This window comes from Falco punctatus (genome assembly GCF_963210335.1).
Source record: "Falco punctatus genome assembly, chromosome: 3".
NCBI lineage: Eukaryota > Metazoa > Chordata > Aves > Falconiformes > Falconidae > Falco > Falco punctatus.
In genome coordinates this window covers 53,600,478-53,672,566 of record NC_137582.1, presented here as the reverse complement: position 1 = coordinate 53,672,566, position 72,089 = coordinate 53,600,478, and positions in this window count along the sequence as shown.

Here is a 72,089-nt window from a genome sequence, read left to right as displayed (position 1 = left end):
AATAATATATCAGTGTGGGGAAAAGAACCAAGAAAAAAAGGCCAATCAGGAATGGTCTTCTTTCTCCAATACATTTAAAGCAATAGAGACAGAGGCACACCGACCCACTGCCCCAAAAAAGAAAAAAAACAAAACCCAAACAAAAAAAAAACAAACCCCAAAACCAAAACTCAACCAAAAATAAAAAAAACCCAACACCCCAAAATAAATGAAAGAAAGAAAACAACAACAAAAGAAAAGAAAAACCCACACATAAAACAGAAAGCAGCAAGATTTGGTGAAAGAGCAGGAGGTGATAGACGAGATGGGAAATGCGAGACTGAACTTCAGTGGGAAATCTAATGTAAGCAGAAAGAGCACGTCAGGATGATGAGGAAGCAGAGGTACAATTATGTGCACTGGTGTTCTGTTATTCTGCTGACACCTGTATTTCTCCTGTGCTTTATGAAGTATAATTGTTTTACAAGCAGAAGTGTCTGTACTATATGCATTAGTTTCCATGAATCCATGAGAAATAAAACTATGAAAAAAAGTTGAGTTTGCTAAAATTGGTGCTTTTGAGGATACACATTGATGTTAGACATGACTAAGATAGCTGGATAGTTCCTTGTCCCATATTTTTGAAGGCTTTAGAACAGCTGTTTAATCTCCTCCTTTACTATATGTGCATGCTGTCTTCTTTTGTGTTCTGAGACTGTGGGTTCTCACATCTTTTCAGTCTGCCCTTCTAAAAATCAGTTATATCCTGCTTCTTGGACTCTTTTTCCAACACTTTCCTTTCAGCCTCCTGCTGACTTAAAATGGCACTGTTGCAACACCTTCAGCTATATTCACTTAAATTCACTCTTTCCTTTACAGAATTACTTTTCAGTTCACTTCTGTAAAGCAGAGATGTGAAATTATTTTTGAATTTTTGAATCTAACTTTTAAGTTTCATTCTGAGCTTTAATAATAACAACTGGATGTGCATGAGGACGCTCCAGTGCACTAAGCATACCCATCCTAGAGTGATTCTTAGATGCTGCTCAGTTTAAGGTATCTTTGGAAAATCTTGCAGCCACATTGTGCTGCTAAAATTTGGCACCTCTGCAGACTGAGAAACTTTATAAGCTTAGAAGTTGTTTATTCGTTTTAATTTTTGGAGTTTCTGGAAGTTTATTGGGCAGTATTTTCTCCTCATGGGTATGTTTGATTTTCTTTAAATCAGTATTGTCTTCTTACTTTTGGTAAGTCAGAATTATTTGGCCAAAATGTTCCTTTTTCATGTCTTTATGGGATTTATCATTTTATCTGTAAATGACAATGCCCTCTGAATTTATTTGGTGGTGTGTGGGTTTTTTTAATTTTTTTTTTTATTATTTTTTTTTTTTTAGCAAACATGGCAGAAACACTATTCTTCTAATTGTGGTTATGACCCACCGAGGCATCTTCTTATCTTACTTTTTAATCTAATCTTCCTAATTGATGCATAAAATTCTGGAAGAAAAGCTTGCTTGCTATTAGTCCTTTTATTGTGAATTTATTTTCTATACTCTGTAGTTTGGGATCTAAATTTCTGATATCCTTGTAGCTTATCTAGTGTCTGCAGTATGTCCAGCATAACTCAAGCTTGGTGATTCTCAGTGATTTAAAATGATAACTACAGCAACAGCCATAGAATCAATGTAGAAACACCAGAGAGGCATATACTTTTATACACAATTAAACTCTCAAGTAATGGTCAATGATAATTCAACAGCTCTATTCTATCAAGTAAGACAGTCAGGTGACCAAATGCAGCCTAGGGAGTAGCTGATGTGATAGTGCACAGCACCAAAATACGAATCCATAGATATTGGCAGGATTCCGAAAAAATATCTCCCCAACTGCAGAGATACTTAGCATTGTCCAATGAATTCATTGTCCAGTGAATCCTATAATTCTGCCTACTGCCTCACGTGATAAAAACTTACTGCTAAATTAGGCCTTGCTTCTACCTGCTGACCAAAGTCACTCAAGTAGAGAAGATTGTTCTTTTGAACACCTTGCTGAATTGCTACATGTTTTTTTTTACTGAACTTATAAGGCCCAGCACTTTATGTAATGCTTTAGACCACAGCTAAGCAGTAGTTTTTGTAGTTTAGTATTGAGGAATACCTCAACTCTCCCCTCTCTCACCTCCCACTGCCCCACTGCCCCTTTTCTCCTTTTGTGAATAAAAGTAGTTTAAAGTAGTGTATTAGATTTGTGTGGCCAGGTTTTGGTAGCAGGGACCTACAGAGGTGGCTTCTGTGCCAAGCTGCCGGCAGCTTCCCCCATGTCAGACAGAGCCAGCGCCAGCCGGCTCCAAGATGGACCCGCCGCTGGCCAAGGCCGAGCCCATCAGTGACAGTGGTAAAGCCTCTGGGATAACATATTTAAGAAGGGGGAAGAAAAACTGCACAGCAACCTGCAGCCAGAGAGAGGTGAGAATATGTGAGAGCAACAGCCCTGTGGAACAGCCCTGCAGACCCCCAGGCCAGCGCAGAGGGAGGCAGGAGGTGCCCCAGCCCCCAGCGCAGCGGTTCCCCGGCAGCCCGCGGTGCAGCCCCTGGCGAGGCAGGCTGTGCCCCTCAGCCCGCGGAGGGCCGCGGTGGAGCAGATCCCCACCCGCAGCCCACGGGGACCCCAGGCCGGGGCAGGGCGATGCCCCGAGGAGGCTGTGCCCCGCGGGCAGCCGGCGCTGGAGCAGCTCCTGGCAGGGCCTGTGGCCCCGTGCAGAGGAGCCCGGGCGGGAGCGGGTTTGCTGGCCGGGCCTGTGCCCCCGCGGGGACCCGCGCTGGAGCCGCTGTGCCCGAGGGGCTGCGCCCGGGGGGGGACCCGGCTGGGGCGGGCTGGGAAGGGCTGCTGCCCTGGGCAGGGCTCGCGTTGGAGAAGTCCACGGAGGACCGTGTCCGTGGGAGGGACCCCAGGCTGGAGCAGGGCCCGAGTGTGAGGAGCCTCCCCCGAGGGGGCAGGAGCGGCAGAGGCAGCGTGTGACGGACTGACCCAGCCCCGTGCCGTCCCTGTCCCCCTGCGCTGCTGGGGGGCGGAGAGAATTCGGGAGTGAAGTTGTGCCCGGGAAGAAGGGAGTGGCAGGGGGAAGGTGTTTTAAGATTTGCATTTTTTTCTCTTTATTCCACTCTGATTTGATTGGTAATAAGTTAATTTTTCCCCAAGTCGAATCTGTTTTGCCCGTGACAGTAATTGGTGAGTGATCTCTCCCTGCCCTCACCTCAGCACATGAGCTTTTCGTTATATTTTCTCTGCCCCGTCCAGCTGAGGAGGGGAGTGATAGACTAGCTTTCTTGGGCACCTGGCATCCAGCCAGTGTCAGCCAACCACAAGCAGGTTTAAATTATTATTAAAATGGTATTTTAGCAGTTTATGTACATTTATCAATGCATTTTCTCAATATGCTTTCAGAGATATTCCACAATAGAGAAGTGCATAAACAGATGTGGTGACAATGAGTAAGAAAGAAATTGAGAAAATAAATGAATGAAAAATGTTATTACTAAAAAGGTCAATAGAATGGGAAGTGATCACAAGAAGTACAGGTATAGTTTAAGAGACAGATGGCATTTTCAGTTTTGTCTTTTATATCTGAAGGTTCCACTACCTTTCAGGACAGCTACAGCCGTCTTTGTGAAAAACTGATTACTCAATAGCAGAAGGTTTTTCTTATTTACAGGCACGAAACAACATGAACCTAGTAAAAGTCTGTATTAACAGGTATATGAAGGTATTTATATGTATATAGAAACACATATATATGCTTCTTCATCACACACGGAATAAGACATGCTCTAATGGTATAGTGGGTTTGCTTGGCAAGGTTTTGGTAGTGGGGGGGCTATAGGGGTGGCTTCTGTGAGAAGATGCCAGAAGCTTCCCCCATGTCAAACGGAGTCAATGACAGCTGGACAAGGCTGAGCTAATCAGCAACAGTGGTAGCGCTTCTGTGATAGTCTTATTAAGAAGGGGGATGGGGGGAATCTGCGCCACTGAGAGGGAGGAGTGAGAATAGGTGAAAGCAATAATTCTTCAGACAACAAAGTCAGAGAAGGAGGTGAGGAGGTACTCCAGGTGCCGGAGCAGGGATTCCCCTGCAGCCTGTGGTGAAGCCCACGGTGAGGCAGGCTGGGCCCCTGCAGCCCATGGAGGTCTACGGTGGAGCAGATCTCCACCTGCAGCCCATGAGGAACCCATACCAGAGCAGGTGGATGGCTGAAGGAAGCTGTGGCCTGTGGGAAGCCTGCATTGGAGCAGGTTTGCTGGCAGGACTTGTGACCCTGTGGGGGACTCACTGCACCTGTCTACTCCGGAAGGGCTGCACCCTGTGGAAAGGACCCACACTGGAGCAGTGTGTGGAAAACTGCAGCCCATGGGAAGGAGTCATGTTGGAGAAGTTCATGAAGAACTGTCTCCCATAGGAGGGACCCCACACTGGAGCAGGGGAGGGGTGTGAGGAAGAAGGGGTGGCAAAGATGTGATAAACTGAACTCCCATTCCTCATCCTCTTGCACTGCTGAACAGGAGGACATAGAGAAGTCAGGAATTACGTTAAGCCCAGGAAGAAGGGAGGGGTGGGAGGAAGGTGTTTTTCTGATTTGAATGGTAATAAAATAAATTAATTTTCCCCAGGTCAAGTTTGGTTTGTCCATGACAGTAATTGCTGAGTGATCTCCCTGTCCTTTTCTCACCCCATGAGCCTTTCATTACATTTTCTTTCCCCTGTCCAGTTGAGGTGGTGAGTGATAGAGTGATTTTGGTGTGCAGCTGGCATTCAGCCAGGGTCAAACCACCACAAGTGGTAGCTCATATATTCACATATTACAGCTACATCAGAAGACGGAGAAAGGAAATAGGTCAAGTAAGGGAGGGCTGTGGATCTTATAGATTGTAGCAAAACAGCAGGGAACCAGAGATATGATTTGTAATTGGGAACTAAAGAAGTAGACTGACATTTTACCAAGACTGATTCAACTATAAGACTGAAAATGGGGGGAAAAAAATGCTTGATTTTGTTTACCCTGGTCTGTTCCTTGTAGATATGATCCCAATAACAATGTCCGGTCAATGCCAGTTATCTCCCTTGACAAACATTAGTTAGCAACTATATACTGTAGTAGCTGGGCTACAAAAAGTTTCTTAATTTTTTCCTTAGCTTTTTAATATAAGCAAATTCAACTCTGTGTTTTTTGGATTTCTGTGGATAACCATGGGATTTAAGTTATTTGATGAAGATGGTATTTGGGTTTACTGGTAGAAGGATTAGATTCTGCATATTTAATATTTGCAAGTTTTTAATAGTAATTCGCTTAGCAAAGATGTGATCAAGGGAGACAGTTGTTTAGAATATTGATAATTATTAATTAAGCAATGATTTGTTTATGGATTAATTTTAATAGATGTTAATTGTGTTCTTGGGTGGGTAAGAATCGACTTTTATAAACTACATGCTAGATTTCCTGGATATTTCAAGGGTATGTACCAAGCACTGACATCGCATAGGAGGCCTCCAAATTTCTGAGGTTCATAGTCATAAAACTTAGCACATGTTTAATACATCACATTTTCAAAGTCATTGGGTGCTGACATTTTTTTTACCTACTGAATTTTGCTCCTAATCTTTTGCCTAGGAGGAAAATTAGGAGTGCAGTTTGCCTGAGTTCAGAGAATAAAGAACTGAAAATCAAACTTTCTGGCTTTCATGTGTGTTTTATGTGCAGATAACTGAGAATGTAATGGTGCACATCTTGATATGCAACACTTTGATTTTGAGATTTGACCCAATATAGTATAGAAAGATCTCCTTTGTCAGTCTGTTCCCACACACCTACAGACATTTGAGCCCTGTCATCATTGACTTTTATCTCCTCATAAAGAAATTCTTCAGCAAGGCAGACTAAGTCAGACAGGGAGAAGCCTTCTCCTGGTCATGTTATATACATAAGGAGGATCTGAAAGATTCATCAACCTTCCATTCAGTTAATGCCGCCATTTACTAATAATTAATCCAGGAAATCCCTTTCTTTTAAGTCTGAATGACAGTTCATTCAATGTCTCTGTCAGCTGTTTCTGTTATCTGTTAAGTAGGTGGTCTTGAGGGAATGCAGAATTTGTGAAGGCGTATCAAAAATGGTTTCTGTGATATTGATATTCATGCTTCTAGAAAGTGTACTCTGGTGTTCTTTAATAAATAGCTCAAGTGTGGTACACCTTCCAGAGGGAAGGGACCAGCAGAAGGAGGCTTTTGCTGTATCTAGTAAATAGGATAGTGCAAACAAACCCATCAAACAACACAACAAGAGAATTTATTGTATTTCACATATGCAGTCCAGATTGATTACCACAAGCAGCTTTACAATCAGCTTGGTATGTCCCAGAATCAGCAAGACAAAAGGCTAAGACTAAACCTAACATGTGCATGTAAAGACACTTGAAATTATAGAAATTTAAACTGGAAATACAAATTAATCTGTTACATTGGCTAAATTGTGAGAACATCTTCCAAGTTCTAAACCTTCAGTGTGTTAGTTAAAACATTTTCAGCATTATGAATTGGCATCAGTATTGAGGAAGGTGAAGACAAGCAAAGAAATACTTCTACCTCAGTTATGTCAAGAGCTATTGCTCATTAGCTGGCTATGCCTGGAATTAGCTTGCAGAATAAAGAGGTAATTTCTTTGGAGCTAGTGTCACAGTTACCATGTGTTTGTCTGTCTGTGATAATCTTTACTTTATTCTCTGCAAGTCTTTATCTGAATCTGCCTTTCAGCAGGGTCCTTAATTTTAATGACTATCAGGGATTTGATCATTATGTGGTGAATCTTCACCTCTCAGATGTGAATGGCTTTTAAAAAAGTGTTCCCAATTTCAACAAGTAGTCTACTGCCGAATGAAATTTATAAATTGAATACTTTTCAACTCTCCAGCTGTATTACATGAGGGCTAATACATTTTTGCCACTAGAAATGCCTTTAAAAATCAACACTTTTGATCTTTTGGAACAGTGGGTAAGATAGGTGAGGGAAAGGAATAAATTCAGGAGGGATATCTCTGAAAAAAAATATCATTATTTATAAAATATTGGGATCTTGTAATTTTAGGATTCTGGCATTCTTTTCATTAATTTTGTCATCAAAATAATTACTCTTTTTTTTACATTTTGCAAAATGACCATGCATCAGAAATTTGGATCAGAGAAATATGTCAAATTTTGCTGTTAGTCATAGTGATTTTTTTGAAATTATGGTTCCTTCTGAACTAAATCTTCTGAAGAGCTGGTTCAGCCATTTATTATGAATAAAATTCATTGAAGCCAGCACAGATTTGATTACTTACCTATTCTGAATCTCATTTGCTTCAATATTTTCTATTTGTAAACAGTCTATGAATATTTTGGCCAAATAATTTGCTGTCTCCAGGTTGTACAAAGTTTTCTAGTTGTCCTGTATTCTCTATTCTCTAATGAAGTTTAAGACTACTGTGCAAGTCTATTTCTGCTCCCAGGTAAGTTAATGCAAGCTTTTCAAAGTGAAAATTCCACTGTATAATCCTCTGTAATTAGGTGCCTGGCTCACATGACTGCTTCTCCTCACTGATTTGCCGACTGCAATTGTTTAGATGTGTATTGATGAATAACAGTTTTAGACACTTGTAATGAATACATGCACACTTAGAATTTTTTGACTACTGTGACTTTCAAAAGCTTGGTGACTCAGTTATCACTGTTCTGGCAGCATAAATGGGCTTTAAAGTGGGCATAAATTACTTCTGTAAGTATTTCCAAACCTCTCTGCACTAGTATAGTATAAAACTTCCTAACATAAATTAGAATTAGATTCACTGTATTTTGCTCATTTCGGTTTGGCCTTGGCTTTTTGTGGGTATTTTCCCTCCTTATTTAAGCAACTTTTCTCTGTAATCTAAATTTCCTCATAAAGTGGCTGAGGAGAATTCAGTTTAAAAGTTAAAAAATAACATCATCAGACACCATAACATTTAGCTTTTCTTTCTGTGTTTCTAGGCTTTACCCCTAAAAGGGTCAAAAGTTAATAAATCAGAACTGTAAGATTTATTTCTCCTATATATTAGGCAAAACCCTCATTTTTTTCTTTCATGTTGATGGAACTACAACGTAGACTCAACTTGTTCAAACAGCCAGGCTTTGATTGCCTTTACATTCAGGTTCCCCCCAAGGTTATGGAGCTGGCAAATTTTGTTCTGCATCACATCTGTTCCACAGTCCCCGACTATCAGAGAGCTCTTCTTCTGGCAGCCAGATTAGTCCCTTTGGGTTGGCTGCTACAGAACACAAAGCAGAGCTTCAGGTTGTGAACAGGTATAATTTGACTCCACTAGCTGAGAAGCTGTAAGTATGGTTGACAGTTGTGACACTCCACCTCCTCCAGTACCTCTTCGTGTTGGTCTCTGGCAATGGGTCCCTGTTAAACCTGAGTCTTTTCCCTTGAAGAATCATTGATTTTGCAGACCGGTGAAATTGTGGCCTAGAAAAAATTATGCCCCAAATGTATGGGACTCAGAGTGCAATTTGGAAGACTTGATGTGGCAAAGTTGTAACATTAGATATTTCTTGCCTGAAGTTATAGAATTAGTATAGGCTCATAAATTATCCTTTAAGTCAGAAATATAATTGCTTTATGATTTTTTGCTTGTTGTTGGGACTGAAAATTATTTTTAAAATGCATTGCATTTGCCCATGTTATTGCAAACAGACTGATAGTTCTGTGATAGTTGAAAAAATACACCAAAATAACAAGAGAAAACTGGTGTGTTACCCTGAAAGAAATTGCTTTATATGAATAAGAATAAAGACATATTTGAAGAATTTAATGTGATGTAGGGAAAATGTATTTTATATCTCAACCAAAACAAGTTGTATAAGGAAGAAGCATGTCAGATCACTAGGGAGATTTTGTGTGGGAGAAGCAGTACAACAGTTCAGAACAATATTTTACAAAGATTATTATTTTTTTTTTTTGCTGCTTGTTCACAAAGCTTTTTAATGCACCATTTTTTTTCTTTTATCAGTATTTTGAAATCAATAGATATTTTTAATGAATAAGATAAGCAGCTTAAATGGGCTTATATCCACTCTTCCCTTTAAATGTATGACTAACATGTGGAGTACATACAGGGTTAATGTAGTGTTGCTCTCTAATATGCAACATTCATCAACCGCTTCCTTTCCTTCCTAATATTTTTGTTAAAACATTCTTTGCTATAGACCTAGGTTTTCTCTGGTTTTACTTGCAGTAAATCCTTTTATAATTATTCTTGGCTTGACTTGATACCCCTCAAAATTGCTTTTTCCTATGGACAACGCTTCAAGAAGGGAACGTGCGCAAATATTTTAAATCAGAGGATTATGCTAATGCAAAAGAAAAAAAATAAAAGGCATTTTCATGTTTTTTTAAGTATCCATAGCCAAGGCCTGGACTATTGGTGCATAGTATCTGTAGCTCTAATCACACTGCTGAAGTGAATCAGTTGTTTATTTGAAATGCATGGATGAGATATGGAAGCCTTCTCAGAAGAATCTAAATTCCAATTTAAGATTGAAGCATTTAACTTTGGTTCCAATAACTTATAAGGATTTATATATTAATATACAAACACAAATTCTGTAGGATTTGCTAGTTTACTGAAGATGATGACCACTTTCAGACAACAAGTTGTGTTCAAAGACTTCTTATTGGACAAATCATTGAAATGGTTAAAGGAAATTAAATCACATTCTTTGAGCATCTTAACCTCTGCCCCATTTTTTTTCGTATGCCTACAAATAAACAAATTTAAAAAAAAAGGGTATCAACGAAGAACACTGGCTTCTCTCATTATTTTCTTGTCTGTTTTCTGCACCAGATATTGTTGTTTTTTTCTTATGTTGTTAAGACACAAACATTGTTCAGTGTCCCACTTGTTCTTCAGCTGCTAGGTCAGAAAAAGACAAGTTTTCTGTAGATCCTGTACATGTTTTTCAACATTGTGCTGAAATAACACCCCTGAGAAATCTTAGATATGGTAGAGCATCTCAAAATATGTCCATGCAATTGAATCTGTATTTGCCTAGCCACTTATGAAGAGATAAATTACTCTCCAGACTACATTAACTATATTTGATTAACTCTCCTCTGCATTTATTGGAAACCTAGACATCCATGTCATACATTGACACCTACATGGCAGAAATTTAGAGGAAAGTTGAATCCCACCCTATGGTGCTGTAGAAAAGCTGTCTTTTTCTTCGCTTTGTTCACTGCCTGGTACAGAGAGAACTTGAATGCCAAGTGCAATTATGTGTTTAATTCAGAAGTTATCACTGATGTGGTGCACTATATGTACACTCTTAGTCCAGGATCTGTGAAACAGTGGAAGAACTAGACAAGTAAATGAATACACTTAGTACTTAAAGTACACAAACTAGTATTTTCTGGGACTTTGAACACATTACATCAATGATACCAAGAGACTTGCTGTTGACTCGAAGAAAGTGTTGCAGTTTTTAGTAATAGGACTTGGATCTTCATTTTACACAAAGATAATACAATGAGTTTAATTTTTTTCAAAGAAATGCATCTCTTTCCCTTCTGAGCACAGAGGCATTTCTTGGATTAGATGATCAGATTACTAAAGACAGAGTTTTTCTGGAGATGTCTGTTTGAAGTACAAATCTTTAATGCGTATCTCTCTTGAATGCCTAGAGGTGCTCTGTGAAGTCATGACTTGAGCTGGCAGTTCTATGCTAGAGGTCAGGATCCAAGTGGAGTCCTGTTGGTTACAAATTAGATTTCTTGTCTAACAGAAACTTAGTTACTCATGCCAATATTTAAGATCATAATAGATGGAAATACAACCCATTTTTAAAAAGTGGGTCCATAATTAAAAAGTCTGGAAACCATTAGTACTGGCTACTGTAAATAATTACAAATAATCAACTACAAGTAGACAGGAATCTTGCTGTCTCATAGGTAAGTAAACTCTAAAGCACTAAGTAAATTCTAAAACTGAGGCATCAAAGACAAGCAAGAGGGTTTTGGAACTAATGATACTCATGCATGTTTTTTTTCACTTATTTCTTGCTGGCTTTAGTTCAACATTTTTCTTTCCTTGTTCATGCTGTCAAGTTAGACTGCAAACGTTTTCAGCAGGGAATTTTTATTCCTTCATGTCTTCAGCATGGGTGCAAAATACAGCCAGTTCTACAGAGAACAATATCATTAAGGTTAATAGCTCTGTCCACATGTCTTTAGCAATGCTAAATCTAATAATCGCAAAACATAAAACATTAATAGAATCAGCAGGTTATTTATAATTAGAAGTGTTGAGAAGTGTTGGCTTATTTATGGCTAAATAAAATTTGGGCTATAGTCCTCTCCTTGGAATTGCTTTTTTAAGAATTCAGCTTTGCTTAGTCAGATAATCACTAAAGGTCAAACTTGTTACAGGTTTGTGCGAACACAGGAAAGATCAATGCATTGAGTGTCAGTTCTTTTATACTGGATTCTCTTCATTTTTGGAAGCTTATATTACAGATTGCATATTGAACCTCCCACATGCCAGATGAAAAAGCTAAGGTTTCTGAATTTTGGTTTTAGTTCATTTATTCTCTGCATTTGGGAAAGAGATTTAAAACAAAAATAACTAAAAAAATAAAAAATATTATATTGGTCTGTAGTAATCAACAGCGTACTTACACCCTTTGAGTACTCTGATAGAACTCTTTTGCAAGTTTGACTAGCTGCTTTCTTGTTGGCCTTTGACAAAATGCTGGCAACATTGGGAAGAATTCCTAGAATAGAGTACAAAAGCAGCATAATCCTCAAACTCTGAATAATATCACAATATTATTTTCTCTTGTGTAATATCATTTAAATAATTTAAATAAGTCACGTAGAGCTGGATTTGTCAAACAGGAGATATCTGCAATATAGATATCTACATCTGGACTATGCTGTCCTGCTGTCAATTTGTAGTTAGTCAAGAGAAACAGGTACTTTAAGTAAAGTAGATATACACAAGCCTATAAATAGAGAATTGTGCCCTAGATGTGCCTCTTTCTCACAAACAAGGCTCACATGGAAGATGTATTCTTTATTAACAAGTTGTCTGCTGTATCTCACTTTAAGTGTCTTTAAAATATTTGCTGAATATTAGCAAGTTGATACTTTAGGAAATTAGATGAGTTCTTCACCTTGACATTTGAAAAGAGCCAGAACATCACACAACATCACATAGGAAGTGAGATAAGCTTGAGCTCAAATGCATATCAGTATGTCATGCCCAAAGCATTTTTCTCTCTCATCAAGAAAAAGTCCTTGTCACATTGCATTGCAGACCTCATCCTCCCCTCACCTGCAGCAGGAACTGACCTGGCCTGGCATGAGTATGTGTATCTCACTTAACCTAATGGCAGTGATACAAATCTGTAGATTTATTCACAGACAATTTTGTTGACATCTTACAAGAAAATTGATTCATAGGTAACCAAGCTGTCTGGCTTGGTATTCAGTGAAAAGTGGAAGCCAGATCCCCTTCCCTTACCTAGGTGTAAAAGAAGCACAAAGCTGGCTCTGAGAAAGTGCCAAGTATTCAACTGCTTCCTGAAGCAGGACAGTGTAATTATTAAAGAGTATTCAAGATGCAATCAGTAATGAAGGGTCTTTTCTAAGGTATTCCCACAAAATCCAGAGAAAGTTTTGAAGAAAAGTCAGGAACTAGGTCTACAATGTACAGAATTGCAAAGGTTTTCAGCAGATCTGTAGCTCCTGCTGAGAGGCTGAGCTTGATTCCAATAATGAAAAATAGTCCTTGTTGCTTTCTAAAATCCTGCTAAACATGCTGTTTGACAAGAGCAAGGCAAAACAAATTTTTTTCCCATGAGCTGTGAATTCTGTGCAATGTGATAGCAAAGTACAGTACAGAAGCTACAGACCTTTTAGCCTAACCTCAGTACCCAGAAAAATCATGAAGATCATACTGGGTGCTGTTGAAAGGTGTTTAAAGGACAATGTAATCATCAGGCACAACGAACATGAGTTCATGAAGGGAAAGTCCTGTCTAACTAATTTGATGTCCTTCTGTGATAAGGTCACCTTGCTAGTAGATGAACAGAAGGCAGTGGATGTAGTTTTTCTGGATTTTAGTAAGGCTTTTCATACTGTTGCTCACAGTATCCTTCTGGACAAGTTGTCCGACTCTGAGATGAGCAGGTATATAGTGGCTGAACAGCAGAGCCCAAAGGGTTGTAGTGAATGGGACTATATCTGACTGGTGACCAGTCACCAGTGCTGTTTCTCAGGGGTCAATTCTAGGGTGAATTCTGTTCAATATATTTATCAATGATCTGGATGCAGGAGTTGAGTGCACCCTTAGCAAGTTTACTTATGATACCAAAGTAAGAGATGTTTTCTTGAGGGACAAGAAGAGCTTGTAGGGTGCTATGGTTTGGATCTGTGATGAACACAATGTTGACCACCCCCCAATGTTTTAGTTACTGCTGAACAGTTCTTATACAATAATCAATCACATGAACTTTCACAAAAAATGCTGGATATTGTACCTGGGGTGGAATAATGCCAGACACAAGTATAAATGGGAGAGGAGTGGCTGTAGAGCAGTCCTGCAGAAAGAGATCTGAGGGTGTTGATGAGCAGCAAGCTCAGTGTGAGTCAGCAGCGTGCCCTGCAGCCAAGAGGGCAAACCACATCTTGAGGTGCATCAAATACAGCACAACCAGCTGGTCAAGAAAGGTGATTATCCCGCTGTTTTCAGCTTGGTGCAGCCTCACCTTGAGTGTGGTGTGCAGTTCTGGGACCTCCAATTTAAGAAGGATATGAAGGTCATTGAATGTGTCCAGAGAAGAAGGGCAACAACACTGGTGAAAAGGCTGGAAAGCATGTCCTATGAGGAGCGTCTAAGAACTCTGGGTTTCTTTAGATTGGAGACAAGGAGGCCAAGGGGCAACCTCATTGCTCTCTACAGCTTTCTGAGGAGGGGAAGTGGGGATATAGGTGCTTGTTTCTTCTCCCTGGCACTTAGTGATAGGATGTATGGAAATGGATCAAAGCTCTGACAGGGAAGGTTCAGATTTGACACCAGGAAAAAAAATAAAATTCTTTATGAAGAGTGTGGCCAGACAGTGGAACAGGCTTCCTAGAGAGATGGTCAATGGCCCAAGCCTGTCAGTGTTTAACAGGCGTTTGGACAATGCCCTTAATAACATCCTTTAACTTTTGGTCATCCCTGAAGTGGTCAGGCAGTTGCACTGGATGATTGTGGTAGATCTCTTTCAGCTGTAACAGTCCTATTTATTCTATTCTATTCTATTCTATTCTATTCTATTCTATTCTATTCTATTCTATTCTATTCTATTCTATTCTATTCTATTCTAATTGAGATCCCCACCAAAGCTCTTCAGATATTTTCAATTTGTTGGAAAATCTTGCAAATATTGGAAAAATAAGACTGCATCAGTAATTTCAAATATTCATGACTTTTAAGTGATGTGATAAGCACTTTGAAAGGTTTTATTAGGAAAACTTTAATAGGGAAGGGACCTTAACAGTTCAATCAGACTATTTTCTGTACTATTTTTTTCGTTAGTATAGAGTTAATTTTCTTTATTGTATCTTGTATGGTGCTATGGTTTGGATTTGTGATGAAAACAATGTTGATAACACATAGATGTGTTAGTTATTGCTGAACAGTTCTTTCACAGCCTCAAGACCTTTTCTGTTTCTCATGTTGCCCTGTCAGTGAGCAGGCTGGGGGTGCACAAGAAGTTTAGAGGTGACACAGCCAGGACAGCTGACCTGAACTGACCAAAGGGATATTCAATATCATATGACATCATGCTCAGCATAAAAAGTTGGCAGAAGGAGGAAGGAGGGACATTTGGAGTTATGGAGTCTGTTTTCCCAAGTAACCATTATGTGTGATGGAGCCCTGCTTTCCTGGAGGTGGCTGAACACCTGCCTGCTGATGGGAAGCAGTGAATGAATTCTTCATTTTGCTTTCATTTTGTGCATAGTTTTGCTTTACCTATTAAACTCTCTGTATCTCAACCTGCAAGTTTTCTACTTTTTTAACCCTTCTAATCCTCTTCCCCATCCCACTGTGGGGAGTGAGCAAGTAACTGTGTGGGTCCCTATGATGCTTAAAACAGAACACTTTTGTAGCTCCTTCTCTAGAAATATTCAAACCTAAAGGAACAATGTTGATTTTACTGAAGGTAGATTTTAAAGAAGAAAACTTAGGATTTCTAAAGCCATCAAAAGTATTTTTAATATTGCTAAATGTGAAATTAATCTATAAAATGAAACTAGGGAAATATGTTCAATACTATTTTATCATGTAAGATTTTAGGTATACTTTAAAATTTTACACTATTGTATTTGCCCTAATGACATTCATCTCCACTTTTCTATGTAGCCATATAATTATACTACCCTTCATATAAATCCATGTCTAATATGTATCAGGGTCTTCCAAGACTTTTGTTCAACCGCTAAAAATATGCATTTAATAGGATCCTAAATGGCCTGATTTCGGCTGGGATAGAATTACTTTTCTTCTTAGTAACTGGCGCAGTGCTGTGATTTGGATTTGGGTGAGAATAATGTTGATAGCACACTGATGTTTTTAGTTGTTGCCAGGTAATGTTGACACTAAATCAGGAACTTTTCAGTTTCTCAGTCCCTGCCAGTGAGAGGGCTGGAGGGGCACGAGAAATTGGGAGAGGACACAGCTGAGACAGCTGACTCAAACTAAAGAGATATTCCATACCATAGGACGTCATGCTCATAATTTAAACTGAGGGGTTGGCCAGGGCCTAGGGATCACTGCTCGGGGACTGTCTGGGCATTGGTCAGCAAGTGATGAGCAACTGTATTGTGCATCACTTGTTTTCTTTTCTCCCTACCCTTTGGATTTCATTCCTCTCCCTTTCTCCCTCCTTTTCATTGTAACTGCTATTATTACTATTAATGTTGTTGTTGTTATTACCACTATTATTATTATTATTGTTGTTGTTGTTGTTGTTGTTATGTTTCAAATTTTTCTTTTCTTAACCCTCATTTTACATTCCTTTCTGCTTCTCCTCCCATCCGAGTGGGGGAAGTGAGTGAGTGGCTACATGGTACTTAATTACCAGTTGGGGTTACACCATGACACTAAAATTGTACAAATTTAGCTATATTTAAAAGAGGATGAAACATTATTCCATTAAATGTTCTTTTTTTTAAGTTTCTCATTCTTCTTACCCTTCTCGGGCTTCCCTCTCCCAACATGTCTTACATTTTTCAAATTAAAATAACTGACAAAGAAGATAAAGAAAGGGAGAAAAATGGCAAATCCTTTTTTCAACTTTCTCCAGAAAATTATTAAAAGCAATCTTTTAACACTCACAGTAAGCTTCTTAGCTTTGTAAAAAAAGATTATTTATTTACTGGCTTCACTTTTTTTTCCCTGCATTATGGTTGGTCTAAATACTTTTGCAGATTAAAAATATCTTTAAACAAATGTAGACATAACCTTATTATTTGCTTTTTCTTATGGTGTTCTAATGGAGAAAACTATATAAATATTTCCATACTTACTTTCTTCTCTATCTCTTACTTCCCTCCCTTCCCCCACCCCCCCAAAAATAGAATCCAAGAAATGGGTACCATGTTATCCTCCATATCTGTTTGCTATGTGGTAGAGAAGGACTCTCAGTTCATACTTAGTTTTATGCACTACATGAAAGCAGAACAAAAGAACATCCCTTACTCTTTTCTGAAGTCTTTTTTAAATTTTCTTCCTTCTCAGAGATTAAGAAAAATATTAATTTATTAAGCAGGATCTAATCCTGCCAACAGGAAAATGTGCCCATTAAACTGCAGAGTATCTCACATTTGCTAAAAAAAGTCTGAATCTGAATGTGTATTAAGCTGAAACAAGTTGAGTGATTACACAATACACACAAATGTCTGTCAAGCAGGATCACATGTTAAAATTTCCCACTTAGAATCACATTTACTGTATTTCACTTTCTTTTCTTTTTACACCACAAGAGATATAATTTAAGTGTGAGTTATGGTAAACTAAAGAGCTATTTTACTGGAAAAGAAGAACAATTGATAAACCATTTCAGTGGGAGAAAAAAAAAATGCAGAGAATTGTTCTTTTTTTTTTCCACTCAATTCTTTATCAGGGTAATCTAATATTTGTTTCTTATTTTTTGCATCTAATTTTACATCTATTTCTTATCCTCTTGGGGATATTCTCTATTTTAATCAAAATGCAGTAGATGTACTTACGTTAGTGTTGAGCATCCTTTTTGCTTGGTTAATTACTTACAAATCTGCAAAGATACAAACTTACTTTAAGCATGAGATTTTTTTTATATTTTTGATTGTAACAAGGACCAGGGCTCATTTAAACAATGTGTGATTCAAGTATTTTCCTCAGGTATTTTATTTCTGTCGATTCTGTCCTTCTATAAATTCACTTTGTGGATTAAAACAGTAAGCTTTAGGAATAATGTTATTCCAGACAGTCACAGAATCATAGAATCATTTAGGTTGGAAAAGACCTTTGAGATCATCAAGCCCAACCATTAACCCAGGACTGCCAAGTCCATCACTAAACCATGTTGCCAAGCGCCACATGTATGCATTTTTTGAACATCACCAAGGATGGTGATTCCACCACCTCCCTTGGCAGCCTGTTCCAGTGCTTGACCACCCTTTCTGTGAAGAATTCTTTCTTAATATCTAATCTAAACCTCCCCTGGAACTACCTGTGGCCATTTCCTCTTGTTCTGTCACTAGTTATCTGGGAGAAGAGACCAACCCCCACCTGCCTACAACCTCCTTTCAGGTAGTTCTAGAGAGCTATAAGGTCTCCCCTGAGTCTCCTTTTTTTCCAAACTAAACAACCCCAGTTCCCTCAGCTGCTCCTCATAAGATTTGTGCTCTAGACCCTTCACTAGCTTCATTGCCCATCTTTAGACATGCTCCAGGACCGCCACAACCCTCCTGAAGTGAGGTGCCCAAAACCACACACAGTATTTGAGGTGCTGCTTCATCAGTGCCGACTACAGGGGAACAATCACTTCCTTTGTCCTGCTGGCCACACTGTTTCTGATACAAGCCAGGATGCTGTTGGCCTTCTTGGCCACCTGGGCACACTGCTGGCTCATGTTCAGTGAGCTGTCGACCAACATCCCCAGGTCTTTTTCTGCTGGATAGCTTTCCAGCCATTCTTCCCCAAGTCTGTAGCATTGAATGTGGTTGTTGTAACCCAATTGTAGTACCTGTCACTTCTTGTTGAACCTCATACAATTGGTCCTCGCCCATGCCTCCGCAGAGCCTTCCTGCCCTCAAGCAGATCAGCACTCCCCCCACAATTTGGTGTTTGCAAACTTCCTGAGGGTGCACTCGATCCCCTAGTCAAGATCATTGAAAAGATACTAAACAGGACTGGCCCCAGTACTGAGCCCTGGGGAACACCACTTGTGACCAGTCACCAGCTGGATGTGACTCCATTCACCACCAGTAGGGCTCGGCCAGCCAGCCAGCTTTTAACCCAGCGTAGAATGCACCCATCCAAGCTATGAGCAGCCAGTTCCTCCAGGAGAATGCTGAGGGGGACGGTGTCAAAGGCTTTACTAAGATCCAGGGAGACACATTCACAGCCTTTCCCTCACCCACAGTGCATGGAGCTTTGATTTTTTAAAGATTCACCTGTACATGGACTCCTTTTATGGTTCCAGTTGTTCTTGCAAAATGAATTCAATTTGACGATCAATTTACAGAAAAAATAGAGCTGGGCTGAGCATATCTAGGAGTATGAACAGTGCATTTCAAGAGAACAGAGGTTCAGAAAAAGTAATGAAGATAAATCCTAGGATTACAGGAAATTTAACAGAAAGAAATCAAATACATGAAATGTATCCTTGCCCATTATTAGGTCAAACAAAAGATACAGAACATTAATCACTGATACCATCTCTTAATTTCTAAAGTAAGTTTGCAGTGATAATAGTCCATTTTGGTGTCATTCTAAACAGGATGAATATTAGTCTGGCATGTGTTCTCATAGATTAAGCTTGAATTAATGGAACCTGCAACTTCAGTCACTCATATTTGTCTAATAATGGCCTAATTAAATTAAGAAATTCCTCAAATCAGTGATGTCAGAAAGTTACAGCTACTTAAAAGCTCTTCGGTGACTCGTGAAATAAATTGGTCATGTTATTTAACTGCTATTATGTAAATGGGTCAGCATAAAATTCATGACATTTGCACTAACTCTTACCTTTATTGGCTGAATCCTGAAGACATATTCATAGCATGTAACACAGTACAAGGCAAACAGCCCTGTGTAGGGTTCATAGTAATTGCTGGTTTACAAAACATGGTTCAAAGTTGTGGACAAACACTAGGGTAAATCCCAGAAAGTATAAATCCTTATGCCGAGTCGTAGCTGCCAAGTCTTCCCTCCGAAAGGCATTTGACTGAGGTGTGCTGTACTGACTCATGTATCTTCCATTTTCAAATTTAGTTTAACTGCACCTGGATCACGAAATCTCCTTTCTGCAGTGAAGATCCTAAGGCTAAAGTTTAGAGGTTTGGGTTCTTTGTTGAGCAATAATGTATTCCCTGGGAGGTGAATGATGGAGAAATTTAAACCAACCCTGTTTTCCAGTCAGTACATGTAACATTGAGGAGGGCTTTGGTTTCCAAAGTTGTCCATTAGGAATCTGTGATGGTGAAGAAATCAATGCCAAATTAATAAAATAATAAATTAAATACTTAAAAATAGAGTTTATATTTTATTTCCCTTAGATTAAAATGTGTTTCCAAAAGAAAGAAACTGTTATAGATGCAAAGGGAATGCATGCTATGATTACCGCCTCGCAAGATGTATGGTAGTACACATACTTCACTCTGGCACATACTTTGTTTACCCCAAATATTTTTTAGCTTGAGGGGTTTCAGAATTTTAATGTAAAATTTCTTGATGTACTTTTTATTATTTAAAAGGAAGATGCTGTCGAGAACATCACAAGCATTGTAAATAATTGTTTATGTGTCAGGATGCAGATGCCACTTGCAAACCTATTTACAAACATCAGTGTTCCTTTTTAAAATTAGAATAAAATATTTGGATAATCAGAATATATTACTGAACATGTATGCAGTTGCATCAAACATGCACTCCATCAGATACTACAATGAAGCACCTGGGCAGATAGCTAGCTGTACAGAACATAAACTAAATGTGGGCTTAAGATAATGCACTACTTCAAATTTCAGGCCTTTATTAAGCTTAATGAAATGATAGAATATTTGGTTTTATATTTAAAGAAATCTTGTACCTAAAAGAAGGAGGAAAGTACATATGAAATAACTTTAATCCCTGAGTATCATCTAACCTTATGGAAGTGAATAGTGGAAAAGAAAGTATGTTCCTGCGGAGTGATATGGTATCATTGTTTATTTCTGTAACTGAACTTTCTGTATATTCTTTAAATGTATGGTTTTATCATTATAAACAATGAGCAATGTGAAATATATATTTCAGCAAAAGAAAATGAATAAAGTGAGGAAAAAAATGTGATAGAATAATGGCTTCCCCAGCGGTTTCTAATACTGGTTTAAAAGGTAGGTATTCCAAAATTCATCAGAATTACACTTTTACATAAGACCTCCACAAAATCATTAGCAGAAAATTCTCTGATGTCATACAGTAGTTTATCAATATAGCAATGTCAGCCAGAAAGTGTTTCTTTCCTATAGAACTGATATAGCTATCCTGGGAAAACTTTCTATTTCATACAGAGGCATAGACTATGCCTAAATATAATTATCTGTTTGACTGTAGTAATTTCAGCTTTTTAAACTGCTGGAGAAATCAAAGGCTGCATAAATATATGTCAATCACAGAAAGGATAAGGTCAAGTCTTATGCTAATCTCTAATATGCAAGGAAAAATCTCACTAATGACAGAAGTCTTTAGTGGCTATTGGATCTTCCACTAGAAAATGGGTATAAAACAGATATTAAGTATTAGATTGGCCCCGTCCTTGTTTAGGCCTACTGAATAAAACCAAAAGTTAAGTACAGTGAGCATTAAGGCAAACTAAAAAACAAACAAACAAACAAACAAATGTGCAAAATATATTATCTATGTTGTCCATAAAATATATATGAATTCCTGGCGTTGAATTAGTGAGATTTGCCATTAATTCACACACGGTAAGATACTACCACAATTTTTTTAACTTTTGTTTCTTGACATAGTATAAGTAGCTTTTGCATTAGCAATTAATTATTTAAAGGAGAATTACTGCTAATCCGAAACTACATATAGCAATTGGAATTAAATTGGAAGGTAAAAAGTTAAGGTCACTTTTGAGAATTATATTTAACATGCACAGACTCCTTTTCTGCTTTGAAGTATTAACCTAAGTGTTTATCAAAGAAGACACAGCCTTAACCTCTGGCTATTTAAACTGAATAAAGACCAGATGTTATAATTCCAGGTTTGGGTGCAAATGACGTTTCCCTTTAAGAAGCAATGCATTTTGTTATAGCAATTTGTGTAAAGATAAGAAATCATGAAGTAGGCTGCCAGGTTCTCTCGGTTTCATTTGTTATGACTTTTGATTCTGACACAATGTCATGGGTTCAAGTCTCAAAGTGGCACTTCGTAGCGCTCTGCTGATAGAAGAGCTATCTGTACTTTAGGTGACATTTTAAAATAAGCTCTCTGGCAGTTATCCAAATGTATGCTAAAAATCATAAGAGGCATTTTCAGTTATGAGTTGGAGATAATAGCACTCTCATGGGCAGCATGTCTTCTCTCTATGAAACACACTCTGGTACCCAAGATTGCCGGTGAGCTATTGCTGAGCACATCTGTAACGTCTGCTTCATTTTCTGCAATGTCATTTTGTAAAAAATAACTCATTATCCTTCAGAGATGTTCAATATCTGGGATTTGAGGAGCATTTTAAAATCAAATTCTATTCAGAAGCTGCTAATCTATGCCACACATATTCTTGTCACTTACTATAAGTTAACTCCTTGATCCTAGCAACTGTTTCACTCTGTACATAAAGGTAACATACTCAAATTCTCTGAAGAATAACCTGTTTAGTGATGAGGTAGTAGGCAGTAGAAAAGTATAATACTTGGGCATATGCAGGTGGGATAAGTAGGTTGCCATGAGGGTTAAGTGTTCCCCTAGGAGTCTGTCAAGCACCAGGTTTTCTCTACAGGTCTGTTTAGTCCTGGCAAGAAGGAAATTATGTTCTCCCAAAATAACAAGAATGAATAAGACCAGTGGTATGGACCGTTTGATATTTATATTTTTAAAAAATATTCTTTTGCAGTCTTCAGTCATTGTCATTTTCCCTACCAAGTCAGATTTTTTTTTTTTCTTTTCTTGGGTGTGTACAGTTTTCAGCATATTTTACTATGACATATTAGAATATTGCTCTCAGTACTGGTGACATTTTTATGATGAGAGCTGCAGAGTATATACTTTTTCTCTAACAAAAAATCTTTTCTGCTGATAGAGTACGAACAATACAAAATATTCCCATAACCATTATCATATTTTGGACAGTAATAAGGGTTTAGGAACTTCATGAAATCTTTCGGACTTTAATTAGGAAGGCATACTTGACATACCTGAATGTGTATAATAAATGTACATGAGATGCTTGATACTGTGGAAACCATAGGAAGTGCTATCTGTATCCAGCCCTGATAACTGATTTTCCTTTCACATTATGATTACACTGATAAACTCTTCATTAGGCTTTCTACAGATCTGTGCAAGAGACCGAAAGAATAAAATTTCTGTGTTCTGACCCTCAAATATCTTATATGTGAGGATGTCCTTGTTCCCCTTGTGATAAGAAAATAAATTATTTCAACTGATGGGAACTATTGACCTATTCATCTTCAAATTTATATTGTTTCCTTTGTTAACACTTTCTGATTCTACAGATAATTCTCTGATGAAAGATTTTTGAGCAGTTGTGTTTTGATATCTAATGAAATGGTATTTTTCATCCTCTATCAAGGGACTTGTGTACTTCAATTTTCAGTGGCTGGGATAATACTGTGTTAAGTACTGTCCAGTCAGTAAATAGGATTCAAGTCAAGAAATATGATTAAAATCTCCTTTGTGTCTAATTCAGCTGAACATGTTACAGGTTGTGGTGCCACAGATTTAATAGGTATTCCTATGAATTGCCTAATGTACACACAATAAATAGTCTGAAGTCTGAAGAAAAAGGGGTAATTTATCTTTATCAGACTACAGTTACAGCTGTATTTGAAAGAGTCTGTGAGGTTTCAGGGCTCTAAATGCATTTGGTGTTGTATTGACTGAATTCATTAAGAAGAATTCCCCCCAAACACTCTACACACACACACACACAAAAGAAAACAAAAGAGAAACTGGGAAACAGAGAGGGACATGACCAAACAACTCAAATCTCATAACTGAAATCTGAGTTTACATCAAAAAAATATTTCCATATATGTTAAAATTTTACTATTAAATGTCAAATTTGCAAAGAAATAATCCCTTTTGGATTCAGCTTGGCACCATGATTTTTTAAAATATTGCTATTTAGGCACCATCTGAAAGTGAAGTTATCAGTGTTTTAAGTCTCATGTCACATGATCTTGCACTTAGAGCCCAAAGAACTGATAAATATGGGAAATAATGGAAAAAATCTCTACTTCATATGATTTAATTTGTGATATTGAAAGTAAGATGTCTTAGTCAATGTATGTGTTCATACTGTAAAGTAGTTGGTAAAGGATAGTGGGAAGGTGCTCACTGATTCAGCATCTCATGTTTGCTGGTGTTCATCAATGCAAATAAAAAGATGTGATCCCATTTTTTACCTTCACATCCCTTTCTGACACAAACATATAGTTTTAATGGAGTTAGGCTGGGAGTGAGAAGTACGCAATGGAATGAGATGGTGTTGAAGACGGCTTTGAATGAGAATGGGTGGGCAACAGTCAGATGTCAAGGACAACATAGGGCATGACATAGAGGTAGCTGCTTGATAAGCAGTTTTCTGTGATATACAGGAGGTCAGCCTGTAAAACATTTTCTGAATTATTAAGAAACAGTTATCAATAGGAGTAAAAGAAGACATAGCCAAAGTATAAAAAAAGTGTTACTAATAAAAATACACCAACAGAAAATAAATTAGGAAAAAGATGAATGTTGCATGGCATAGCTATATAGAATTTCAAAGGTGAAGACAATAGATTTGAGTTTTTCATTGAAAAGGGGGAAGATACATTGAGACCGATGGATTTGGATGAATACGTTTTGTAAAGACTAAAAAAAAATATATCTGCTTAACAAAGGCTCATTACAGAAGATAGTTGCCCAGCAAACAGTACTGTGACCTCTATTATTTATCTGTACATTTTTGAAACATTTCTTCTGTATCTCATTGATATATCTTTCCTTCATTATCTTTTTAACTTACAGTGCATGTTAAAGAAATTAGGAAACCATTATGGTTCTTGTGTGCATTTCAGTAATACATTCAAGTGACAAATCCTTTTGTTACACATCAGGGTTTTTTTGTCTACTACACATTTATATAATATATACAGAGCAGGTTCAGTGCTACTTTTGCAGTCAAGTGAAGCTCATTGGATATGGACAAGGCAAATATTTAGGCTTCATCACCAATTCCAAGGACTCATATCAGCAGAATGTTATACAAAACCCTTGTATCTGTACTGTGAACATTTCTGCTGCACTTTCTTATGCTTTCTTATATACATGCCCTATGTGAGCTATTATTTTATCATACAGAAGAGCCATCTGTAGACAAGTGAGGTAGTTCCAGAGTAAAAGCAGTGATGCTTTCTGAAGCGCTTTCTTGTTATTTTTTTTTTTTCCTTAGGATGTGATATTCAAAATTGAATGAATAAATGAACAAATATTGAGAGCATAGCATGACGCTAACAAACCTGCTTTGCTGAGTCCACATATAAATCCACTGAGTGAATGGACCTGCACAAGTCTATCATTTATAATTTCATTATAAATTACTTAGAAGTAAAATCTACCAGTAACACCTACATTTTTAGTATACCATTTCAGACAAACAAATACATTCAATACATAATGTTATCCCAACGAGTTTTCCAGACTTGAGTTGCATTAGATGCCCTAATGGCAAGGAAAAGGTGTTGCCTAAACAACAGGATCAACATCTGTATTTGAGGATTGTATTAAATAGGAACACCAAATTAAAAATGTAGGAAAGCAAAAATGTGTCCTCTAATTCTGATGAAAGGAAATAGCTTTAAACTGTTCCTCTGCCACCTGACTGCAGCCATCTGATTGTATCATATGCAATAACATCAGATGATGAATCTACAGACATACAACTTAGGTGACAAAATTTGTAGTCATAGATAATTAACATGATTAAAATGAACTGGTCAATAACACTGGAAATAATCTGTGATTCTAACTTGAATGATATGCATTAATAGGCAACAATACAAATTACATATAAAAAGTTTCTGACAAAACTGAACAATTTACAGTTCTAGGCAACACGTGGTATAATTCAGGTGACCTAGGCCTGTGGTATAATTTAGGACATTTTGACATCTCTTCCTATTCTACTTAGCTCTGTGATGCTTTAAAAGCTTACTAGACATACAAAGTCTAACAAAGCTAAGGACAGATTGATAGTGGTAGCTGAGATAATGTGTGGCAGATAGACTTTGAAGGCTTTTTTTTTTTAAAGAAAAAAAAAAGCCCAACTGTCAGGCTGTGTATGTCTGATTTTCACTTACCATGTAAGCCTGCAGGGGAACAAGGACAGGGCTCCCTCCTAGAGCCCAGTTACTTTCTGTTACTCCTGTGGGACAACTTGGGTTTGCTGCCATTGTGCTCCAGGGGAGTGATGTGCTGCAGACCCCAGAAGCATGCTGCTCAGTCTGGCCACAGCAGTGCTAAGCTTCAGGTGTAAAATGACCCTTTATTTTGAGATTTTTGTTTTCTCAAACTTTTATCTGGATTTTAGGAAGTTAAAAGGATGAATAGGTTGTTGCTTAATTTATTTTGTCAGCCTGACTTGGATTTAGATTTCCAAAGCTGATTAGAGGATTAAGCTGCACAACTGCCATTAATATCAACCTCTTTTTAGTTAGTTTGCGAATTAAAGCATGCGTCTTTGGGTTTTACAATTTAATGATGGTATGAATTTTATATCAATTTATGGGATTCTGTAACAAGGAACATTTGGGACAAAATTTTTCTCAGTTCTACAAGGAACTATTGCTGGACACCTGGTGGAACAAGTCAGGGTGAAGAAATAAATTAGTATGTGTCCTTAAATAATAAATGAATTAATTTTATTTTCTGAATTTTAGCTACATATGTATACAAATGTGAAATAAACTTTATTAGCTCATATCAGTGATAAATAAACAACTGAGAACTCATATGAGAAAAACTTCATTTTTGGAAAGGTTTGTAAAAATGATGACTGGAAAAAAAAGTATTTGTAATAAAATATTTTAAATCTGGATCCAATTTTAAAGAATTGTCCAAATGAAAAAAAAAAAAAAAAAAAAAAGGCTCCGCCATTCGTAATGAATCAATATTTGTTTAATTTCTTTTTTTGTATTTTGTCACACTGATCATGATTAAAAACGTCAGGCTTGAATCTATATTTCCAGCTTCCACCAGAAAGGTGCATCACACAAACACTGCATAATCTGACAGCTCAGTAGTCTTTTGTTCCTGAAGAACAAAAGAATAATTAACTACACTGATGTCTAGGATGTCTGACATTTCATTTGAGATGTTCCTACTGTTTCAATAGCATTTCTTATTACTTGTCTTCTGGACTGCCATTGGATTTGAATGCAAAGACTGAGAACTCTGTTTTGTTTTTCTGGCCATCATTGATATAGATGAATTGTTCTATTAATAAGTTTTTAAAATATATTAATTTACTTTAAGTCTGCTTAGTAAAATACAGAGCTTAATTTTAAAGAAATCTACCTGAATTTCATTTCTTCTTCCCGCTTCTCATAAAAAGTTATCTTGAATGATAACAAAATACTACATGGGACAAGGGTTCAACCTAAGGATTGCCATTTAGCAATGTCAGTTTATCATTGACAGTCTATAGGCTATTATTTTTATGTACTGATATGTATCAAGCATTAAACTGATCTTGCCATGAAATGTTCAGAATAATTTACATAGCTCATATAAGGAAAGAAAATAACAACAATATTTTGGTATTGTGGTTGAATCGTGTGTGTGTGTATATATATATATATATATATATATATATGGGAAAGTCAGTTTTCTGGTGTGGCATCCATGTCAGTCTGTAGGAATGACATACATAACGTACAGATATGCAAAATTAAACAGCTTAAATTTTGAGATCAGGTTTCCAGACTGCAAGCACAGTGTATCTAATCCCTATAGCAGGGTGTTCTTCCTTCTTACAAAGACTTTCTAAATGCTGGAAGTGATGTTATTGGTATTTTTTATGTACTCCACAAATTAGTCTGGAATTTAGTTTCAATGAGAATATGGTCATTATATTAATTTGCTTTAGTTGGGGTTTCAGATCTGTATTCTACAAGCATATTTACTAATTTTATGGTGATGCATTTTGACTCCATTTTTTATTCCTGTGTTGTTGATCTACAGTGAGCTTCCTCAAATTATTGCAGTAGAAATTATCTGATGTTTGAATAGAATAAAAATTCAGAAATTATAATGTGGTCATAAAATGTACTAAAATTTAGACCAATAAAATTATAAATGCAGCTGTTTCAATTGCTACTACAAAAGAGAAGCTTATTTCAGTCTCTGGAAATCTCACATAAATTCTGTGAAGTATGTCTTCACCAACACTTTGATTTTTCCATTTCACAAATAGAAATTACATCTTGGGTTTTAAATTAGAAAATATTAAGTAATTCATTAAAGTGAAGAGAATTAAATTAACAAAGGAACGATTTTATGCCTTACCTTAATCTGACATTGTGTCTCTGATGTTAGAAAACCTTTTTGTACAAAAAAAAATCTTTTTGTAGCCTCTGATGTGCAAAAACTTTTTGTAGTCAGTACCACTAATAAAATAATGGATATTGTATTGTATTATATTATATTACATTGTCATAGATTACACAGTGGCAAGCTAAACTGAGTTGCAGATGTAAGTCTACAGCTGAAAATCTTTGTATGTACTTCTATACCAAAATATTGTTTAATCAGAGAAATGTTGTTCATAAAAGTTAAACCATGTTTTCACAATATTTTGAAGAAAACCCATATAAAATAGAAGTCAAGAATACATACAAGGGGCCAAATATGAAATTTATTTTACAGTAAACATATTTACTCTGGGATGAATATTATCACCATTACATGAACACAAAAACGACCATTTGTAATTTGCTGGGTCTAAACCTGACCCTAGGTCTTGGATTTGCTCTAAATTAGTCAAGATGACAATGGTCCTGAGGAAGACTACAAGCTCCTCACCCCAGGGCCATGGAGCTCCAGAAAACCATTGCCACTCTAAGGGAGGCAGAAATAGCTCTGGAACCAGAAGCAAGACAGTTGGGTCAGGGTGTTATAGCTCCCTAATCTGCTAAAACCTCCAGAACACTGAACACATATCACTAGACTTTCAGAGCTTGTACTTTAACTTTCATGTCAAATCACCTTGATAGTCTGTCTCTCCCAATGCTTTTCATGGCTTTTGACTTCACACATGCCTGTTGGTTTTGTGGAGAACAGTTTCATCGAGGACCTTTTATTCGATCACTGTTTTGGCTGTGTGGGAAAATTAAACAAGCAGCAGAGCACTTTTGTGGTGCTCAAGTATTTTTAAGCTTGTTCAAAACTTTTCGTGGTGAGACTGGCACACATACACAAACTGAGTTTTACCAGGTTGTAGCCATCAAGGGATAAATATTTTTCTTATATTTTTATTTAAATTTTGTGCAGTAAAATCTGCATTTGTATATATGTTTACTATATTCACTATCACAGTCCTTGCAGATATATCTGAAGCAGATCTTTTTAGCACTTTCATTATGAAAAACAACATTCTAATTTGCAATTTAGAAATAGGTATTGTCCAGACAGAGGCTTTGGAGTTTCTTTCCTTTAAATTTTATTTAGAAATTAATTAAATATCAACAGTAAGTTAAAACCAGTCTTCTTCCACAGGATTTTTTTTCTCTTTTGTATTAAAAGCATATTTTAATTCCATGAAAGATTCCATATCACCTTTAGCTGATGACTATATTTCTTATATTTTCAAATCTCTAATTGCACAATAAGAATTGTATCTCAAACTGAGAACAAAAAAATTAAAAATTCCATACAGTTCCTTGCTTTGATACTTGAAGTAATTTAAAGTCCGAATCAAACATAGCTGTACTAAATAAATACTTTCTATGTTTTCTTTCAGCCTGAAAATTTTATCTTGATTGGAAAAAAAAAAAAAAAAAAAAAAAAAAAAAAGAGTAGTGTTTTCTGTAGGATGAAAACCTACAGAATTCATCCCAAACTGGAATTCCAAGGTGTGCAACTTTCCTTCAAAAAAAAATCCTCTGCCTCCTCACCTGCTGCAGTATTATGCTGTAGCTTTCATTCTGTTACTTAAAAAAGGATTAATGGGATGACATTGTCAGTCATATTAGTGGGATAAAAACCACCATCAACACTGATAACATGACACACAATGCTATCTTTCAGGATTTTTTACTTTGTCTGTTTTCTCTTAAGATAATATATTAAAATACATTAAAAAAAAAAGGTTGTGTTTGACAAAATAAAATGGGCACTTCCGAAGCAATACAGATTCTAATGAAAAATAAATGCTAATCAAATCATGGGGCTTGACTTATAGATTCAACATTTTTTTTTTTACACCCTCCCCATCGCTTTGGAAAAGAGTAGTAATACTTGTTTAAATATTCTCCTGCACTACATCATCTGCCATAAAAAGTGATCACTCATATCAGAAAAGTCCCGACAGATGTTTGGTGTTCTTATTACAGTGTATTAAACTGGCATCTAATTCTTTTGAAGTTGTACTGTCGTTTTCAGAGTACATGAATATTATGCTCTGTGAAAATCACAGGAAGAATAAAAATCAGGGTTCTGGTACATACAGTTCCAAATTACACAGCTGCAGATCCAATTGTGCTTGTATGATGTGATCTATTCTCCTTAAAAATGGCCATCTGCAATAACTCCAGCTTGCTCTGGACATCTCAACAGATTTGGCATCATGGAACAAACAGTATCTACTGCTAGTTGTGTGTGAACTAGTACTGTGTGGCCTTTGCCAAAGTTAACTTTCTGCAAGCCACAGCTGTGTACTAGTCCTCCCAGGTACTTTTGACAATAGACATTATTCTGTGCATCCCATTATAGCATCTGCCTTTCTGAGGAACACAAAGCAAAATAAATATTTTTCTTTTCCCTCTCAGGAGTCTCAGCTGGCGTATCAGGCTGCATCTAGACTAGTACACAAAAAAGACCTAAGTCTAAGCTGCTTCTCTGTCCAGAGGGCCACGTGCCGCAGCCTGCCAGTATACGTGTCAACCCGTCTTTTCTCTTGCCACCTTCCTCCAAGCAGGATGGCCTCATCCATTCTACTTCTTGGGAACAATGGGTTTTCTTTGCTGTTCCCTGACAGTGACTGCTTGTTTGTAAGAGTGCTAACTGACTCAGGTTGAAGTTGTGGTGGGGATTTGGAAGTAATTAAATAGTATGAATGACTAGAAGCCCAGGTCCCAGACACAGAGTTCACCACTCCATACACAGCTTATCTCCCCAGCACTCCTCCTGGTTGGCTAAAAGCTTTGACCTACTTTACACTAAAAGCTTTTTTTCCCAAACATCTCTTCTTTCACTTTTTTTTTTTTTTTTATTTCCTTCCCAGGACACAGTATCTTTGCCAAACCCCCTTCTATTCTCCCAACATCTGTTTGTTTCCTCTATCCCCTAAGTTCTAACTCTCCAGAAATCCCAAGTAAAAATAGCCTAACCTCCTTGTTTCTCTCCCCTGGTGTTTCTTTCATTCCTCTTCCAATCTTGTCAGGGTGTTCTGTCATCCTGTGCATACACAGCATCTCTGGGAGAAAAAGTATCTACACTGACAGGCTGCTTTCCAAAACTAAACTAGATCATAATAGGCAACAGATTGTCAAGTCATACAAGAAAGTAATTTGGAATGACTGCTTTCTTTACTTCTGTACAACATGATTAAGGCCCACGATCGGTGACTCATTTGAATTACCTTGAGGTAATACAGTATTATGCTCAAAATCTTGTTTTTGAGCAAAGTAGAAACATACCTTATAGTCAAGTAAAGCCAAGAATTTATGGTTAGTATAGGTGAAATCTGAAGAGTGTAATTATTATTAATGCAGGTTGCTACAGAAAAAGAAAGAATAGCAATGCAGTTTACACGCTTATTTTCCTCCCCTTTTCCTGGTTTTATGCCTACTGTCTCCCTGCTCCTCTGCATTGTGTGGTTGGTGGTTTCACTCTGGTGGTGGGAGTCAGGGGGATATTACCATGAGCAACAGAAGACCTTCACTGAGAGGAACATGATGTTCATGTGGATGACTTCTTCCTTCATATAGGATCTACCTGCAATCATTTTTAGACATTTGTTAATGTGCTTTTAAACCTTTGCGTATTATTCATCAATCTGCAACTCCACACTACACTAGAATTTAGTATATACAATGCCTTTTAAGTGTGGGAGATGTTATTTCATTTTTCCTTTTGTTACCTCTAAAACTAGCTGTGCCCAGCTCCATGTCTGCATTTCTTTGATTAATCATTGGTGAATGAGTCATAGTTGTGGGGTCTCCAGAGCCAAGCTTGCGCCCCATTCAATGACTCTAGTTCTCTGCTCTTCACCCTCTGTCTCTTCCTCTCTAGAACCAACCCTGTATTTCTCAACACTGTGTTGTTATGTTAGTCATAAATAACTCATTCTACATAGAGTAACTGGTTTTACTGTAATCAATATAAAGCATTGTTTGTACCATACAAAGGTAAATAAAAAGAAAAAAAAAAAAAAAAACATAGGTCAATTAGAGAAATTGCTTTCATAACTAAGCTAAGTAAAACAAATTTGCAGGCAGCTTAGGAGAAGCTCAGGTAGAGTAAGCCTGACTAGCCTTAGTCCCAAAGCCTTGCAAATTCAGCACAAAATGATGACCTTGTAATAGCAATGGGAATCCTGTATTACAGTGTTACATGGCTGCAATGGTTCTATGAAATCAGGATTTCCATACTAATGGTTAACATTTCATTTCTCAGAGAGTAATAAACAATGTCAGAATAAAAGTTAATATTTCTCTACAAAGCACTAACAAAAGTATGAAATCCGTGTCTAAGATATCGTTTAGTTGTAGTAAGAGATTAAGGAATTTGACAGTACGTGAGCTAGAGGCATGAAGGTAGTTACACTGAAATCTGTTCTGTAGCTGAGTGCGGTAGCCTGACAGACCGCAGGCACACAGCCACCAGCAGGGACTTCGCAGTTACATAGCAGTAACTTGCAGTTCAATTGCTTCTGATTTTGTCACACTCGTTTTGCCATATCAGCATAGTACACCGTGCAGGATCTCTTCTGGTTTTGCCGGGGTTGCAGCAGACTTTAGTGATTGGGATATTGATATTGGATCTCACAGTGTACCAGAGCTGCCCTCCTCATTAGCTCATATGTCCCTGCCACCAGCCACAATTGTATGTCCTGACAGAAAGATGGAAGGACATGTCTTTTTTCTGCCTGGAACACTTGGCTAAGTAAGACTTTCTGGAACAATTGCCTAAGAGGTCCTATGTACCTATTATCTGCACGGCACACTGGTCAAGGCTGGCTGCACTCAAGTGGTGACCTTGCTGCTTTTGTCTTCAGATCTGGGTGCCGCTGTTATTATTGCTTCTATAAAGCCATGCAAGGACAGTAAGAAAGAGGTTATAACAACTTACCCCAGTCATTTTCATCTATTTCCTTCAGCTCTGAGTCATGTGTCTATCTATGTAGGATGGCCTTATACAGGTGTTTCTGCCAGTACTGAATGATTGGAAAGTTTCCTCTTTATCTTAGTTGACTTTACATCAAGTCTTGATGCTTATTAACGTCTGTCTCACTGTGTGTAACTCCTTACATCTATATTGCTTAGCCGAGCTAAATAGGTATAATTTTCTTGTAAGTTTGAGATACCATTAATAGCTTCTACAGCATTCACATAGCTACTCATTATGCCTCTGAGCTGAAAGTATGCTTTTCTCTATTATTGTTATTAGATGTGATTTCTTAAAAAACAATCAAACAAACAAACAAATCCCACAAAAATCCACCCTACAATTTAAAATAATGAAACCTGAAGAATAGACCATAGTACTTTACCACAAGAAAAGACTATCTTTGGAGAAGGATGTACATTTTGATTTGTAAATGTGAAGTGCTGGGAAATCTTCCACTCCCTGTTCAAAGCTGTCTGCTCCCGTCAGCTGGTACTGCCTCTTCTTTTTTTTCTCCCTTCATATACCTCAAAGCAATGTTCTCAGACCAAGCTCCTTCCCCAAGGGTGCTTCCATGGTGTAGTGTCTAAATATGCTTGGAACATGGTTGAAAAATATGAGGCACCACTTTTCCCTCTACACAGAAAGAATAGAAAGCATAGAAAACAGTGCTGGAAAGGACATACTAAAAAGTTCCTATTGACCCTATTTAAGTAAACACAGGGTCAGTTTCTCTCTATTTTGGAATATGACATTCCACAACCCAGAAGCATGTTCAGGATTTGCTTCAGCTTTTACTCGTCCATTCTGTGAATTTTCAGGACCTTTGGTAAATATCCTCAAGGACTGTCATGTAAGTATGTACTTTACAGACGTTAATGGTATGACTGGCATGCTAAATTTGGTATGGTGAGGTTTTGGATCTTCATTCATGTTGAAAGTGTCCTCACCATCTGTGAGTTGCTCAGAGCCAGGGTTTGCATTGCAGCGTTGATATAAGGTGTGAACAATAGTAACATTTTAAACATCACAGTCTGCTTTTCATGCCACAGGATATTTATGTAGTCACTTCCATTTGATGTGGAGGATAAACCCCAGTGCATTTTCTAGGTTTCAGGCTTTTGGGAAGTGCTGCTTTTATATCAACATGGAATGGCAGATCTTGTTCTGAATTTCTGTCTGTATTTTTGCTTGTAATTTTCTGGCAACAGAACTTTCCCTCCCTAGAGAAAAATGCTGAAGGAAGAGCAAAATAACAGATATAAAGAACCCCTTAAACATTGACTTATTAAAATTACATTGAAATATATTATTGAAACAGATGTTCGTACTTGGGATGTAAATTGAACATTTTCAAGAAGTAAACAAAAAATATGTTACTTTTTATTCTTTGGATATATATTGCAATGCACAACAATACATATACAACAATACTGCATGCCAAAGAAACACAACAGCAACAGTATTTTTTTTTCACATTCAGTGTTAAAGGTACTATCCAAAGTCTTCACTTTATTTCTATTTTGTCTATATAAATCTTTGTAGAATTCCAGAAAATAATGCCATGCATGCCCTTATTCCATCAATAGCAACTCCTATCTCTTAACATAGAATTATTAAACACTGTTATAAAATGAAGCCTGCACACAACTACAGTTCTAAGGTGTCTACATAGTGGGTTTCTCTGGTTCCAGTCCACAGCAAATGAGAATTCATTCTCTGCCTCCACAAATATTTCACAAAGCCTCCACCCTTCAAACAGTTCTCCAGCTGTAATAGCTATTTCATCACAACTTGCAAGTGGCTGGGCAAGAGCTTCGCCATTTTTTATCCATACAGCTTCTTACTTCAGCCTTTAAATTTTACTATAGTTCATATGCCACATCTAATACTTCTATCACAGTTTAAGACCTGCTGGAGGGTTCCTTAGGTTTGAATCGCTGTGAGTTTTATCACCATTGATTCTCTGTTGGGTTTTGCATTACTTCACATGCTGTGCCCTGGACAACCTCTGTGTATGCTCCCTCAGTTGTCTTCTCAGAGCTTCAGATTTCTTCGTTAATGTCCCATGATCCAGCATTCCTGGTCGCTGTACAACATCACCAATCTTGTCTTGTCACCAGAGCGGTCTGTTCAGGGCTCCAAGTACAACCTGCAGGCAAGTACATGCCTTGCATGCCGGCTGACACCAATGTGCTGTAAATGACACTGGCATAAGAACCATTGAATCCAGGGAATAACCTGTGCTGCTGCACCAGAACTGATAGTCACATGAAAGGTCAGAAAGCTTAGACTGTCTGCTCCTTCCTAATGTTATTTCAATATTTACCTCTATTTCTGACTTGAGTGTTGAGGGAAATCCAAATTATTCATGGTCTGGTATAAGAATTCTGTACCGTTATTATTTGGAATGGTTCTAATTCTAGTGGAAAACTTAGAATTATAATATTTTTTTCCCCATGTATACTTTATGCCAACATAATATTTGTCTCATAAATTGAAGGAATCTAAATAACAGATACTAAATTTTTGATTGTATTCTAATATTACACATTGATGCCTCAAAATATGTCTATGAGGCATCAGTTTGACATTTTCCTTAGAAGTAGTCTTAGATTTCTCAGTACAATTCCAATTGACTGTGATACTCACAGAAATGAAAATGTAGAGATAGAGAAGACTTATTAAGCTGTGTGTTCAGTCTGTCTTCCTTCCTGACTTTTGCAAGCTAGTTTAAAATAATTCAGACAATAAAGTTTCAACCAGCACTGTGGTGGAAACTAATAGAACTGCAGGCAAATAAGCTTCTAATAACTCCCTCTTTTCTGAGGTCCCTGCAGTCTGTTGCTTCTTCTCTCTAAATCAGTGGGGCCATACATATATATCAAACTTTTTTTCTTATTTATACTTTCAAAGTAGTTATAGACTTCAGTTGTTGCTTAGGTAATCTATAAAATTTCATTTGCTTATTTTCTCTTTATAAATCAGACAATGTAGTTTCTGCTGGCTCTGTTACACTTAAGAACAAAAAACATTTGCAGATTAAACATAATGCACTCTGCTGCACAATTCTGGCATGCTGAGAGAAAATGTGTCATCAGCTACCACAAGTCAGCTAGTGAGAGGTGATTTGATAAGAAAATAAATACTGATTGTTTCTGAATGCCATCTTTGTGAAGAAGTCTCAGTGCTATGAATCTCTAATCATTGCTGAAAAGCTTATCACATTATATCAGCTTGAAAATTTTGCTGGAAATACACATGAGAAAAAAAAGGAGCTTTTTCTCGGTTTCTGTTCATATCATAGTTAAAATATTTGATGGGCAAAACTGTTATAATGTTTCTAATTAGTGGCACCTTTAAAAACTATGAAGTCTGATTTTACTCTAGTTTTATTTTTACCCCTGAGCATAGTCACAGTAATATTCAACTGACAGATAATTTGAAGGGTTTGACAAATAGTTAAGTACTGTAAAAATCCAAATTAATTTGACTGTATTAAAAATGTGAGATCACATTAAAATAAACAATTTTTTTTATTATTTATTTTGTCTATAGCCATGTATTGACTCTGGAAGCCAGTAACACCTGGTTTACTCCTTTTTTTTTTATGAACTGAGCAAACTTTGTTTGGAAAATGTATGCATATTTATAGAGTTAAGAACCCAGCATGTTTCCACTGGAAATCCAATGATTTCCCAGTAGAAAGCTGGGCTGCTTTTACATGAAGGTGGCCAATATGAAAAAGGAATAATAATTAAATGCAGGGATCATGTTCAATGCAGAATGATGATGGAAATAGCATTAGCTATTCCGGAAGAAAAGTTTTTCTGTTTCTAAAAACCTGCTGCTCTCCACTGTGCAGTAAACCTTATTACACCGAAGACATGCATTTCAAGACCGTTATTTTTTCATAAGTGTGAAGGGATGGGGTGAGTGATAAAGTATTCCTACATTGACTAGAAGAGGAATACCTGCAAAGGGTCAGTTACTTATTTAAAAAATAATTTAAATATTCTTTCACAAAATTATAGAAGTTTAGAGAGGAATTCTCCCTTTCATAAAATGGTTGGTCCTTTACCATGCTTCTTAGATTGCAATGACATTCTGCTAATCTTCTATGACTCTTAGGCATGACTTAAACTGGACTTCTCTCACTACCTCCACTCTCTAATCATTTATTCTCCATGAGTACCTATAAATCCAGTGACCTTCCAGAAGATTTTTGAGCTTCTGTAAAAGGATAAAAATATGATACTCTTTTTTTTGCTAACCAAAGCGAGCCACAGAAAACCAAAGCAACTGTGTTTCAAAGTTTAAAGATAAGAAAGAAGGGAATATCTGATATAGCTTTGCCCATTCATGTTTTTTGATACATCACAAAGTCTATTTGCACATTTGTCCAGATGAAATAGAACCTGGCAGCATTAGGGTTATCCCACCAAAGAAAGGAAATGTAGGATGATGCTGACAGATACTTTTGGCTAGGAGGTGAATTAAGGACAAAACACAAGAACACAAAAGGGTGTCTGATGAACTCAGGGTTTATCTGCTTAAGCAACCGCTGACCAGAAATGGGCTTTTTAAGACAGAGCAGAGCAAAAAATCTTTAGCATTTCCCCAGATTGCCCTATCAGCTTCTGTCAATCTGCAGATGAATAGAGATGGCCATAAAGAACCCTCTGGGTGCCAGAGTCCCACACAAAGCTGCACCTTTAATTTAAGAATGGGACATTGATGCAGGAGACTGAGGGAAGGGAAACGTTATGTACCAGTATCCTGGAAAAAGAAAATGAGAAAAAAATGGCAGGTGGAGAGGAGCACAGCTTTGCTGTGTTCTAACAATTTGTTTGTTAATATCCTATTTTTTTTTTGTGGTATTGTTAATTGGAAACTTTTATTAAGATATGAAGCTCCTTGATTTCCCAAATGCCAAATACTTGTCCAGCAAGGGACTAAACAGTAAAAAGAAAATACTAAAAATAATACTGACAGTTTGTTTGCCTAAAAGACAACTTGAAATAGTTTGCAAATAAAACTAATATGAAAGTGCAAAACTGAAGGGTAGGGAAGGCACCAGGTTTCCAAAAGTGCAATGTGACATCTAATAAAATTGTAAGGTACCAGTTTTTATCTCCTTCACAGAGATGAGGCGTCACCCTGCTACATTTCTTATATGAAATTTCACCATAGGTTGAAATGAATGGTTGAATTTATACCTTAAATTTCCTGGAAGCTACAGAAAAGCTAACATGGAGAGGAAAGGTTTAAAACAACCCAAACTGGGGCTAAGGAAGGGTATGTCTTTCTTGCTGAATAGGCGACAAGTAGATCGTTCTGCTTTTGATGGCCTTGCTACTCATCACCCTGAAGGTAAATTTTATGTCTCTCCCTTTCTTAACATGGTTCATATGACAGCTGTTTCCAGTAACTATAGTTGTTATGATTGATCATAGCTAGTTATTTCCACCCATTTCCTTTCTAATTTATCCCTATGTTATTTTATTTTAAAGACAAGATGAATATTTTAGTAAAATTTGGAGTGAAAATATATAGTATTATATATACAACCTATAATACTAGATTATAATGACATTAGGGTTGTGTTTCATCATCCTGTTCTTTTTTGTTTCCAGTTAAGGTGAAGCATTTGATTTTAGGCATATGGTTACAAGAGCAATGTAGGTGTATAATGGCTTTCTACTGGGAGAAAATCCAAGGAAAAATTTGAGATACAGTTTCCCACATGGACAATGTTTTGTGCATTTACACTAAACAGAAATTATTTGGCAACATAACTATTTATTTGTCAGCTGTCAAAGACATGATGTGGACTTGGAGTTAATGACTTAAATATATTTCTTCTTTCAAACATAAATTGTTTGAATGTTTTAAAGCTGCTCTTTAAAATAAAGGATTTGTTAACAGATGGAAAATTAAGATAAGAGGCCACATCTACACGAAATACTAGATGTATAAAGAATTTATAGATACAACAGATAAATTTGTGTGCCTTTACAAAATCACTTAGCATGCACTTAGATGTAAATGTACAAGTAGGCCAAGAATGTGTCTTGCTCAGCTAGCTTGCTCTTTGAATAGAATATATGAATAAAAATTCAAACAAATACATTGAAAGGTCATACCTTTCTGCTTCTTCTACATCATAGAATTGTCATTTGCTCATAACAAGTAATTTTATGAGCAGGGGCTTTTTACTTAGCAAAATAGATTTTTATGATAAAACAGGGTTGTTTTTTCCCATCATAGAAAGTATTAGAGAAATAATACCAACTTTTTCTCCCTGTTAGCTTTCCCCTTTTTCATTGTTCTCTTCTAAAACAGTTTTGCACAGTTGATTTATGATAGAAATTGTGAACCATGAACAAGTATCATGAACTATTAAAGGAAATCAGATTTCAGATTCCTAAGTATTATGTTTACAGAAATTTTATTTAAATTGACTTAATTCAAAAATATAAACATGCCACAAGTCATGTGCTAAATGAAAACCATTAGAAATGCATGTAATAAAAAAGTATAATTTATAAACTCATTACTGCAGTAGCTATCCATCAATAATTTAAAAAAAGTATTTAATTTTTTTCTTGTTTACACTTTATTTTAGTTTATAGAGAAATATATGTCCACTTAGAAAAGACACAGCATTGGCTACAGTGGCATAAATAAGCTGAATGGACAGTAAAGTTGTAATACTGACGACAGCAACATTTACACAATCTAACTCAAGACCATTACATTTTTAACAACAATAAAAACTTTAGTAACACCTTTACAATGCCATTCTTTATATGGGATGGAAAATGAGCCCAATTTGGCCATTCTGTGGGACAAAAGACTGCACTAACAAATTATGCCTCTGTTGACTTGAAGCTATCAAAATATGAAGAATTTGCTATTTTCCTTAGCAGATGCTGCAAAAAGTACCAGCCTGCTGTATCAAAAATATCAATGTTGTCACAAAACATCTGTCTGGGTTTAATTTCTACCAACTAACATATCTTGAATTCCTTTAAATAATCATTGTTGGTGAAGGCTCTGTGAAGATACTAATTTAAAATATTTGAAACCTATCTTTGCTTTCTCTTTGATAATCCAAACATATCAAGCTTTCTATAGCTTTCACTATAAAGGTTTTCTTTAAGACAGTACATTATCCATCAATGCCTTTTCTTCACTAACTTAAATCTTTCATTATGCTTTTTAAAGTATGGATGCTAGACCATTACTTAACTACTTTCTCTAACAGTTGCATCCATTCAGTATGTTGGTTTTTATCGTATTCCTATTCATTGCCCTTTGTCTCCAAGTCTGCAGGATCCTTTTTTCTTTTTGCTGGGCACCTGTCCAGAATTATCACCTCTCAACTTATAATCACCATTCTGAAGGATATCCCACATTCTTTTCAATCAAATGGTTTTGTCCTTTTGCAAGATGTTACTATAGGGATTGAAGTAAAAAAGCAAAAAGTAGCTAATAAAAAATTAAGTAATTTCTCATTGGATCTGAAAATTAATAGCTCCAACTAGCATAGGAAACTTCAGAAATATCTATAGCCTCTGACTGTTTGAGAGATGCACTCTGCTTATAGCTATCTGTAAAAGATTTAGTAGACAGACCCTTTGAAATATTTGTTAGGGAAGAATTTAACAGATAAACAAAGAATTATTTTGGTTTTCTGAGCTGATGTGCTTTAAAAACTACCTATAAATATCCTCAAAGGGAACTTATTGCTTATCTTTTTCATCATGTAATTCATTTTTTTTCATACATGATACTACAAAGGAAACATTCTGACAAAGTTATTAAACAAAGCCCTTGCTATCTGATAAAAACTTGTTATTACTGGAACAATAGGATACTGGAGCATTTAAATACATTCTGGATTGGTTCCTTCATGCTCCCTCTAATGTATTTGGAATGACCAAGCTTTTAAAATTGTGGGTACTATGGTAACGGGATATTTCAAGGTGTCATGGAGACAAAGTACTCTTCTCCTGAGATGCTAGTCTATTTGAAAAAAATGCTAGTCTGCTGTGAAAATGCACAGAACAGAACAGGCTTTTTGTTATTTTCTAAGTGCAACTACTTATAAATGGTGACTCATACAAGGCTTGCATGATGCTGGTGTTTTTGACACACCTGTTTTAAAACAACAGAATCAATCTGAAGTGAAATAAGTGCCATTCTTCTCACACAATTAAACCTCCTATGTAGAAAGGACAGAATTTTCTTGGCTGAATGTAAAAAAAAAATTAATAATAATAAATAATAAAAAAATCAGATCTGTCATTTTCTTTAGTGAAAAACAAAAAACCCAAGATGTTCTGAGATGAGTTTCTATCATATTTAATACATGATGATAGTTCCTGCCTAATCCAGATGTATAGTTTGGGCACATGCTCAACTAAATCCTTGTAGCTAATCAAGACAAGATGTTTAAACTCAAAGTGGATTGTTCTGTAATAGATTTAACTTAATTATTTTTCCTACTTTCCCCCAATAAGCCTTTTACTCTTCCTAAGAGAATCAGATTCTGTTGATGTAATGATATTTGTTTAAAATAAATAAACAAATAAATATTAAACAAACAAACAAACATCCCTTCCTTTGCTTCTGCTGTCTTAGGTAGTACTGAAATTTTGCCTTGTTACACCTTCTTTTATATCAGCTATGACAAACATGACACTGGTACCCAGAAGCTTTAAGTATCACAGCTGTAAGATGGACATTTTAAAAACAAAATACCAACTGCCCAACATGACAGTGAGACTTTTGGCACAATTTTGTCAGTGCTATTTTGAAGAATGTTTTCTATTATTTTTACTATTACATACAGTTGTCCCCAAATTGACAGTCACTGCACACACAGTTTGATTGCACAAATAGCATATACCTTCCCATTGCTACATTTGTTTTCCTCAATCTCACTCGTACCAATTTCTCTAACTCCTTTACCTCCAAGCAGTCAATAGTCTTCTCTTCCTTTTTCTTCCTTCTATGCATCTTTGGATGAATAATTTCTCGAAGTGGTACCTTCCAAGCACATAGCTACAGAAAGTTGCATTTCATATTCTTAATTATATCGATTAGGTCTTATTCAATTTTTTAGTTTATTTTTGTGATATGCTTGTTTTCAGAAATAATGCATTTTGTGCTTTTCTGTCCACTGAGTTTTTCTGTTTTTTAAGGTTGGAAGTCTTACAAATTTATCTAGTTGGTGCCCAAGCTACTGCCTTTGAAACATAATTTTTGTTCTTGAGATTGCTTCTGCTTTTCAAGCTTTTCAGTATGCATGCTATAGATATTCTTACCATGTCTAATCTTTTTGAAATATTAACTTTATATGAACTATCTAAGTCAAAGTCTGAACATAGGGACAAAGTCCTTTGTCTTGCTCAAGCTTTCCCCTTCGACCACTACTGATGTAATGTTCCTGTAATAAGTCTTTTTAATTTTACAAACATAGTAGCAAATTTATATAAAATCTATTTTGTTAAATTGTACTACTTATCAGGCAAAGAAGCAACCAAAACTACACCATCTTCATAACTCATGTTGCTTATGTACCTGTGTAAGAAACTGTGCCGGCGAGGCCCACCATCACCACAGCAGATATGTTGTCTCAACTCATGCCATGGCAGGAAACTCATGCCATCACCACAGTGAATTATATCACCACTGCCAAAGAAGACATTTAAGGCAAGAAGATAACACCACTGCCACCGCAGAGATTTAGGAGACCGACTGACGCCATGGAGCAATGAGGGAGGCTGATCCTGCAAAACTTAAACAACCCCCGTGCATATTCCCAGACTTCGGGTATGTTGGGCATGTAACCCCTGTGCATGTGCCCAGACTTGGGGTCAGGAGGGTCAAGGTGCCTGGAGACCCCTGAGGAATGTTGGGCATGTACAGCATTGCCGGGTGGAAGGTGTGGTTAAGCAGAACAGCTTGTAACGACTCTATAAAAAATGGAACCAACTAACATCGGACGGAACGTTCCCCCACCAGACTTGAAAACAAATAGGACTGTCGGGACGCCGCAGCTCCAGGGTGGTAGCCATTGCTTTGAACTCTTTCCTTCTTTCTTTCCTTCCTTTCTCTCTCTTTATCTCATGCTCTCTCTCCCTTTGCATTCGCAGATGGCTTGTTGGGCAAATAAAGTTCCTTGGCTCTTGACTCCATTTTGAGTCTTAATTCGGTTCCCGAGAATACAAACAGAACCACGCTCCGGTCTCAGGCCGGCATGCGACATTTTAATTGGTGTCATGGACAGGATTCTCAGTGACACAGAAAGTGCCAGGTTCTTTATGAGAGACTTGTGTGTGTGTGTGTGTGTGTGTGCCTGAGATGTAGCTTGGTACAAAGTGAGTGTGGAGTCCAGATCCGCAGTTCTGTTTGTCCGTGAGGAAAACAGCCAGAGACGGACAAAGCGATAGACTCGAACAAGAGACGAGTCTCTTAAAGAAGTTTAAAGGTGTGACCTCCTAAGAGTAAAGTGGGGGAGTAGTAGTAGAGAATTGACAGTGAGGCCCTCTCAGGACAAAATAACCCCTCTTTGGTGAAATGGGTTCGCACACTTCTAGAGATGTTTGTGATGTTTCCCCCACTGAAGTATGGGGTGGAGATTTATATAAACTGGATGACTTTTGGGGAACCTATCATGCTCGCCCAGCTCCCCAAGGGCGAGAAGGGCAAAAAATCAGTGGTTCCAACTGCAGAGTATGGTGGATAGGATCATGATATTGCAGAAGGAGGCTAAAATTAGGCCTGGGAAGGGAAAATCCATAATTTGTGCAGTTTTAGGAGCAAGTTTGGCAGCAGCCATGGAAGGTAGGTGGCAAAGATTGTGTCAAGATAATGCCGTGGTAGATTCCTTGAAAATGGCAATTAAAACACTGAGAGAGCAGTTAGAGGAGACAAAACAGCTATTAGAGCAGGAGAGAAACCAGAATGCTTTGTTAAAAGAAGCATTAAGAGAAGAATTGTGGAAAGAAAGTGACTCATTTGGGGAGGTAGAGTCGAAGTCAACAGAGAAAGGGATTAGACAAATATATCCCTAGGGGGATTTACAGAGAGCAAAAGAGGCAGCAGAAAACCCTCCTCACATGTATCCCCTAGTTAAGACTGAATATATATACGAGACAGACAATGACACTTGTCCCCAAACGGTTACTAAAGAGTCTCGGTTTACAGCAACCGAGTTAGCAAAATTAAGGAAGGATTTTGCAAGGACTCCAAAGGAATCTCAAACAGAATGTGTTTGGAAAGTGTCCTTGTCAGGAGGGGATGGGATTTTGTTGTCAGAGAAGGAAGCAGAAGGATACTGGGGTCCAGGTGTGTTTTTAACTACTGATAATCATTAGACCCCATGGTCATTAACACAGAAGGCAGCATACTGGGCCGAGGGACTGAACCCTTCAGAGAGGGGAGACCCCCTAGCCATAACAGGTATAATGGATCAGCTGGCAGAAAGTGTACAAAAGGCAGCTTGTCTGCAGATGATGTATGACAGAAGGCTTGAATCTCGCCAGGGCTCTCCCATGATGATGCCTGTGGACCCAGAATGGATGACTCCTCTAATTCAAGGACTTCCTGATTCTTTAAAAGCCATTGGGATCCAGCTACAGGGGAAGATACAAAATACTCCCATATTAAACAGAGTTACATGGGGGGAAGTTGCCTAAGAGCTAATTAACTTTGGGAGAAAATATGGTCCCGTTGGTGGATCCTGGCAAAGACCTGAAACGAGAGCTGTACGAACTGTGGGAGAAGCTGAGGGACAGTTAGCACAGGCTCAGAGAAGTCAGAATTCTAAATTGGTCCGATTTACTGATCCTGGGGGAGGAAGACCCCTAAGCCGACAGGAACGGTGGCAGTTGGGACTCCAGAGAGGTATTCCCCGGGATGTAATGGATGGGCTCCCGACCCAGAAATTGGAGAAATTTGTATAGATATTGTCAGGGCACAAAGTTAGTTTTGAGCCAACCCCTAGTGCCCCACCTCACCATCAACAGGCATCTGGGGAAAAGCTGATGGAGTAAAGAGGGCAATGGGAAACTAGATCCTCCATGCCCCCCGAAGGTGGTGGGGGGGAACGGAGGGTGAATGTTTACCAGGCAACTTAGCTTAAATTTGGGAGGAGATTTAATGATTACAGTGGCTGTAGGAATGTGGAAAAAAAATAGTAACCTTTTTAATTGACACAGGAGCACAAATCACTGCACTGATGCAGACTGAGGTGGAGCAATGTGGAATTTTGACTTCGTCTAAAAACCTAATTGTCCTAAATGCTTTAGGGAAAACTCAGTACCTATGGCCCTGGTAACGTTATGGTTGCCTGGGGAGGAAGACCCAGGTAACACCAAGGTTGCAAAAGGTCCTTTTCCGACAAATCTTTTTGGGCATAGATATACTGAAGGACAGACAGTGGTATGATACCCAGGGGAATTCATGGTCCTTTGGCATTCCTCAGATCAGAGAACTAGCTGAAACGTCCTGGGCAGAAGTGTGCCTGTTGCAAGCAGCACCTACCCTCCCCCCTTCCAGGATGACTAATGTGAAACCCTGTCCCTTGCCGTTAGGGGCCCAGGAGGGGACAGCTCCTGTGACTGAGGATCTTAAACAACAGGGCATTTTAACATTCACCCACTCCCCATACAATTCCCCAGTGTGCCCAGTTCGTAAATCAAATGGGAAGTGGAGGCTGACTGTAGATTATCGTCCACTTAATGCAAACACTGGTCCCTTGACAGCAGCAGTGCCTAATATAGCTGAGCTCATCTCACTCATTCAGGAACAGGCTCATCCAGTGATGGCCACAGCTGGTGTGAAAGATATGTTTGTCATGGTTCCCCTGCAAGAAGAGGACCATGATCATTTTGCTTTCACATGGGAGGGACAACAGTATACCTTTACTTGCCTCCCTCAGGGATATAAACATTCTCCCACCTTAGCACATCATGCTTTGGCACAAGAATTAGCCCACATTCTCCTGGAACCAGGAGTTAGAGTTTATAAATAGATCGATGATGTTTTGATAGGAGGGGATGAAATTATTCCAGTACAGGTGACACAAGGAAAGATTATACAGCACTTAGAGACTCTGGGACTCTGGGACAACCTGTCACCATGTTGAATATTTAATTGTGTGTACACTGCCACTACAGCTGATTGCACGTAGTTTGATGCCTGCACTTCTATCATTGCATTCTGGCTACAATAAGACTCATACCTTGTCTAAATGTAATGGAAATCCCATGTCAAATATTGTCAGGCATAACTTGTCAAGCCCCGTCAAATCCCAGCTGGCTTGGTGAAGCTACAAAATAAATATTGAACGATTGCCCAAATTACTGAGTGAAGTTCCTTAAGATCCTAATGTTTTCCACTTGTTCTGTTTCCCATTTTTCATAGTCAGCTGATATTCCCTGGTGGTTTTGTTTTAATACTTTCAACATTCTACATACATATAGCACTGGGGGGGTGGGGGGGTGGGGGGATGGGACACAAGGTGGGGGGTGTGTGTGTGTGTATGGGTGGGAATTTCTCACCCTTTCCAATCTGTTTAAATTTTTATTAGTGAGATTATTCTTTCCTGTCCTAATAATGGCCTGTCTCCCTACAGATCAAATGAACCCCTGTATTTGCATGAAATCAGGAGGTCCATTATCTGCTGAACTACCTCAATACGTTAGCATTTTTTCTTCTTGGCTGGTCTTTTTAATAATGAATGCTGTTTCAGATTTTAAGAATAGTGGTTCACTTTCCACTGATCAGTCAACATCATGGAGAAAAACCCCAAGGTTTTTAAACACAGTTCTGGTAAGTTGTAGTGCTCCCTTCTGCCTTTCCTTCCTTTCTTTCTCTCCCTTTTCCTCACTACCTTTACCTCCTTTCCCCTTCCCTCTCCCCCATCCCCATAATTGCTGGTATGCAGGAGAGATATTTTTACATCAAATGCTATTACAAGTGTATATCTTCAAGATACTACACCTCCTGAAATGTACACTGAAATATATTCACTGTTGCATACTCCAAAAGACATCCATAAGAAAACATTATCTGTCACATGAGTGAGCCATAGTGTTTTTGTCTAACAGCATAACTCATCTCTGAAGCACTTAAGTTGGAGAAAAAAATTGAAACTAGCCTTTTCTTGATAGATAAAATGTATGCTTAGAATATTCTTAATGAGTGTTCCTGGACAATGCAAGTCTTAGCCTGCTGTGGAGTTAATTTATATATATTCTGGAATATAATAAGGCTGTTGTCTATCTTAGCCTACCAGTTTTCTTGCAAAACTCAGATTGTTGCTTTCTTCTTTTCTATGGCTCCCTAGCATGACTTTAAAGACACTTACATGATTTAATTCTTATAGTTGCTTCAAATATTTCACAAGTCCTTTATCTTACATTTACTTCTTGTCATATAGCCATTTAAGTGTTGCTGTCCTTCCCCAGGAGTCACTACCACTCTTCTAGTATTCTACTCACAGCTTTTGGGTTTAGGATAACTTGTTTAATTAGCAACAAAAATAACTTGTGAAATAAACATTTTCCAGATGGTGACTTAAATTAGTCTTGTTCCATGTTCTGACTTTGCAGTTGATTCCGTCTCTGCAGGAGAGTATATGCAAGTTTATTGTTAGCAAGGTGCTGCGCTACAAGGGTTGATGTAATGAAAGGGATGTATCAGGTTTACATGTCCTGCAGAAGGAAGAGGACACAAGAAAAAAGACAATGTCTTTATGAGCTTTTGACTTACTCCTTTTAAATATAAAGTTATCACTTCTTTACTTCATGCATTATTTTTTGGCTTCCTGACCAACTAAAATTCAAATATTGCTTTTATAAGTCTTTGGGGATCAATGCCTTTTTACTACAGAGAATTTTTTTGTGTTTTCTTTGAATGAGATGGGGAAAATCAAACCTCAAATCAATAGTTTCACCAAAGCAACACAAGGAAAATAAAAAAAAAGCAAACACTTAAAAGGTTTTTGAAATTTTTGTTGCTCAGTACATGAAGCTACATGAAAAAGGCATTGTCAGTTATATATACATTAGGTTTGTAGAGAAGGACATAGAACTCAAGAATAACTTTTCTTCTGGGTTGATCATTAGATAAATGAATCTGCAAGTTAAAAAATGGCAACAATAGGACATAAAAAGAAAAAATCTTTTGAAAAAAAGAAATTTTACCTTCTTCCTGGAGTTTCTTGTCTTTTGTAAGGACAGAAAATGACATCAAGCACAGCAGGAAACTATTCAGAAATCAGTTTTTAGCTGCATTATCTGATAGCTGATGACCTTGATACAGCTATAAAATGTGCAGAAACTCAGAAGCTGCAAAAAACTCCAAGTCTTAAGTGTTCCTTTATGTATTTTATTAATGACAACATGTAATTAAAATGGCAATAATATTTGCAACATAAAAGATACAATATTTAAATAATTTATTGTTCTTATTAGAAATGTGATATGGTCTTCATTTAGTTTAATTAACAAGGAGCAACTCTTTTAATAATTTTATGACCGCCAAATCTTCTCACTGAGAGGAGCCTGTGCTTTTTCTATAACCTACATGAACTAATCATGATCATGATCTAATTAAGCTGCCTATAAAATCATAGTTATTTTCATTTCTGAGAGAGGGATATCTAGAGTGTACATCTTTTTGAATTGCTCTAATATCACTAAGTATTAAGTGGTATGACTTAATAACTATAACAAAAGGAAAGGTAAACCCTGGCTTATTTCTAGATATGAACTTATTTTTGCCTTTCTGCTTAAGCTGGATGGTCTGAGTCGTTTAATTCATGTTGTCACAACTCTTCAAAACAAATGCAAGAATATCTTTGTACCAAGTTGCCCTTTTATCAGTTATATAAGATTTTAAAAGTGTGGGCTTTATTGTTACTTTGTTAATCCACTGAGAATCAATATTGATCAATTTGTATTGATTCTGAAAAACTTGGACAGAATCCAGATGTCCTGATGCCTTATGCAGAAGACCATTGAATGCGCCAAAATGGCTATTTTAAAGGGAAAAACAAACAAACAAACAAAAAAAGACTTTATATATACAACAACAGAATAATAGCATACATTGTTTAGACTACTATTTGTCTGTTCTTGTAGAGGGGGAAAGATCTGTGGGTGACCTCAGTTATCTAAGATGTTATTAGATATGGAGACATCCAGAAAATGATCCTGAAACAATCCTTTGAAGATCACTTCTCCCTTTTGAAGGTACAGGGATCTCTTGAAGGTAACGAAATATCATAGGTATTATTAGATACCTTTCTCCCCTTAGGATTTACTTTACCTGGATCTCTCCTGAAATAAAAGTCACAGTAGAAGGGGGCTGTCTTTTTTTTAAAACAGATAACACTGGAGCCAGCTATGCTCTCATCTTACACATAATAATCAAAAGGATGAAGAAATTGTTGAGCAAAGGGAATCTTACTTCTTATTCTGAGGCAGACAGGGAGCAAAGGGGAGGTTGAACAGAGGAGGGAAAAGTGCAGCCTCCTCTAATCCTATTAATCTAGTCCAGTTTGTGGCCAGAGGAAAAAGAGTGATGATGACAATGGGGAAAGGACCCTCTTTTTAGCATAACTTAGTGGGTATATCAGTTAAAGAGCTTCAAAATGGTTCTACAACTCAGGTCTCTTATGCCGTGTATAAGCCTCCTTGTCATCAATTTATGCAAAAGGCTGTTGACACCACCATGTTTGGTGCTTGTCTGTCTACATTAGCTGTGCAACAGCATACAAGGCAATACACAGACATCAGCTTCCCAGATTGAGTCTCCTGTGCATCATGTCAGCCCAACCAGAGACTTAATCTGGAAAACTAAGTAAACCACAGATTTAGAAAGTAAATAATTGTTGTTTCAGGTTCAGGCAAGATCCCAAATACCTAAATTTCAATTTCTGAAGTAAATGGCAACTAAACACATACAAAAAGATCATTGGACTCTGCTGAGATGCATGGATCAGAATTAATATGGAGACGATAAGATAAAGCTAGTTTTATTAAAAAATGTGTGTGATTAACAGCCTAAAAAAATCCCAGCCAACCCCCCTGCCAACCATTTCTTATACCTAATAGTTTTACATTCCAATAACTTTATACCCCATTTCAAAAATAAGCCTTAACTTTGGTGCTCAGTGATCAAAACTAGTGCAGAAATTTAATTGTTTTGATTTTTACTGCTTCTACACAAAGGTTATGCTGGTAATCAGGTTTTCAGATTGTCTATCAGGATCTTGAATGCCATGTAGGACTAGCATGTTTTTCATGTGAGGAGAACTGTCACCCCTAGTGGAAACAAAAGAATAAGTGCAGAATTCCACTGCCTTAAAGGCAGAGGTTGTCATGGGGATGGCCAGGGCTGTCTGAAAGTGCTTCATTTTACTCGGCAGCACTGCTACCTTGCTGCAACGATCTGGTACTGGTGTCATGAATATTTATCTTTATTTTCCCACCACTATTATTTGTGTAAAATTTTACTGATACATGCCCGTTGGGTACCAAGGAAGGTTGCATGAAAACTGTGTTCTCCAAATTACTGTAATTTTTACAGTACAAACTCAGAAAAGTGCAGAATCAGGATTCTGACTAAAACGTTTGCTACTGCTGAAGATTCATTTTATGCTCTGTAAGCAATGCAATATCGCACAGAGTAAATGGCATCAAAGCCTTATAGAGTAAGGGTAAACTCTTTACTTACTTTAAAGCCTAAAAAAAAATTAACTTTTGATGAGTAAATCAGGGGACAGAAAATGTTCTAGGAAGGGATAGGAAAGGGAGAAGAAGCAAGCATTGTTCACCTTTGCTTGTTCTAGTTCTGAAAGATTAATTGCTCAGTTTTACAAGTTCAGCTTCCAATTTTGCTGACTCTCCATGTGTTGCTGAGCAGTACTTGAAAACTGTATTGACATTGCTTGTACTCTGTTTACACTGCTAGTGATATATATTTACATTCAGCCATTGTTGTACAAGCTCTAACGAAGATCAGGAATGGTAATGAATAGCATTATTTTGTGATGACTTGGACAATCAATGTCTGTATTGGAATGACCTGGAGTGAGCAGATCCATCTCCACATGTAAGTGTTCATATCAGTCCCAACAACAACAAGAACATTTTTTCAGCTTTTGGCTGTGCTAAGAGAAAGAATATGCTTGGTTTCCAGTAAATTTGTTTGTCTATGGCACCAAAATATCAGTTGGGAATAAAAAAATAAATTAAAAAAAAATGAAAGCTTGTTTTGTTTTTTTTTTTCTTTTTTAATTCTAATGACCATGGCAATTGTTTTCTCAGAGATTAAAAAATAAAGAGAGATTTGGGGTAATTCTTCCAAGCTGTGCAAGTTTGTTCTATATTTGATTGCTGCAGTGAAACTTGTTTTCTTGCTCCATCTTCCTCAAAGCACTGATTTTGAGAAGATAGTTCTATGTAATAGGCAATACAAAAAGAACTAGTGTGTTGAAAAATGCTCTATTTCATAAAGGCTCTAGGGTTTTAGGATCACTTCTTAAAAGTCTGGAAAGCAGACAGCGGAGGAGAAGAATTTAAAGCAGAGGAGCTACCAGGCATACCAGGAGGCATCAGAGAAAGCAACTGAAAGAAATGAGAAAAGGAGTGGGATGGAGAAGGAGGTAGAAATCAATGCAATGATAAGAGTGATGAGAAAGTGAAAGTGGGTAACCAGAGAGGATGAAGAGCAGTAGGGGAGGGAAAATAAAAGAGAGATAAAGAAGAGGAAGAACCAGAAGAAGAAAAGGAAACATGTGAGCAAAAAAAGAGAGAAAAGAGATTAAGAAAAAAATCATCAATTGCACAGGGCTGGAAGGGTGAAGATACTGTGATACTACAGTGATAGGAAAGCTGTAGAAATTATTCTATAGGCTATATAAGAAAATAAAAGTAGTGAAACAGGCTGAAGGGAAAAGGATGAGATATAAGAAGGGAATGGAGAAAGGAGCAATTAGGCCAAGAGGAATTACGCTGGGTTGCAAAGGCCAAGAGGATGGGCTAGAGTGCAGTGGCAGAGTCAATCAAGTCTGGGGTACCTTATTCCTTGTTAAGAATTTCCAGCTAAATCACTGTGAATAACTGATTTTGTGTTTGAGATATGAAACTGAAAATTGGAGAGGAAAGAATCATTTTAGTTCAAACTGAATTTAATTGAAAAATATAATTCTCAACAGAAGACAGATCTTGAATCTGTATGCAATGCAGGATGTTCTGTTTTTTCCCAAAATGTTTTATATGGTTTTGAGTGACTTCCTATGATTACATAAGCCATTCCTTGGAGTAAGGCACCTGAGGATTTATACCATCTCAGATGCACCCTACAACATCCTAGTTACAGTTGTTTCCTCTCTCTGACTCAGCAAGTCCTTACATGAAGTAGATCTTGACAGCATACCCACCTCAGTGTATCCCGGAATGATAAATACAGGAAAGAATGGAATCAGACTTTTTAATTGTGTAAGAGTGGGAATAAGATGGTTATCCCTCTTAGTAAAAAGGGTTTATTCCTTTGTTGGGAAATACAGGGAGGTTTCCAAGTTCCCAGAATGGAACACTTGCCCACCACCACATCTCTGCACAATGTCAAGATAAGATCTGGGAATAGTCCTATGAATCCAATGTATGGATGGGGAAGTGCAGCTACCAAAACATTGCTTCACTTCAGCAGACCCAGAGCCTCCTCAAAGATACCTTGTGGCATAAATAATGTGTAGATACAGCTTTGGAGATTCTGACAAGGATGTCTTGGCAAGAATATTTGAATGAAAGTGAAAGTAGTAACAGTTTCCAACCCAGTACTTCAGCATTGTTGGGAAATATGTATTTTGAATTCTTTTAGGCACTAGTTTTCCAGTCCAGGTATCTCCTATACTGAAACTGAATTTTTTAACCTGTGTGATATTATAGCAAGTATCAATTCTGTGAGTTCTTGCACGTCCCATTTTTTTCTCAAAGCTATTTAGCAAAATCAACTTGTATTTGCAAACCATCTCCAGGCAAACTTTGTAAAACAATTGGGGAACAACTAAACCTTTACCAAAATAAAATTATAACACAAAAAACATGAGCAAATATTGGCATGTATAGGAATGACATTGCATTGTACCTGTATAATATAGGAGTAAATTCACCTGCAGAAATTGTAAGAATCTACTGCCATGGATTTATTTATTCTAGAAGCAATCTTAGTTGAAAGACAGTGAAAGTCAGGTATGATTTTATTTATCAGTTGACTTGTGCCCATAAGAATATAATGTCAGCTGTCAAAGTGTCAAGCTATTTGACTTCATGACAAATGAAGAGCAAGCGAACAGAAATAAACCAAAAAAGAACATTGATTTGCATGTATTTGTCCTGTCCTCTAGTCAAACAGAAGAAAACGCAAATGTTCTACAGCTTGGATGTTGCTGGAGCCATGAATTATGTAAGACAAAAAATATAAACATATTGGGAATTATGTTTTTACTTGTGCAGTTCATGCCTTCACTGGAACCCCCCAACGGAAATATTGTCCCACAATTCACCATTAACTGTTCTGTATTACACACATCAAGACTTGTGTACCCATTCCATTGCTATGGATAATTCTGGCTTTTATTGTTCATTCTTTATCCTACAGGAGTGTCTGGGCCAACTGATGCAGAGATTATTTTGTGATGTCCTTCATGTTGCCCTCTAACACTTTCCGATGTCTGTGTGCCTAGATATGTTAGGCAAATTTACTTTTCTCTTTGAGCTGTGTAGCACAAGTATAACTGCTTGGCACTTGCTTTGTAAACAAATAAGATACCACACTTTATTCTTTGACCCAGCCTTTTCTTCTGGATCAGACATTAGAATTATAGGGGATTTTCTGGACAATGGTTAAGATGTGGTGACTGCAGTAGGATTCTTGTATATAATGTAACACATAGTATTAAAACATTCCCAAAATGAAGATTCTGAAAAATGGCCATGGGCAGTGCTGTCAAGTTTGTAAAGAAGCAATTGAAAACTGTGGCCTGTACATCTTGACAGAAAGTTTCAACAATCACTTGCTTTCATTAGGCAGAGGACTGAGAAAAAGAATCTTAAAATTGAAAGTCTTACAAATAATGAATATCCAAAGACATATGCTCAGTGAAGTATAATGCAGATGTAAAAGAAATAGGATGCAAGAAGTAAAAGAGAAAAGAGGGCAGGTCATGTCTTGGGGAAAATGCACTGCATGTAGGAGATGAAAACATAATGTACAGTTAAGATTTAAGGCTAAAGTCCAATCTCAATTATACTGATGAAAATACTAACAGCATTGCCAATACAGTAAAAAACTCAGAATATACTTTATCAGTTGGAGATGATAAAGAGGGGGTTTAGCAGCAGGAGCAGATATTCCACTCAAAACAAAGTAGAAGCAATTCTGTTCCAATAACCTGTACTTATTTCTAGAACAAGACTCCAACTGCAATAACTATTTCTCTTCACACAGAAAAGAGGAGTAGAAAATACATGGGCTAGTAGAGGGAAACCCAGCGGATATGCTAGAAATACAAAAATAACTTCTATGACCATCATAATAGAGTGACATTAAGGTAAAAAGTACTGTTAATGCAAATCAGCTGTCTAAAAAACCACACAAACTGTATAGATGTAAATTATGCCAAGATGTTAAAATATCTAAAATAAGGAAGTAAATTAAAAATGTGTAAAATGTAAAGGCCTGTGAAGATTTGCATGGGTGTAAGCTGGCATGGCAACAAATATAGTAAGTATCTGTAGAGAAAATGAAAGGAAAATTAAAAAAAAAAAAGTAGATATTGCTGGGAAACAGCTGATGTTTATGTTTGGGAATGTACCAGGGACTGGAAAGGAGGCAAAAGTCAGAAACTATTGAATTATCTGGAGGAGAAATTGAAAAAAATATTGTAACTGAAATGATGCCAAAGTATTGCATATATATAAATAAATTAAAAAATGAGAGGAACTAACACATAAAAATAAATATTGGAATAAATGGTCTGCTAGGAATGAATGTGTCAGCTATGCTGAGAGGGGGCACAAACAACAGTGTGGTTGAACACTTCCTGTGATCATGAAAGCACTCTGTAAGAGAAAATGAGATTGTATGTAACCAGGAACTGTAGTGAAAGAGCAGAGAAATCATGCACCATAAATAAAAATTTAAAGCCCATTCTCTGACTAGATTCCTGCTGTTGTCAGCACAAGGTTTCACACACTCTCACATATTAAATCAAGCCTAAAAGAAATAGCTGCCTGGAAAACAAAAGAATAAATGTAAAATTGGGAAGCAATTGCTAGGAAAATTATTTGAGTTTCTGATGTAATAGTAGCTCTGCAAGTAAAAGGTAGCCTCTGAAAAGTGAGCATTTCCAAAGGAGAGTATTTGATAGTGTAAAATCACCGTATTACTGTACAGATTCTGGGGCAAAAAAAGTATTACATCCAGAGCTTTTTTCTGCAGTCCTTATGTACCATGAAGACATTTAACTTACAGTAAACCCCTGCATATACACAGAATGTCCACATGAGCAACTCCTGAATGTTTTCTGCAGCTTCAACCTCTTACGAGGGGGAAGAGAACATAAAGTGCAGCATTAATTTTCAGGTTTAGTTGGCATTTCAATTTTTATTTTTAAGTTATTGTATTTTTTGGTTGAATTTAATTCTCCGGAAAAGAGGTAGTCTGACAGCTTTGAAGACTTAAGTATGTCTTTTAGCACAGAAACAGTATACCATCTGCAATTAGACCTGAACAAATCATTCACAAATGGTTTGGAGACCGCTAAATTAGGGAAGTTCATTCAGTGGTCATAACCATCTAAGCTTAGTGCAAAGGGTATCTGAGACAACATAGTTAAAAATTCCATTGATTAGGTATTGTCCATATATATGTATTAATCCCATTTAAAGTTGTCCAGGCATGTAATGATATTATGAAGTTTTAGTTATCAAATGAACTAAAATGGTTAGCCTGTACTTTCGTTAAGTCTTACTCCTATTAAGTTAAGTCACTATGTAATACATACAACAGATGCTTGGAATTCATGTAAGTTGGCAAATTCTTCGGAAATAAATTATTTTCTGAGAAAGGCTTATGTATCACAGTGTCTCCTTCAAAGGACTGGTTAAAAATGGCTTTCCTGACTTTCAACACATATAGCACAGTCTCTTTAATTTCCAATATATTTTCCTGTGTTTATGAGAATGTGATAAAAGATAGGATGCTTTTGCACTCTAGTGGATAGGAAACCTTTTCTTTCTAGTAAGTTATAGGTACAGATGGAATTTTATATGTCATTTACCTATTTTTAAGAGCCTGTGTCTGGACTGGTATTTCAGAAAGTGAGTCTGCATGTTTTAACATTAACGCCTTCAAACTCATTTAAAGTGGACTTCTGTTCTTGGATGTGCCAGCTGTACCTAAGATCTTCTTTGCAGTTAACTACCCAGAAAATTAGGCACAACACTGAAAAGCTGTAGACTTTGCCAATCTTTAGGCATGTAGTAGGGTGACGTTTTTGTTGGTTTGGGGTTTGGGTTTTTTTCTAGAAATTTAAAGGTATCGCTTACATAGTGTCTGGTCCACCCACATTTATCTCCACAGTCTAATGCCACAGGAAGCAGAGCGACTTTGTGTATTCCCATGGCCATATTCTTGCCTTACAGTAGGCATTCAACAAAATGCAGGAGCAGCTACTGTCACAGCCTGCAACATGGCAGCAAGACACTGAAGGTATCTCTGTACATAAAAATCAGACAGAATCTGGTCCTGTGTGTCTTCTGTGTATCGATTCCAGATAATTGCCAGTGTGTCTGTCTGTCTGCCTGTCTGTCTGTCTCTTTTAATAACCAGGCAGGCTTTGTTTCCATTTCTTTCTGGTTGAGTTTGTTTATTGCGAACAGGGAAAAGAAACCAATTTCTCCCCATTTTAGGGAGCTAAATATATCAAAATGATGAGGAAAATAATCTGCTGTTGCAGAATTGGGGGGTTACTCCTACAAGTCAGATATTTACTTTTTCTGTTTAGTTCTTGCAGCTAAGGTCAAACACTTCAAAGGAAGCAGTCTGAATAGCTGAGACTGAGTGAGTAACAAACTGTGCATAATTAGAATGCTTTGTTTGAAACAGTTCCTATATATTTGACAGAAGTGAATATTTATGCTATAAAACCATATTTTGTGTTGTGCAGCTCTACTGCTTGTCATACAGGTTTTCAGTATTTCACTTTACAGCATAAATTTGCATTCAGAATTCATTATGTACACATCACAAACAATACACAATGGCTGAGTTTAAACCAGTCTGTTTCTGTACTTTTGAATCAGATACAGCTGGCAGACTAAAGTACAATGAAAGCAGCAAACCTCAATGATAGCTGAGTTGCATACTCTGAAACCTAGGGACACTTCCAATTACAGGGTTTCCAAACAGTTCTTTAACTCTTATAACTGTTTTAGGGAGCCCATGGTTTTGCAAGTTTCAATGAACAGAGCTGTGCAAAAAAATGTCAATCAGAAAATAATAACAGGGAAATGTGCCTGTCCTCTTGTATTGTGGCACTCCTTTTTAAAACATCAAAAATTAAAAGAAATAAACTGAACTCCCAACCTTTTTGCTTTTAGTGTATGAAAATCTGCCTGTCTTGAAAAGGATTTTTGTCACAAAAATAATACTAAAAATAAAGTGGAAAACATACCTAATCTGAGTTTTCAAAGGCAATTATTGAGTCAGTTTGATTTGAAATCCTGTATGAGAAGATGATACTAAGCAGTCCAAAACCTTTTCAGAGGTCTGAAGAAATAATGAAAATCATTTGACATTTTGGGGAGGGAGAGAATAATAACAGATGACACCATTCTTCTTTGCCTGATTCTTCTACTAAGAAATTATATGCACATTTCTGTTCAATGAGTTGAAATCGAAGGTCAGTACTTAAATTCACCTTGAATTAATTCATCCTGTTGTGTCAAGTGATTTCATTTTCCACATTTCTCTCCTTCCTGCTCTTCTAATCAACAGTGCTCAAAGTCACAAAGCCAAGCCACTCAAAAGAACAGGGCTAAAAGACAGCAACTGGTGTCAAAGAAAAATAAAATCAAAATTAAATGGAATAGAAATCATTAGAATCACAAAAATAATCCTACATGTTTTTCTGAAGTTGAAACCTTAATGTTAAATATTTGAGGTGTTATTTGAGGCAAGCAGGTGAGCAGTCCATATGAAAGGGTTACTGAAGGTTTACCATGCTGAAAATAAATATGTGCTTAACTGCTTGTCTATTTCAAGGCCTGCACAGTGATGCAGACAAGAAAAGTCAAATCAATTAGCTGGTCATTTTAAAGAAGAACCTTCTTTATCCTAATGGACACTTTGGCTGCAGCACACAAGGGTAAATGTTTAAAATTAAGGGCGTTTGGATAATGAGTTTATTTTTTTTTTTATGGACATCATTTGCAAAATTTCATCTGAAAAGAAATGGGACATTTACTTCATCTTTTTTTCTTCTTCATGAACAGACTTTGTGAAGTTGGTATTGGAGCTATGAAACCAGTTACTGAGCTGTGCAAGCCTAAGTCTCAGTTTGTAATCTTCCTCAGAAACCCACAAAGATAAATAAATAAATAAAAAGCTGAAGTCGATGAGTTACTTTAACCTAGCAGATAGGTTGATAAGCTACCATGTCTGGCTCCTATGTTGGACAGTCCACTGTAGGGGAAAACCTAACAGCACAAGATGACAACCACAACTGGAAACCACAGAAGAGAATATTCGTTCAGTTCAACTTTTCTGGGGAATTCTCTGAGGTGACATAGTTCATCCAGAGTTTTAAATAATCACTCTATTTTTTAAAGTCCAAACTGAGGAGATTATTGTTTCTTTTTGGTTAGTAAAGTCTGCTTTGAGGACTAGATTCTCAGAGGAGAAGTTTTTGTTCATCATGGCAGCAGACATCAAACACAAATCTAGGGATCAGAAGTGCCATTTCATGGTCACTTTGCTAGGAAAAGTAAAAAAAGATAAATGTAAGTAATCATCCCACAGCACGCTAGTTTCCCCACTGTCTCTAGTGCTCTCAAATATTCACAGCAAAGACAATAAAGCCTATCTAGTACTATTGGAAATAGGCAATTAAAATACCTTATTTCCTTTGGAATTTAGTGTACAAAGCAAATGGAGAGCATAAAGAATCTGGCAGCTGTATTCTCCCTCTCTTCCTCTCTGAGATCAAGTGCAGGAAAGCTTTTAAAGCAGAACAATGTCAGAGGAATATTCTTAATATACTTATGCAAAACATGTATTTAATGAAATTATTGCCTTTAAAAAGATTTGTAAGAAACATAATTGCACTGTTATGGTGTTACAGAAAGAGAAAAAAAGAACAAGTGTATTTCAGCCGTTTTGAAATATGAAAACCAAAACTTTTCTGGCTACTCAAATGAGGGGAATGATATAATTTAATTGAGAATGAGAGATAAAATTATCCATATCTGGGATTTCATACTGTAAATTACATTTCCCTACCTGGCTTAGCAAACATCAGATAAATAATGCATTTATAATGTATTTGCATATTGGCTTGCTATGAAACTAGAGACTGTTTCACAGGTCTTGTGTCTGTCTGTGGAGGGGACATGCACAATGTGTTGTGTGCAGCATTTTAATTGTAGTGGACTTTATCATTCAAGGTTGTGAAAAATTCCCAGCACCCTTTCTTATGTAGCAATAGATTCATATCTCAGAACATGTACAAAAACTATTTGCAAGGTCTGTATGAAATGGGGTTGCTGGAGGGATTCTACTAATAGCTGGAAAACAATGAGTTTATTCAAGTGATTTCAACTGTAAAGCAATGATGAGCAATGGAATTGGAAACATCCAAATTTCATTATAAACCCCTATGTATATGGTGTTACTTATTTTATTTATTCAAGTGCAGTTAAGTGCAGAGAAAAAAAGTCAGTGTAAGCATACCTATCAAAATATGTAATTTATAAGTTCCTGAAGATTTATTTTAAAATGTTTATTTAAAAGTGATGGATGACAATTCCTTTTCTTTAAACAAGCTATTTTCTTATTATATCTTTTACAGGTGAATATTGAAAATATGGTATCGGAAGAGCTTTATCAGAGATACATAGGGAGTATACCACACATGGAACCTATGATAAAATCCTTTGTATATTCTGGGTTTATTTTTATACTTTTGCATTAGTACTGTTTCTGGTTCTCTTCTGGAAAAGACTATTTCCAGATCTATTGATGAATTGCTTATTTTTTTGAGAATGCAGAATAGGTTTTTTTTCTTCTGAGTCCTAAGAAGCTTTACTAAGATGATAGATAGATAGATAGACATTAACGGTTTGAAACTGGTTTGTACTGGTGAGGCTGTAAATTTCTGTGTAAGATACAAAATGAATCTCTCACACATACTGATTATAAAAATAGCTATGTTTGAAGAATCTGAAAATTGGAGGGGGGGAAGCGGGGTGGCGTGTATGTTGATAGTTGTTGAACCAAATGTTTTGCTGCTTTGGTTTTATTTTTTTCTATGGTGACAGTGGTAGTAGTTACATTTCTGTCAACTTGCCTAGAGATTAGAAAGAGTTGGTTATAGTAGATTACGTATTTGATAGAAACCACTGTGGTATGAGAGATCCTACTCAGATGGAGATCTGTGCCTTTGAGCACCAGAGGCAAAGAGCTCGATTGCTGGAGCTCCCCCTGCTCTCATTCATAACCTAGACAAAAATGCTGTGTTTTGTTCCTGGAGCAGGATAACAACTTCTAAAGCTCCCAAAGCTTTCCTTGGGTCAATATTAGGGATTTATTTCATAGCTGGCAGAAAGCCCTTATTGTTCTCATGAGAAGGACAGTGTGCTAGTATTATCCTTTAGATTTCAAAAGCCTTCCTTTTAAATGACAGTGTGGTTCTTATAATTTAGAAGGATTCACAGCAATTTGTAATATTTCTTGAATGCCATCAGAAGTCCACAGTAATGACATTTCTGCTGTGACATTGCATGTTGCTACAAAGGTATAATGTTTAATTGGATGGACTCTAAGCATGGTTTAGTTTAGTGTTTAAGCAGTAGAATCATTAAACCAAGATTGTCCTTTCTTTTATATTAAATATTGACAACAGGGAATAGGCTACTTTTAAATGTGGTTTACAATTTTAAAAATTGTTAATGATCTCTATCTTTTTTCAACACATTCTAGAAAGTGTGAGATGATTCTTTTTCTTGGGCAACATCAAAAGTTTTGGGGTACAAGTATGCTGAAATATTCATTCCAATAGGCACATGGAGGGAACAACTATGATGACTGTTAGTGTGAGAGATATTTGTATCTGGCATTTTTTATATCCTTTTGAAGCTAATGCACCTTGGCTAAATGGGTTCATGAAATTCCCTGGCCAAACAGAAAGACTTACTGTGCAGAGTTTAGGATTTCTTAATGGAGTAAATATCTGTCTCATATTTTACAGCTTCAGCAGGCTCCTCTCTGTTTCTGTCCCTCTCTCAAACACATATGCGTACACTGGAATCAATTCGTAAACATATCAGATTAATTTATTTTTGTTATATAATGCATAATCTGCATAATTCAGTGACACAGTTCATATTATCTTTGTTTTTATAAGATTATTTACGTTATAAATAATCATTTTGAGTCAAGTAAGTAGGGTTCAAGCAGTCTAGGCATAAAAGAATCTGGCCCATCCCATATGAGTGATTTCAAATTTTGTCCCTTATTGCAGAAGATACAGTATAGGCTACTGAATTGCTTATGTCATGTTCGAAAAGGATGATCTTAATCAGAAGGTTGGAATTTTCCCCTCAGATCTGCAAGGCAGATCTCCACTCCAATATTATTCTTTCCCTGTATGCATGGAACTTCAAAGGATTATGTATGTAAAAAGAGAAGAATATCTTAATCAGGATCAGCCATGCACATCTTGAGAACAGAGTTTGCATCCAAATGAGGACTGACTGAAAAGTGAAATGTTCATTACTATAACCAGAATTGTGTGCAAAATTGAGAAAGTAATTTATGCTGTCAAATTCAAAAAGGAAATGGACAAAGCATTTTGGAATGCATGAAAGGGAGCCCTCTCCTGCTGGCGTAGGAGAGGACTATTGCAACCCAGTAGACAACTCAAATATCTGTGAGATAAATTGTGCCTGTAAGCACAGCCCTGAGCAAGGAATGGTGTATATGATGAACCGCCCAGAGAGATGTGTGCCTCCAGGTGCAAGTTTCTGAGATGTAATTGCCTCCTCATTGCTAGTCTGTAATGGAGGCAAGTCATACAGGCCTGCACTGACTGAGACACATTGTTAGAAGGCAGTCTAAAGCTGATGAAATAAAAAACCTCACAGTCCTCTCCTTCAGCTCTCTCTTTCTTTCCTGAATGTAAATTTTTTGTTTGTTTGTTTGTTTTGTTTCTTCAAGGAAGAAAACCAGACTGTATTGGCCTTTTATAGGCATCTATCATGGAAAATTGGTTAATGGGAAATGCAAACTGCTGTAGATGTGGCTATTTTTAACTGCAGCACCTCAGAAAGACCCTGTCACTGTTGCTGAAGTTATGGGAGAAATCTGACCAAATTAGTTCGGGTATGTTCCAGATTAGTCACTGAGGCCATCTAACCGTCTATGATGGGAGCAGCATATGGGCACAGCCTGCTGTCTTCCCTCAGAGACTGGCTAAGGAAGCAGGCCAGGAATGCAACTTATGCTTCTGGAAGGGTAGAGAGGATTCATTAAGTTTGCCAGTTAGTTTTTAAAGAGCTAATTTAATGTATTCAAAAATGAAAGCGGATGCAATTAGTGTGCAATTTGGTATACAACAACACAGTTACATGCATGTAGAAGATATATTTCTACACTAGGGAAGTCAGACCACAGCCAGATGGGGAGGTGGGGGGTGGGGAGAGGAGAAAAAAATAAGCCTTGTTCCTTAAAGTGCTTATGTCCCTTAGTTCTGTCTTCAGTCGCATTCATTTCAACAGGTAGTTCTATACCAAGAGACCATCTGCTATGCAAAATATAATAAATCTCTCTTTTAAAAGGGTAACCAAAATATCCCCTCTTATACTGTCAATCTTAACCTAAGCAAGGGCATCCTGTGTCCTTTCTGCTCAGCCATGAGGAAGAAGGAATTATCCCTTCCTAAAATAATTTGCCCAGCAGAAGTTGAAGGCATGTGGGTATACCCCACTGATGTCCAGAGACTTTTGGAAGACAGAGGTCTCTCTTCAGAGCCAAGAAGCAGTGAGGTGTCACCGTTGGTGCCATGGTTGTGTGTGAACAGAGGGCATACATATGGTGCAGCTTCATTGCAAGTTTTCATTACATAAAGCTTTTGTGACAACTCATAGCCAACAATGAAATAGAAAGTGACATCTTAAGATAACAGACATCATAAAAGAAAAATACTCAAAGGAAGCAGCTGTTCTCCCACTTCTGCCTCATCCTTCTTCTGCCAATCATAAACCTTTCTTCCTGTTTTATTTCAGAAATACATTTATTTTATGTTAACCACATTAATTTATCTTATGGTAAATAAACAAAGATTAAGCAAAGAAAACACAAACATCTGTATAGGCTTAGAATTCAAAATACAATTTCTTTTTTTTTATTCAAGTTTTCACTTCACAAAAGCTTAAAATTGTTTAAAAATACAGCAAGCCTACTTCAAGACTCATTAAATGTAATGTATGTAACCTGGCCATTTAGCACTTCTCCAGATTAATTTATTTTTAAGTTACTTTTTAAATTTATGTTTTATTTCATGTTGCTAGGTTGTTATGGCAATAAATGTCTTTAAAGTTAAGCAAGTAGTGTACTCTTACAGAAGACTTACAAGCCTTTGTGCTTCTGTGCTTTAAGTCACTTTTTTATTTTGCGCTCAGTTTTTCGATTGCACTCTTGTTCTGAAAATAGACAAATAGGTTTAACGGCATTTACTTCTCTATAGTTCCTAGTTAAACCCTGGGGTTGCTGAGTCTAGGCATTATGCAGTGCTGGATACAGGCTGAATACCACATTTTTTGCTGTTTCGCAGTGTTAATCTAGAAGGGAGAGAGAATACTTTTCTAGGAGATCAGGGAGAAGAGTAGCAGTTTCTTGATAAGGCCTTATAAATTCCTCAATAGCACAGTGGACATCCTGCTTTGCACCCAAATGTGTCTGTGCTGTAGATGAAGAACACTAAGATCCATGAGAAAGTTGCAATGACTAATTTTTCCAGGCTACTTGCTGCAGTTTAGCTTATTATATTATATATTAGCACTGCACTCAACAGCTGCTGCAAAAAAACCCCATATAAAACAAGGCCAAGTCGATGACTTCGGCCCATTCAAACACAGTAGATTTTTATTGTGGTTATAGAATTATAGAATCATGGAATCATTTAGTTTGGAAAAGACCTTTAAGGTCACTGAGTCCAACTGTTATTATGTGTTTAAAAATTAATAAGAATTTTAAAGATTTACAGAGGGGGAGGACTGCTGGAGGAAAAGGATTTGTTTCTGCCTCAAAGTACTATAGTGAGTACTTACTAAATATTCATGGAAGATTCAGTGCTGTACTGCATTTCTTGTATGAAGGAGCCATGTACTTGAGGGAGCATCAGTCTCCAAGCCGTCAATTTTCTTTGGCCTCTCTGTTGTGACTGTGAATTGTGTTGATAATATTTTTATTTGTGGTACAGCAGCTCAGCTCTGGGACGAGTCATGAGATCTCACTATGCATCCAGCAGTTTCCTTTGTAGTGCTCTGTTGAGAAACCAGACAAGGCAGATAGTCTGTAACTCAGTTCTGAATTGATTTTCTGGGGAAAAACAAGTAGTCAGAGCAGCAACCCATTTTCAGACTGTGTCTTGAGAATGGTAACAGTAACTTTAGAGAAGTTATGGGCATTGTGAACCACCACGGTTGTGTCCTTCTTCTACCTCTTCATCATCTTCAGTTGTGCTGAGGACACGTCCACTGCAGGAAAGACTATACATGTTTTACTCCTGTCTTTCAACTGTTATAGCTCAGAATATGAAGGAAATATTTAGTCTTACTACAGCAGTATAATCTGGAAGCTACCATTTGTGCTGTAGATGATGGAGTTTCCCATCTATTTTTTATTTATTTTCTTCTCACTGAAAGTGTTGAATCAACATCATATCAAAGGTGGCAGGAGATATGGATGTACATCAACATATCCATCACGACCATCCATGTACATCCATCACATATATTATTGGCTTTGTAAGTCTTTAAACATTCACTGGAGTAGAGTCAAGAGCACAGATACTCACTTTACTAGAAGCTTGTTTCTATAAACTTGGCTGAACATTCTCCCTCCCATCTCAGAGCATGTGTTCCTCTTGGGAAACTGGTGAAGCATTTCCCTGCATATTGGAATGAAAACTGCATCATCAACATCTCCTTATGTTCTGATTTCAGTTGAATTAAAACCTGGATGTGTAGGCAGCAAAGGACCTGTGAAACAAGACTTAAGACTTTAGGGGCCACCATGGAGCACAAATGCCATGCATTTAGGCAAACGTTTGATATAACTAGTAAGTATAAATTCAACAGACCCTACTTTAGCCAGGAAGATTGATGTTTCCATGCTGGTTTCTATGCTGGGATGTTTAGTGGCTACATTATTTCCCATTAAGCATTTCTTATCTCATACTTGCTTGGCCTACATAAAAGAAGGGACCCACATTTTTTTCATCCTATTGGTGATCTCCAAATGCTTCTTAATGGATGGCCCTCACTTACCCTGTGTATCTAATTTTTTTAGTTAATTGATTTCTCTTTTCATTTGAAAATAAACATTTTATGCAGAACAAAAATTGTCGTTTAACATAAATATTAGTATTCATTTCAGCAGCCAAACTGGAAAAAAAACCAAACCAAACCAAACCAAACAAACAGAAAAATCCAACCAAAACCAAAAAAACAGTTATTCATTTAGCTCTTATAGGAGCTTTTTCTGGGTAGACTGCTCAAATTTCTATTGGAAATCTATCCTATTTGGATTGTTTTAAGGCTTTGGATCCAAAACAATCCCTAAACATGTTCAAGAGAAAAACCAAAATCATTCCCTACTTTCTGTCTTCTGAAAATTATCGAGTAACAAATTCCAAGGTTATATATTTTCCTTCAGTTTTAGAACTTTTGGAAAAAAATCATAGATAAGAAAGGGTGACATTCCGTTAGATATACCATAAGCTGCTTCATTCAAGCATCAGCAGCTAGGTTGGCATAATGACAGTGCTACAAAAGATAAACAATAGATTTGACTGAGCCCATTAAAACAATAGTTTTCATGTGGTGACCTGTAGAAGATACAATGTGGAGGTGAAAATAGAATTGGGCTGTACAAATAAATACTGTGTCCCATGAGACAACAGAAACTTGGTACTGGATAGGGAAAAATAAAAAATAAAAATTCAGGTGCATCTCTTTTAAAAGAAAACGCCCAGCTAAATAATCAATATGAGTTGCCACAAAACTATTGTTACATAATAACTTTAATCTTTGTCTTCTGGAAGATTAAAGCCTTAGTTCAGTACCCAGGAACTAGAACTCACTATGAAAAACTGACATGAAAAAAATAAAAGTGCAATTCATATTCAGGGCAGCTCTAAGTTTAGAAGTAGCAACAACTACACTCTTGTTCAGAGAAGCAAAGAACTTTCAGGAAAAGTTGACAGCAAATGTCTAGAAATTATTTTATTCATTTCTCATTTCAATGGGAAATGTTCTAAGAAATATTTTTAATAGGAATATATCATACCAGAAAATAAATAATAATCTATTTCTCTGAATTAAACCCAACCTATTTTCTTTTCTGAATACTCCCTGTGTCATAGTCCTTTTGAGGGAATGGACAGAGTTATTCACTGAAGCTGTTCAATTAATGAATATATATTCAAGAAAATTACAATCTACTCAATTTGAGGAAGAGGTGAAATTCTTTGAATAAATTACTTATTATGAATTATGTATCTATATCTAGTAAATATGCAATTCCCTCTAATTTTTAGTAAACACTATAACATTTGGTTTTCAAAATGCATTAAGTAATCAGTCAACATATCAGATGTTGTCATTTCTCAGTTGAGGGTTATAAAGAGGTCTATGAACCAAATTCAGAGCTCTTTCCCTTCAAAGAAAGTTTATATTTGTTATCTCAAAGTCACTGGTGTCTCCCTGAATTTATACCTTATAAGTTAAACTAAAATCATGCCTTTTCTCTAATCAGTTTAATTACAATAGATAACTAAACAAATGTGTTACTTTGTTGTAAGCACTCTGGCTTTATATGTTTTAAAAGGCTTTTTCTATTTGGCTTTTTTCTAATTGTAAAATTGTCAGCAAATAATAAGGGTCAATGTAAAAATGAGAAAATTACACGTTGTCCACTTAAGAATTTTGCTGGTTGCTTTTGACAGTGCTGTAAGAACTCACCAAGATTGTACATAAATGCTAAAATGGCCAACCTTCTGCCTAATTGTAAAGAGATTCAGACAACTAAACCAAGGAATTTTATGTCTTTGAAAGCCAAATAATCCAAACTGACGATTCATGATAGGTCTAAGAAGATTCCTCACTGAAATTTCACTGCAAAGATCATAATAGCTTCTGTCAAAAAACAACCCATCTTAAATGCTTCTATACTCACACCAGGGAATGTTGAGCTAGCCAAATATGCTGTACCTAAAAAGACAGAAAGACCTATCTGAAAATACACAGTAGTCTGGAAAATCTCCATACTCAGAACTTCGGTGAAACAAAAGAAGACTTCCACAAGAGACCCTTTGTGAAATAGGCCTATAATTTCATTTAATCATGTGTACAAAAATGTCTAAGTAGGAAAACTTCATTTCTCTGGTGACATCCCTTGCTCAGTTATGCATTCATTACCATTATAAATTCTTACCTTGTAGCTATTAGATCTGTGCAACGTTATAATGCCCTGTACTTACCACATTTGTTTGTCTTTTCTCCTCCAGTTTCATCTGTTATCTGGTTTATCCTGGGATGTTCTTGAAGTGAAATGGGAAATCTTCCAACAGCTTGATTTCCTGGTGGAATATGGTGAAATTGAAATTACATGTTTTGCTAAGTGGCAACAATGTTTTCACTTTAAAACAACAGAATGTAATTTGTTCATTTCTTAGAACTATGTAAGCAAAGTTTTACTTTGTAACATGAGCCATGTCACTATAACTCAGTAAGAAGCAAAACACCGGAATGGTATTAAATGCAGAAATATGTCATATGCATTAGCCTGTTCTGAAAACAAGATGCTTATATGACCTCTTGGCACCAGATAACTAATTAGCTTTGCCTGTTTGGGAATACTGACTCCAACTACAGTGCTTATCTTGACTAATTACTTGTTTTCTCTCTTCTATGCCAGTATCAATTGTGTAACTGCAGGGCTTTCATAATGATGCTCCATACTGTCAAGGAACAGATTGATTGAAAGAAATCTAGAGGATGGATTTTTATTTTTTTTTTAAATTAAAGCAATACGGTGAGTTTATATATAAACCATAGTAGATGTTAGCCTGGGTCATCATATACAAAATAAGTCAAATATTTGCCTTCAGCTATTCCTTTGCCTGATCTGCTTGATAAACTTACCTGGAGCACTGAACCCCTGTCCCCTTTAAGGCTATGACCCACAGAGCTCTTTCCCTACACATCTGTGACTCTAGCCTTCCCTCCCTTCATCTCAAGAACTCCATCAGGAGCTCCTCCCTCTTTCTTTTCTTGTACAACCAACCCCATGTCATTAACACTATCCTACAGCTCCTGAGTTGTTTCTGTCAAAGTGTGCATGGGATGGGAAAGCATTTGGAAAAGGATGGTCAACTGCTGTTGCTAAGCCAGACACCAAGAGTAAGGCTTCCTGCCCATGGTGCTGCAGAGCATCAAAGGATCAGAGAGGGCAGTTGCTTGCTGCTAGAAGCATTCATTGTTACCCCTCATTTCCAAAGAGAACAGACACAGCCCCGCTCACCCTGCTTTCTGGGTCAGGAGGCAGGAGCTCTCTGCTTTGGTAGTGTTCATTCTATGAACAAAAGGGCTGAGTCTTCGTGTAAAGGCAGAACTGCCAGCAGAACTGTGACCCCTCCAGAATGCTGCTGTCCTGGAAGATGGCCTGATTTTCGTATATTCAAGGTCTGCTTTGTACAGTGTTAACAATTGCACCTCTTCACATTTGGATGTTGCAAAATCCAAGATTAAATGGTGGTTGTAAAAATAAAATTCACTTTGAAAACATCGAGTTTTCCATCCTGTTACTGCTACGATGGGATATTATTATATGTTTTTATATTCTGTCCCCACTTAAACTGTGAGTGACTTGTAACAGAATTAGACATGCTCAATCTGTCCCCAAAACTAGAGCTCTGCTCTATATTGGCTTTCTCAATTAAGTAAATTTCACTTATTTCTTGAACTTAGACGTGTAATTTTTTCCTGTATATTCAGTCCAATTTAAATGCATCATGGATGATACATAGAAAATGTGGTTTGTCTACTAATAGATCAAGCTAAAAAGGTTCTTTATCTACCCTATTAGATTTCACAGCAACCTTTGGCATTTATTTCACATAAATGTTTTGCTGCTAAAACTTGCTTTTGCTTTTGACATTTGAGCCAGAATTTCTCTTTCAAAACTCACAATCAATGACCCAGAAGTTCAGTCAAACAGTACCCAAGTAGGGATTGGCCTCACTTCAGGAAGATCCACTGGCTTTGCCTTTTAGTCTCACCACAAAGCTGGATCATCTTCAAATGGTGCACTTCTAAATATTGCAGTGTGGTATTCCTTAAAAAGTTTTGCTTCTTTGGGCCTCACCTGCTTTACACAGGATTGCAGATGTTCTAAACCACTACTATTCATTGTTACATCCTGTTAAAACAGACTAATATTCTAATGGCATCGCTTTCAGTACTTCTTTTTTTGTTCATACCCTGCATACAGATACAGACAAAAAAATCTACACTTGTACTTGTATAATGTTAGTAATACATCCAACAGAAACATGCTAGAATATTAATTCTTTATGAGAATTTAAATTTACTTCTCTTCACAGAGTAACTCTTACATCCCACGTGAGAGGACATGCAACAAATATATTAGCATCCCATGCATGGAGTGCTTAATATTGAAAAGCTGTTAAATAATTTTTTGAGAGTGTGGGAACTGAAAACGACATATTAAAAACAACTGATCCTGAGAACTCTTGAAATTTTACAATTGGAGTTCTTAATCCTACTCAACAAAATTATGTTGCTAATTTCCAACACTTTTATTGCTCTTTAAAGGAAAAAAAAGTAGCCCTATAAGGATTTTGAGGTCTCCATACTGTAAGTGATATTAATTTATAGGGAATATCACCCTAAGCAAGAATAATACCCAAAAGTTTATTCATTCTTAAAAAATATGAAGAAAATATTTGAATATTTCTGCACTGGAGGTGATTATGCCTTTATTTTTATAAATGTAAACTTTTTCTACTACTGGACTGAAGTTCAATACCATTGCAGGATTTAGACCAGACCAGGCAAGGATGTACTGTGTCATCAAAATGTGAGGCAATTATATTTTCAAAATTATATTTCAAAATTATGTCCCCAGTGTATGAAGAATTCTATCAACATCCATAACACCTGTGACTTTTGTATTTAGGACTGGTGCAGAAACTTGTAAAAGATAGGTCTTTCAAGTAGAGATAAGAGAGCATCAACAGAAATGGAAGTAGCCACGTTGCAATGATTGAAAGCTACTTGTAATTTCTGTAAAATGCTAATGCTCCCACATTCACAAACTCCATTTCTCTGAAATCCACAGTGAGATAGGTTCATACTTCACTTGCCTTTAACTGTTTTATTTTTATTAACTGGAATACAAATGAGCATAAGTTAAGATGAGCATGCAGCATAATCAGTTTTCTTTATTGTATGAACTAATTCACTGGGATTATATCTTCTTAAGATATGATAAGCAGGGAGTTCTGAAGTATAGAATTCTTCATAGGAACAAGTAATAGCTGTTGCTGCTATTGATTTGTAGCTGCCACTGGTGAAGACAAAGGATATCTTTGGACAGTACTGTTGTGGATAAATTTAGATCTGACTATAAAATAAAGACATTATAAAGTTCCTGCATTCATTATCACCTACATAATATATTTCAGTGAGACAAAGAATTTGCTGCCTACTCCTACTAAAGCAGACCTTAGTCCAGAGATTTTTAATTATGTTCATGAAATGAGATGAGGTAAAGAGCACTCAAGAATTTTTAACTTATTTAGGAACATTAAACTGAAGCTGTACAATTATTTTTCATACAACATGTAGTTTAGTATAATGAAGATAATTTTAGTTTGAAATCAGTAGTATTCAAAGTTTATATGCACAAATAAACTAGCTAAACTAATCCAAATCTGCTTGTGAAAAAAAATTATGTGGGATTCAGCTTCAGATTAACACACCTAAATGTAGCTCCCCACTTGAAGGAAAATCAGCAACCTAAACACAAGCATCTTATACTTTCTGGGATGTACTAGGGTATACATCAGAGTAAAGCCGTCAGGTATGAGGCATGACTGCATGCCTCTGTAGCAGGAGGTGAAAACCAGGTGCAATACTGCCCCAGCACACACACAGTAACCCAAAACAAACAAAAAAAAAGACAAGATGCCCTGCTTTTAGGCAGGTGAATCCCATCCCATGTATGTTACATTCCCAACAGAGAGAAAAAAGGTCAGTTCAATTATCTCCACTTGGATCTCTAGTATGATCCAAGATGCTCAGGAGCACCCAACCTGGCCTCCTGATAAGGTATTCGATTTCAGCCAT